Here is a 72,089-nt window from a genome sequence, read left to right as displayed (position 1 = left end):
TGCTTAGGAGCTTGTTTCAGTCCATAGAGAGATTTGTCTAATTTACACACCTTATTTTCTTGACCATGGACTACAAAATCCTTAGGTTGTTCCATATAAATCTCTTTTTCAAGTTCACTATTTAAGAAGGCGATCTTTATATTCATCTGATGTACTACGAGGTTATAAAGGGCAGTGAGAGAAAATAGGACACGGACTAAGGTAATTCTAGTGACAAAGGAGAAGGTGTCAAAGAAGTCTACGTTTTCTCTTTGTGTAAAGCTTTTGCCACTAACTTGGCTTTAAACTTGTCAACAATTCCATCAAGTCTAAGTTTCTTCCTTAAGATCCATTTGCACCCTATTGCCTTGCCACCTAGGGGTAGATCTACTATGCGCCAAGTCCTATTTGACTCAAGTGAGTCCATCTCATCATTTATGGCTTCTTGCCATAGGTTGGCATCTACTGAGGACAAGGCAGCTTTTAGATCTTTAGGATCTTCTTCTACATTATAGGTCTGGAAGTCATCCCCGAAATCCTTGACGGTTCTAGTTCTTTTGCTTCTTCTAAGTTATGGGTCAGTTTCCTCTATAGAGGTAGGATTTCTAACTGAGGTTAAACCACTGGATCCCGAGCCCTCACTATTCCTTGATTTAAAAGGAAATCTATCCTCAAAGAAGTTGGCATCATTTGATTCAATTATCACTTGGTTTACTAGATCATAGAACCTATAGCCTTTACTATTTAAGGAATAACCTATAAAGACACACTCATAGGCTAGCTAGCTTTCTCCTTTTTGGGTCTGGAATCCTTACAAAGGCTATACAACCCCATGTTCTAAAATAAGACAAGTTTGATTTCTTATTCTTGAGAATTTCCTAAGGTGGAGTTGTGTTTTTAGACTTTGGAATTCTATTTAGGACATAACACACGGTAAGGATGATTTTACCCCATCAATAAGACGTGGCTCCTAAACTAAGTAAAATAGCAACTACTAGCTCAAGTAAAGTTCTATTTTTCCTTTCGGTTTTTCCGTTCATTTCAGAAGAATAAGATGCGATCTTTTCGTGTATTATTCCATGTGAGTTAAAGAACTCATTAAAGCTGTCCGAGTAGTTCCCCTATCACTACGAATTCTTTTAATCTTTCTATTAAACTGATTCTCTACTTCAAAAACAAATAATTTGAAGGCATCAAAAGCATCACTTTTGTTTTTCAGCAAATACACAAAAGTAAAATCAGAGCAGTCATCAATAAAAGTAACGAAATATTTTTTACTGTTCCTAGTCAAGATGCCATCAAATTCACATAAATCAGAATGAATTAAATCTAGAGGCACAAAAATCCTATGTACAGATTTATGCGGAGTTTTAGTAATTTTGGCCTGACTATAATACTCGCATTTATCAAATTCATTCGTGGATAACTTAGGTATCAGTTCTAGCCTAATCATGTTATTAATTAGATTCTTATTCATATGACAGAGTCTAGCATGCCAAACATTCATAGAACACAGCATATACATAGAAGATTTCATTTTATTATGGTCGAAATTTAATTTGAACATTCCCTCAGTTGCATATCCTTTTCCTACGAATACATTATTTTCGGTAAGGGTATATAAGTTTGCCCTTATGGTTTGAGTAAACCTGACTTTGTTGAGGAGATAGCCCGAGACTAAGTTCTTTCTTATTTCCGGAGTGTGCAGTACGTCCTTCAACGTAAAGGTCTTCCCCGAGTTACACTTCAGTTCCACTTCGTCAATTCTAGTAACTTTCGTGGAGTGGTGATCCCCCAACAGAATATTCTTATCCTTAGTTTTAGTATAAGTTTTAAAGAGGCTAAGATTGTGACAGACATGGTGCGTAGTGTCACAATCTAACTTTGAGATAATAGATTATGACCCCACTTGTGCAGACAGTGCAGTGGCGACACATGAGTGTCGACACACCTGGCAAAGACAGAGGGCCAAGAGAAGTGTCGTGATACGACCAAGGAGGACGATGCATCATCCAACATACCAACATAAGTGGGCAAGCATGCCATGTTGAACATTAAGCAGAAAGACAAGCAACCATATGATTGGTGGTGTTAGTGACAAGCTCCGTGGGGGCCAGATGGGGTCCCGGGCCGTGACCTCGAAAAGTGGGGTTCCGTCGCGAGTTTGGACGAGCGGCTCTAGAGTTACATGCATATTGATAAGATATGCAAGTACATCAAATTTCATGTCAATCGGAGTTTAGACGAGCGCTCTAACGTTAGTGAGTGACAGTTCGCCGCATTTGATATGCATGGGTAGAAAAGAGGAAAATGTTCAGAATGCACTATAGGGGAAGGCATGGTGTCAGCTCTCTACCATCCCTAGGCCCTGTGGCCTAAGCGAGCTACCCCATGGCACATGCATGTGTCATGGCGTAGGCGAGCGTTACAAGACAATTGTCTTGGGCTTCTTCCATTGAGAATGGGATCTCATGGATAGTGTCGGACGACATGGGTGTGCCGGCATTGCGCCCCTTCCCGTGGGCCAGAGGTTCGATGTAGCATCCAGTATGTCGTTTTGATTCAACAAGGGCATGGAAGGGCCTAAGTCTCGATTATGCCCGAATGGATGGATGTCCAAGAAGTCTCGAGTTGGATTGTTGCCCATGGGTCGATTGATGATGGTTCTCAATAAGTGTGCCCAATCAGGAGAGAGAAAGTTGATGACATCCTGATGCTCAAGATAGCATCTTAAAGCATCAGTGGGACTCAATAGTTCTCGATTGGCCCGATACTTGCTCAAGTTGGCCCGATACTTGCTCAAGCCTGATACTTGCTCAGTGGGACTCAATAGTTCTCGGTTGGCCCGATACTTGCTCAAGTTGTCCCAGTAAGCAATGTAATGACCCGATAGAGCACGATAGGCAACCATTAGGCCGGTAGAAGCCCAGTAGGCGTCGAAGTAGGCCAGTAAAGCCTAGTAGGCATTGTTATGTCTCGAAAAGCCCCAATAAGTGTCTGAATCACCCGATAAGCACCGGTACAAGGTTATAAGCCTATTTTGGCCCAACAAAGGGTCAAAACTCATCCCGTGAAGTTCTGAAGCGATGTACAAGTGTGTGGACATGTTTTTGGGAACCAAGATGACGAAAAGAAATGCAATGTTGTGTTGTGATTACCTTAGCCTGATATAGAGGCAAGGTCGAGCCTTGGAACTTGGCCTAGAGTAGAGAAAAGTCAGCTAGAGTCGCACATGAGGGAAAATACACGTACGGACAACGTGTATGGCCGAATGAAGTTTTGTTCTGCACGAGTTTAGTTTGGTTGAGGATGGAATAACCTCGCCTAAGTTCCGACGAAGCTTCAAAGAGTCAAGCAAAAAGTGAATTGGGACTTACCATCCCTTAAGGCTGACTATGATCACGTGTGAATCATGGTGTCGCACGGTTGGAGAAGTACGATCGTGACACGTAGTGCCAGTTTCTATCCACCACCCTTCACAACCATCAATCATATTTACTTCTGTGATCATGGCAACTAACGGTTCTTCTGTCGAGTTCGCCTGTCCATCACTACGATGCATGTTCCTACAGTTCCTAGCCATGTGTCCAGGTTTATTACAATTAAAGCAAAGGAACTGTATCATTTCTCCTGAAGGGGGTTTCTATTTTTTCTGTTGGTTCTGGTTGTTGGCGCCACGGTTCTGACCTTTCCTCTTTGTCCCCTTTGATTTTTTGTCAGGTTTTACCATGACAGAGGCGATTCTCCCAGGTACGGCATTCATCTCCTCCCTCTGGTCTTGCTTTCGGGCTTCCTTCTCAATCCTTAGTCGGGTGATAAGACTCTCCAAGGAAAACTCTTTGGTCTTATGTCACAAAGTGTTCTTAAAATCCTTCCACAAGGGGGCAGTTTATTAATAATAACAGCAACTTGGAATTGTTCGTCTAGAGGCATACCTCCAGTAATTATCTCATGGGTTATCTTCTGCAATTCATGGGACTGGGTCTCCACAGATTTGTCATCCATCATCTAGAACTTGAGATAACGGCTGACAGCATATTTCTTCGACCCGACCTCCTCAGTGTCATACTTCTTTTACAATGCGTCTCATACCTCCTTTATTGTCTTCATTGTGCTGTAGTAATCATACAGATCATCAGTCAAACCATTTAATATAAAGTTTTTATATAGAAAATCTTTCTCCTCCCAATCAGCAGCTTCTTTTATCTGTTGTTCAGTTGGTTCTTCTAAAGGGACGATCGGCTTATCTCTAGTACATGTGTCGGTAACTTTCTTGACGGTAAGAAAGAATAGCATCTTTTACTTCCACCGTTTGAAGTTCGCTCCTTCGAACCGAAATGGATGGTTGAGGTCGGATGTCATAATGTCATTGTTTCTAGTGAGGGTCATTAGTGATATGGTAGAGAATGTTTTAAAATTGTTGTAAACAGCAAGACCCTCAGACGACAACAGAACAGCAGCAAATGGTCAAGAAATGGCAGTCAGGCAAAGAATGGAACCTGCAAAAGAAAAACTTGTTATAACCTGAGTCGCGGAGCTCATCTTTTTAAGACGTTTCACGGCTCTGCCCAAGTGTGCAAGCAAGTCAGAATGTTGTCATGTCATCCCCAGGATAAAACAGCCCAAAAAGAAAATCCGATCAGAAATGCACCGTTACTGACCGGAACACACACTCTTCTGACTGGATGCTCGAAAAACGAAAGTTGGGAAAGAAAGTAAGCAGATGAGAGCGATGGAAGGAAGTGTAAGAATTGTTATGTTCTGAACTGATGAAGGACGCACCTTTTATAGACCTGCAGAGCTGAACTGCCGCAAGAAAGAAGCACGATCAGCCTCTAAACATGCGCGCAGAAGGCGGGCTGAAAAACCCGCGTGAAAGATGCGGACGGAAGACAAGCACGAAAGGAGATTTTTTTAAAAAAATAAAAAAATAAAAATAAAAAGTATGAGATAAATAACAAAACAATAATAATATTTTTATTAAAGAAAAATAATCACACACACTTGCCCGGACGGCGGCGACGTACGTGTGGGACGTCTATCGGACCCACATTGGTTTATCTCCTCACTCCCTCCAAGACATGGGTACCCCTTGGGGCCTAAACTTGTAGCTCAAGGTTGGAGTACAAAAGAGAGACTTCCTTTTCAAAATTGGGATTCTCCAACGAAAGGTCGATTCCCTCGTAATATTGAAAAGCATAAATTTTCACCCAACAGTTATCATAAGTATTGGGGTTTACATTATAATTTTTATTATTCATTTTCCCATTTTTTTTTCATAATTATTTAGTGTTGAGGTTTAAACCATGATGTTGAGGTAGTGTACAGACGTATTTTTTGAATGAATTATTTTTTTTCCATATTGATTTTTCTTATGTTTGTTCGGAGACGTTATTTTTGCAAATACGATGTGATGTTTTTACAGGGAATGCTTTTCGCTTCTATGCGGTATTTATTTTATATATATATAATTTATTGACTTTACATAACTAATTACTTGACTTTCAATTAAAATTTCCTCCATTTTTTGTTATTTTGAATTATTAGATTAGATGTTGATTCTTTATTTACAATAGTTATGACATTTTGGAAGAGATTTTTTATTTAAAAATTGTGTAATTCTCTGGATTATTAGGAATGGTACGTCTGTCAACATTTCTAAATAATTATCGTATATTTTAATTTATTATTTTACGATAAAACATTTTTGGGATAGAAACTTTGTTTAGAAATTTTTTAAATTTTTATTTACAAATTAGACATTTGTTCAATCATCCCAAAAAAATTGCCCAAATACCAACCGAAGCCAAAATCTAATTGATTGGGTTTAGCTTCATATGAGCCCAAACGCATATTGTCACATAGAAACTATAAATGTTGGAGTCTTCCTTCATTTTGGAGGTTTATAAACTAAAGCTCCTAAGAAGATTTAGAGACAATTCACCATCCATTAGAATTCCCAAAGCTCATGAAGATTGCCTTCGATTTAAAAAACATTCACAGTTTTATCTCTCGAGTGAAGGTTACACATCCAAGAGAGAGAATCAGAGTGTATACACTCGCATAAATTTATATAATCTCCAATTTAACTCCCCAAATTCTACATTTCTCATTTGAACATTGTATTTGATTCCCATATTTAATACCATTTTTTATTTATTAAATGTCTAAATTTAATCTTTGAACTTGTAATAAATCATAATAACACAGTCTCTTTTATTAGTTTAATGTTGTTGTTGTTTTATTATTATTATTTTGATAAGTTGATTATTATTTTAGAAAAAGTCTCGATTAGTCTTTCATCTAAATTTATTTTTCTTAGTCAGAAATTAATAAACTATTTTTAAAATAATAATAAAATAAAAAATAAAAAAACTTTGTTCAGCACATTTAAGATTGATTGAAAATATAAATACTAATTTTCAAAGTACAATATTCAAAATAGAATGAAATACAAGTAGAAAGACCAATTGATGAAAAGATAATTGAATGCACAATGCAAATCTTATTGCCCTTTTCTTCATTAATCAGTTAATGAACATATGGGTGGTATGATTACAAACCTTGAAATACAAATCTTACAAGATTAGTTACATCAAAATGGCTGTCTATTTGAATGTACCAAAGTTGTATTGACCCATTTGACAAATTGCTTTGTAAAATATCTTCCAATATGTTCAAAGACTCCAAACTTGGTCCTACAACTTAGTCCTCTTCTTCTTCCTCTCTTTCCCTTGGGACAGCCCCAAAATGTTGTACAAGAATGTCCACAACCAAGGGCACCAAGTCCTTACAAGGGACAGCCTTTTTGTACACATCTCCCAAATGTGAGTCACTCCCAATTCTCCCACCCAAGAAAACATCAACCCCTTCAACAGGCTTCTTATTCTCATCCCTTGCCATGCACCCCATGAACCCAATATCAGCAACCTGAACCTGGCCACAGGTATTTGGGCAACCAGTCCAATGCATTCTCACTGGTCGGGTCACCGTGACTCGCCGTTGCACCTCCTCAGTCACCTTCAAGGCCCTAGCTTTGGTCTCTATAATGGCTTGTCCACAGAATTGATTGCCAGTGCAAGCTACCAATCCTTTCATGAGAATTGGTGGTTCTGGTGAAAATTTGTCTAATAGAGGCTCTTTGAGTAAGGCTTCTACCTTTGCGTTTTGAATGTTGGGAATAATTATGTTTTGTTCTACCGTCAATCTTAGCTCCCCTGTCCCATATTCATCGGCTAGTCGAGCCAACTCGTCCATTTCATCAGCTTGAACTCGACCAACAGGAATGTGAAGTCCTACAAAGCTTAAACCTTCTTGTTTTTGTGGATGGACTCCAAAATAATCCCTTCTTTCCCATTGCTTCTTTACCAAATCCTCTGATGAGGCTCTCTCCAACTCTTGTCTTGGCATTCTCTTTACTACTTCAGCTCTAAATCCTTCTATGCCCTGTTTATAATCACATCACATAAACCAACACAAAATCAGCCATCAATGTAAGAAGAAGAAAAAAAATCTTTCCTTTAATCTAAAAAGTTAAAACTTATTTGGTCCCAATTTCAATCCCAATAGCTCAAACAAACACACACAATCCAAAAACTGAAATCAATCCTTCAGAGCATATTTAATCACTGATGCATATACTTTGACACTCTCTTCCACTCGTAGGATTCAAGTCTAATTAGAAAGTAATGGCAATACCACCACAATTCTCCATTAGCTAGAAAAAGGAAAGATTCGTGGTATATAAGTGACCAACGACATTTTGAATTAGATTAACTTTTTCAGCAAAATCTAAGGGGGTGTTTGGACTCCAAGTTCAAGTGAGTAGAGTGGGCTATTATTTGGGGCTCCAATTATAATAGTTAGCGTTTACCACTATTATAACTTACAATTAACTACAGTATTACTATTTCAGATCTCTCTTTATTATGGTGTTTACTATTTCAACTCATCCTCTCTTTCTCAAACTATTCATACTAAAATAATTTACACCCCAAATGCAAACAATTATAATCCACCGACTATAATAACTACGAATTATAAAACCAACTCAGCACCTCAAACACTATACTTCAAATTCAAAATGGACAATATCATGTGAATCTAACTATAGTTCAATTAGTAAAAACTCTACGCTTAACCGAAAAATATGAGGTTTAAATCTACTACTCTAAAATGTTGTTGTGAACTAAAAATGGACAATATACTGATATGTTAAGGATGTACTTAACTATAGGATGAGACTTACGAGTTCATCGATGAGCCACATCATTCTACATTTCTGGCGGTTGCCTCTGGTGCCGAGGTCCCTGTAGGCCTCCAAGACGGCACCGCAGAGAGGGGCGACGTCCTCTTCGGGCACCCAGGCGTCGAGTGGCACCGCCTCAGCGCACCTCTTGGCGCTGAAGAACCCACCCACCAGCACATTGAACCCCATTCGCCCGTTCTTTGTGGCGGGCATGTATGCAAGGTCGTTTATGTGAGGGTGTTCGTATAGATCGTGTGATCCTATCACGCACACATTCCACTTTCTTGGCCTGTTCGTACACATCGCAGACAATAATTCTTCAGATCATTACATACAAATTTGTTGATTCTTCATCTTCTTGGTTTTTAAGTTTAGGGATAATGTTTAAATTAGAGAGAATAAGGAGAATTCAACTTACAAATTGGTGAACGCAGGATTTCCAAGGGAATTTCCAGTGATGAATTGCGAGAGCAAATTGTTGTAAGGTCTTGTGTCAATGATCTCCTCGGGATCTATGCCGGCGAGGGGATTTCCAACCGGATTTCTTACGTTGTCCATTCCACTCTGTAGACTCGTCAGCCCAACTCCGGCCAGTCCCTTCAGAATTTCCGGCACGTCCGCCAGAACCACGCCGCGTATCTGCCAATTCTGCCGCGTCGTCACGTCGGCGCAGCCGTCTTTGCCGTACTTCCGAATTACACTGGCTAAATATCTCGTTTGTTCGCTTGTTGTCACCCCATTTGGCAGCTTTAATCTCATCATAAATCTCCCATCTTTTTGTTTTGAAAAAATCCCCACATTTGATTAGCATATTAATCTTAGAGAGAATTTTACCCAAATGAATAAATAATACATAAAAATAACTTTTTCAAGGTATTAAATTGCAAGAAAAGCATGTAACAAAAATTACAAGGATCGAGATCGAATTTCTACAACAAGTAACATGATAGTAATTATTTTAAAATTTATGTAGACTCTTTAAACAATTCATAGTAACTTTTAATTATTATTATTATTACTACTAGCACATAGTCACATAGCCACATGTAGGAAATACGCTTATTAGCTCATGTTCATTTTTTTTTGGGAAGCTCATGTTAATTGTTAATTGTAATAAATATTTAGAAGGGTAAGCTTGTCATTTTACTTGTATCAACTTGTATATAAAACTAATTGATGCACTTTTCAGTCATGATTTTCTCTCAATTGAATCTATTGATCCTTCTTCCTCATGCTTTTCTTTAATCTATCAACATCTTCAACCCATACAAAATATAATAATATAGAAATTCATTCTCTTAATTAGAAACCATCCATTTCAGATTCAAACATGAAATAATTTTATAAAACAAAGCATCATAAGAAAATTTTAAAAAATTGACCCACTATCTCATCTATGCATTTATATATCAACAAGGTGTTACAGCTAATTTCACGCTTCTTTTTCTTACCCACTAAAAATAAAATAAAAATAATTTTATTTTTCTAAAAAAATGTCACATGAGAGAGTAAATTTTTTCTAAAAATGATTTTAGGGTGGAATGTATAAAAAATGAGTACATTTAAAAATGTATCTAAATATCATGTCTAAAGTTGAAGGTTTGATTCTCCACGCTAGAAAATGTTAAGAGGTAATTTGAATGGAAAAAGAAAAAGGATATAAGTGGAAAGAAACTCACATTGATGTTTTCTTCTATGGAAAAGGCCAAGCCATTTGAGTCTAACATCAACATCATCTTTAGTAAGCTTAGAAGCATCAATTTCCTCCATTGACAACTTAGAAAGCTCTTCAATACCATTCTCCATGAAAAGCTTCATTGGCTCTTTCTCTATCTTCACTTTCTCTTGTGGATTTATCCCTTCTCTAAACTTCTCCTTCACCACCCAATACCCTTCTCTCTCCTCCACCCTAGCCTCTAGCCTTGACTCCTCCACCGCCACCTCAGCCGGAGCTGTTGTTACCGGTGCCACCGCCACCCTCCGCCACGCACGGCGGCCGGAAGCTACCGGAGGAGAGAGAAAGGGAGCTGAGAAAGAGGAGGACATGGTTGACAGTGCTCTAGTTTCTTTTTTCTTTTCTTTTCTTTTATGAAGAGAGAAAGGGAGAGAGATTTGGAATGTGGAAATTGAAGGGGGAGAGAGAGAGAGGTGGGAGAGATTTTATGGACTCTCTTTCCCTATCATTTGAGGACCTTTGGAAGCCTTCAAAGGCCAAGTGTTTTTTTTTTTTTTTTTTTTGGGTACTTAGGAAGATAGGTTCCCACAATTTTTTTTGTCTCTGTCTTTTTTTCCTTTTTTCCTTTTTTCTTTTTCTATTTTGGCCTAAGTTTTGGTTTTGGGTGGTTATCTTTTACCTTTTTCTCTACCACTCCTTTGAGAAGTGGCCACACAAGGATTGGATTATAGAGAGTGGGTGGTTTCTAGCTAGCTTTAGCTTGGTCAAACTCAACTTGTAATTCTATTCTTCACTAAAATGAAAATATTCAAGAATATGATTTAGCATCTGAATTATTGTTCAATTCTCCTTAGGTGCTTCTTTTAGCTACTAAAATTTTTAATCATATATGGAATTTTCATGGTTAAGCTTTAAGTATCATGTATATGTGCCTTTAAGCTTTATAATGTATATGTGCCTTTTATAATTTGTCTTTATTTGTATCAATATTATTTTCAAAAGGTTCATTTTGGTTTTTATATCTTTATCTATCTTAGTTATGATACATTTTATTGGGATTTGACAAATATTAGAAGAGTAATTGTCTCGCATGTCCTAAAAGGTTCAAGTAAGTGATGAGTTCTAACCACTGTAAAAGGAATATATGGTTTTAGTTTCAAGTTGTTCCAGTTAGAAACACTTTAAGCTTGGGAGTGTTAACTCTAATTAAATTTCATTTTGTATTCTCTAGTTTGATAGTTGAATTAAAGGTCGTGAATAATATAAAAGCGTTAAGGGAGTGCTCTTGCAATTAGGATCGGGGAGAAAATTATTCTGTGTGATTGTAACAATCTTTTAGAGAATGAATTTCTTTTTAGTGGGTTGTGGTTTTTTATCTCGGTTTGGGGTTCTCCCCATTAGTTCTTATGTTTCTTAGTTTTTTTTTTTTAATTTCACAATTATTTTTCCACGGATTCCTACAATAGTAGCAAGAGATTTTTTCCCAACAAGTGATGTCAGAGATTTTGTTTCGTAGTTTCTTAATGTTTTTGTATTTTATGTGGTTGCAACATTGTCTAAGTTTTCGGAAAAGAATTCTTGAAACGTGTTACACTATTGTGTGGTGTGTTCACTATTTGTAGATTTGTTAGGAATGAGCCAGATGTGCCAAGCCTTATGAGTTAGTAAAGTTGGATGTGAAGAAATCTGACGGAATGATCAATTTTGACCAGTGACAAGTGCAAGTCAAAGTGTTGGAATGTCTTGAATCTGATATCTTGCACCTAAGGTGAATTCGTATTTGTCATATTTATATTATTTATTATTTTGACTCTAGGGTTTAGAGAAGTGTGTTATATAAACTCTCTAACCCTAGAGTCGCATCTGATTTGAATTCTGAATTTTCTCTCTAATAAAATTGTTCTCTCTCATCTATCTGTGAATGTAGTTAATCCACGGTTAGTGAACCATATAAATCTATGTTTTGATTCTCTATTACTTTACGTTTTCTTTTTTTTATTATTATTTGTAGATTTTATAACACAAAGATGTGTTGTTACAATCTGGGTTACATAAGTGCTTTGAGGGAAGGTCAACCAATGGTATTCTTAAAGAGTTAAGCGATGATCGTGGTCTAATGGAGTCCAATGGTGATTTCAACAAAGGTTCAAAGAAAAAAGTCTTCAAACAAAAGATAGGTTGTTCGAATAGTTTAGGCACATGAAAAACATAGTAGATCCGTCAAAGGACTCTAAATTAGATATTGGCAGTGTATTTCTCGTTAGGAGATACAATAACTTTTCACTGGAGAAGACGAAATTCATCCTTATGATATGTCTGTTTTACCATGATAGAGGATGTGATGTCAGTGGTTCCACAAATTTGCACAATGACATTGACTTGACAGTTATGCAAGGTGTGTGTGGTGGAAGTTATGTTGATGGCTGAAGAACTTCCGCGTGAGTCAAGTAGGTGAAAGTTGCACAACAGATTTCAGCAGGGTTTACCAACATGTGACAAAAAAAATATCTGGAAGTAGATTATAGTTCTCTAATTGAGAATTATTATTGTCGATAAAGACAATGGATGCAACAAAAACTGAGGATTCTTCAAATATCTTTAGTAGAATTTTTGGGTTTTGGCAAAGTATTAGAAAAGTGTGTTTACCGCATCGGAAAGGTTCAAAGAAGCAAGAGGCTCCAAGCAATATAAAAGGAGTCTACGACTTTGGTTTCAAGTTGTCCCAGTTAGAAGCCTTTAAACTTGAGTATGCTAACTCTAGTTAAATTCTCTTTTGTTTTTCTTGTTTGAGAGTGAAATTAAAGGGTGTGAAGAGTACAAAAGATGTGAGAGAGTGCTCACAAATTTTCACAGCTTTAGTTTTTTTCTCCGAGTTTGGAGTTTTTTTCTCCGAGTTTGGAGTTTGGAGTTTTGTTATTTTCTTCTAATTTCTCAATTATTTTGTTATTTTTCTAGGATAGCATTGAGAAGTTTTTTCCCTAACACTTTTGAAATGTTTGTTTTGAGCAATGTGCCTTAAAAAGGTGATCACTTTTGTCTATGTTCTTCGGCTTTCATTTATTTTGACTTTCAACTATTGTGTATTAGGAGTGTTCAAAAAATCCGATGATCCGAAAAAATCGATCAACCCAACCCAACCCGTGCGGTTTTTAAAAAGTGTTTATGTTAATATTTTGTACTTTTTTTGTGTGTATTGTATTTTTTTTTTTTTTTTTTTTTTTACTTTTAAAATGTCTATGTTAATATTTTGTACTTTTAAACAATTGCCATTATTTCGTCCTTCATTTCAAACTTCTACATATATAAGTCTTACATACAATAAATACCATTTAATTTAAATTTATGACAATATTTCAAACTAACAAAATTGTAGTGTAATATTATGCTACATTTATGATTGCAAAATGAGGGGGGGGAACAAAAAGACAAGTTATTGTGAAAATAGATGTTTCAAACGTACGTTAACGAAAATAGACAAAAGTCAAAAATAGAAATCATAATAAACATTTCAAAAAAGTACATATTCAAAATTAACCAAAATTGAAAGTAAGAGTCTAAAATTAAGATGAGAACTTTAATTTAACACATTATTAGTTTAGTTAAATTGAAGACCGAATTATAAAAAGATATCCATAAACTTTGTATTTTATCAAAAATATCTTTGAGCTTACCTTAAAAAGCACTTCAAAAATATCCTTATTAGTTTTAAATGAAAATCGTTAATATTTTATTTAAAAAATATTCTTGAACTTTCAAAAGTTTAAAAATGTCAAATTTAAAATAAATAAATAAATAATCAAAGTGATTTAATATTAGTATAAACGTAAACCTCTAACACTTCTTATTGTCACTGATTTTGTTGCTTCATGTTAACTCATCGACCTTTGTCATTTCTTCAATTAAGGTATATAGACTATAGCAAGAAGAAAAAGAATAATAAACCATCACGGGACCTTAGGATTTAAATCTTTTTAAAAGATTGTATGTTAGTGGTTGACTATGTATTAATACGTCACTTAAGTTTAATATACAAAAGTGAGACGTGTTGAGAATTAGAAACACATTATATTGATATTTAGACTACAATTATTTTGGACCACTAGTAGGAGGAAAAAGGAAAAAAAACATGTGCATTATCAAATTTGTCGTGATGAAGACTTTGTTGATCCTTTTTGCAATTCAAATTACTCTATTTATTGTGATTAGTTAAGATGATGAAAGTGATCGAAGATGGTATTACTTTGTCGATCCTTTTGGTATTTGATTATTTGTTGTTTTGCTGAGTTTTAAGAGAAGAATTTGATTTTGAAATTTTGTAAATTTTATGCTTTTAACTTGTAATTTTGGTTTATGTTTGGTTCCTAAGAAGATTTGTTTGAAAATTATTAGACAAATTGGAGAAAAATGAGAGTAAATACATGAAGAAAAAAATGAAGGTATCTATATAAGTTGTTTTAAAATTGATTTTTGTCCAACCTAAGGTACCTTCAAAGAAAATTAAAGTTGACTAACAGTAGGAACATTTAAAAATATATATACATATAGAAGGTTAAGAGTATTAATGCAATTTTTGAAAGTTTAAAGATATTTTTTAAACAAGATATTAATAGTTTCCGTCCATTAACTAATTATGAGGGAAATTTTTAAGCTTTTCTAAAGTTTTAAGAGTATTACTGAATCTTTTTTTAAAGTTCAAAGGTGTTTTTTAAACAAAACATTAGCAAGTTTCCATTCAAAACTAATAATATAGGGTATTTTTGTTTTTTTTTTTTAGTTTAAAGATATAATATTCAAACTTTTAAAAGTTTAATGGTATTTTCCTTCCCAACATACAAAAATTAAAATTAGGAACATTTTCTATAATTTAGGCCCAATTAAAATATAAATGACCTGTGTGCTGAAAAATAAAACTACCCTATAATTCATAAGTTGAGTATAACATTTTTTTAATATACATAAAATTTTAATATTATAATACATCATTTGATGTTGTAAAATATATTAGAAGATTTTTGTTATTAGAAAGTACCATCTCTGTCCTTGCCTCATGTAGTTGACACCAATACATCACAAATTGAAATATATTATTGGTTCTTTTTCAATGAAATTTGGCCTCATATTGCTCAAAACAATTAAACTATGGGGTGGGGCTCATACATATGTCCATAGAAATTTTATATTACTAACTCATTAAATAACTCATTGCTCACAATATTTAATTTCATTCTCATCTTGTAGGTATAATGTCTTCATTTCTGTTTCCTTCCTAGTTAAGTCTTTGTAAGAACCCAACTTAATTAATTTTTCTTATAAAATCAAATATTCAAATTTATGCCAATATCCTAAAAAGAAGTTTCTTATAAGCATTAGTTTTGTTTTCTTAGGTAAATCGATTAGGTAACAAATCGATTTAGAGATTTAAGTGATGAAAGTATTAGTAATGAGAGGATTCTTCTACACTAACTACATTATAGGAAATTCTTACTATCCATTTCTACAAATAGGAGAGAAGAATGTAAAGAAAAGAAGGAGACAAGATGGTGAGATATTTTTTCATTCTAAGAGAAATTAAATAAAATTTGATTGAAAAACTTAAGTTAATGGGTGAAGGTAGATTTAATATATATCATCTAATATTCTTTCTCGCTACAAATATGAAGAAAACTCAACAAGTGAAAATCAATATTAATTGGTAGAAGAAATAATATTGTAGGAATTTAAACACATGACCTCCTAGACTGATTGTTCTAATACCATCTTCAATTATGGATTGACCCAAAAATTTAAACTAATATGTGAAGGCAAATTTAATATCACATCATCGAACAAAATCTTATGACTCAACCAATAGGAAAGTATTTTTTTTTCTTTTATACGTTTGAATTTTTAACCTTTAAAAAAGTAAATAATATTTTAATTAATTGAAATGACACTCAAATCAATTATCAAGGCTTGTTTGATGATAATATGATTTTTTTTAAAATTAAGCCTATAAATATTAGTTGGACTTATTGATTTCTTTGTTTTGTAGTCTACATTTTAAGAGTATTTTTAAAATCCAAGTCAAGTTTTGAAAACTTAAAAAAAAAAAAAAAAAAAATTAGAAACTTGTTATTATTTTTAGATTTTGATTAAAAATTCATTTATTAACTTAACGAAGATGAAAATCATTTTAAAAAATTATGAGAAAACAAATATAATTTTAAAAATAAAAAATAAAATAATTATCAAATCAAGCTTAATTTTTTTTTTTTTTTGGTTATAATTTTCTTACGTTTTTTATTGATAAATAATTTATGAGCTAGACTACAAAAATGTATTTACAAAATTTTGAATTTTGAATTTTGTGCGTAAAAGATGAAATACATATTTAAAAGAAAGATTGGGGTTTGTGGAAATTCTAATAATGTGGGTGACAAGTGGATAGATAAGTATGATTAAAATGATAGAAGGGAAAAGCAATAACCTTTCCAAGCGATGAAGGGTCGCGGCCTCACGTTGCCGCATCCTCTCATCAAACCGCCCGCCGCCTAACATGCGGCCTCTCCAAACCTAAAACATGTGGCCGACCCTCTCTGCTGTGCTCTCTATTAATCTTCTATGCCCACCGTTTACTTCTTTTTTCCCCCTTTATTAATTATTTTTTTATTTTTTTAAAAAATAACCATATATTTATAATTTTTATATTTGTTCGTTTTTGGTTTTCAATATTTGAGCTTTGGTCCTTGTCGAGGGGTACGGCCCAAAATCGCAAAATCCTACCCTACTTGTTGCCTTCCTTTGAATATTATTTGTTCAATTTTATAATGTCTTTGTAATGATTCATCTCAAGGAAAAAAAAAAAATCTATGGATTTAAGTGGGGGAATTCAATTTTAGTTTCTTCAAAAATGAGATTTTGGCTTTATTACTAAACAACTCCTTCTATGTATCAAGGCTTTGGAAGGGTTGTCAATCAAACTATCCAAATTGACTAATCTTTCCTTTTCTAATTGAGAGGTGACTGAAACAAAGAACTTGATAGATCTCACTCTTGTGCTCGTTAAACTCTTGGTGTCATCTTTTTTTGTTTTTGTAATTGATCATGTAATCTTGCTGTCCATTCTCCTACACGAATTGTTGGTGGTATTTTTGTTCTCCGAGTTTTTCCTTCTGCTGAGATTAGGTACATGCTTGTTGATAAGCTGATTACTCTAGCTGGATGTCCTCTATTCTTTGTGAGGACCTTTCTTGTTGTTAGTTGGTCTTTAATAGTTATTTAAAAGAAGAAAAGAACCTTCTAAGATGTATTTTTTCGTTTGGTTCATGGTTAAATTTTTTAGTACAACAAATGGAAGTAGGAAGAATTGAACATTCGATTTTAAAGGAAGTAATACGTGTCAATTTTAGCTAAGCTATAATCATTTTGATATTAGATCATTGAATTTTGAATCATGTAGGCTGTATTAATTAATTTTTGGTTGAAATAGTGAAATGCTTTGTTTTATTTGTTGACCTTTTTTAGGCTGATTATTTGATGACTTTTGAGATATTTATTAGTTTGGTTTATGGATGATCTTTTAATTTATCGAAGTTTAAAGTTTCAATTGGATGAAATAAGAGAACTTTTTAAAGAGATAATACTACAAACCAACTTTTGTTTTGCTTTTTGGTACAAAATCCACTAAAATGAAATCAACCAAGATGAACAATGAACCAAAGTTAACTGGAGTAAAAGTGTTAAATCTCATAAATAGTCTTTATGGTTTGATAAAATCTCATAAATAATTCCTATAGTTTGATAAAATCATCAAAAATAATTCCTAGTATAAGAATTATTTATGAAGATTATATCAAATTATAAAAAATAAACTATATATTAATTATATATTATAGGAACTAAATTCTAATTTTCTTTGAATAAACTAAATTTACAATTTAATTGGAGTTTAATGTATACATAGGTATCCATCAAATTCTATAATTTCTTTCCTACTTCAAAATATTTCGTCCTTATTAACTCCCAACACAAGGTTTTTTTTAAAGATTGAATGGAGAATCGATCTTTTAACTTCAAGGTTGATACGTATAAGTACTATACGAGTTGAGTTAAAAGAAGGAACATATATTGATCTTAAAACCTGAGTGAAAAGTAATTTACAGAGACAGAGATCTCCAAAAGAAGATCATGAGGTAAAGGGACTTACAGTGACAGGTTCCATATGTTAAAAGAAAAAAGAGGACAAAGAACATGCTGGAGGAAGAAAAAACAGCAACCAGCCACTGCCATACTCTACTTTCTAAAACTAAGCGGCAGGCAGCATCCACAACAAACTTGGCTTCTTTTTCCTTTTTCCTTTTTCTTATTTATTTTGGGGATATTTGACAAGTTAATGATACAGAATGGTTACAAAGGCAGCTATATCTGATCATCATCACCATTTTAGCCACCCAATGCAGCCAGGAACTTTCGCTTGCTTGTTGGATCTTCATGCAAGACCACAACGTCGTTTACTTTGTCAAACAACTCCTCCAATCCACGAACACCGAGGCTCTGGAAGTCCAAGCCTTTCTTGTATCGCTGTAGGTATATTGCCTCAAAACATCCTAAGAAGATTCTACATGAATAGCTAACTAGAATCTCCTGTAGCTCATGTTTGAACTGCTCGATACAGCGTTCTTCGTTGTTTCTGCATTGACCTGCTGATGTCTGATCCGTTTTTCCTACACCTTTCTTCTCATCGTGTTCTTCGAGAACCACTCTTTCTTCATCTGAGTATTCTTCTGATGAGCCCATGCCTGGAGTAACATCGGCAGTCTCCTCCAAAGTACCCTTACCTTTCTTATTTTCTTTCCTTGATAATATCAAAGGTGGGGCACTTGGGCATGATCTCGAGTTTCGAATGTAGACAGATTTCTTGTTGCCTTTGCCCTCCACAACAAGGGCATCTCCCATCTTCTTAAAAAGATTCACAAGCTTGAGTCCGGGTTCGGATGTGTACAGTGGCCTTCCGAAGACTCTCTGGTACTCAGCACGAACCTTCGTGACGGGTAAGCATCCTCCAGAAAGTTCTAGCAACTTAACCAACTGTCCCTTCAGAACATTTAAGTCTCCTGTCTGCGGCCACCAAGCAGACTCATTCTGGTCTCCAGATGAAACAACACCCGTTGGAACCTCGTTCAAACCACATGGGAGACTCTGTGACCTCAAAGTTGGAGGTACGCTAGGAACTGTCAAATTACTATTGTATTCAGATAGAGAATGAGATACTACTGAAAAATCCCTCACGTTGTAATAGCTCTGAGACACCCCTCTATAGACAATAGCTTCCTCTTCATTTTGGCCATCCAGATCGTCATTAATATGGCATCCCTTGAGATATCCAGAAATTTCGGCTGCTCCACCACGGGAAGTCAACGCTTTGGGGGCAAGTGCAAAGCCTTCACCACGAGCCACGGTGGGCCAGTCCCAAACGTACTTTCCCGCATTGCAGAGGGCAGATGAAACACCCACACCAGAAGGGATGACAAGTATCACATTATAACCTCGTTGACCTAAAATGTGAAGTGCTGGAGCAAAATCGACATCTCCAGATATGAGCATTATGGATGATGGAGGAGGGTTATCAAGGGCAAAGAGAAACATATCGACCAATATAGCCTTGTCGGCAGCATCCTTCCGACCATTTGGCACGTCAATTAGTTTTACTCCCGTTCTCTGACACCCTTCTCTCAGTCGTCTAGGAAAGGCATTGAAATCTCCATATGCAGAAAACATCATTACTGCTCCTTTTATTACAGGGTGCACACGCAAAGCCATTCTTATATTACCAGCTACATCCTCAGGGCGGACATCACTGGGAACCGGGCAATTCTCAATATCCCACAGGATGGCCACTGGACCATCTGGAGAACTTCGAGTTTGCTGATTAGGAGAAGCCTGAGAAACGTTCCTGTTTAAGTCTTCCATTTAGATTTTCCTTTGCTCCAACAATTCAGATTAAGCGAGCACTGTTTTTGACACATTTAGACAAGCCAAGTTATTATTTTCCTTCAGAATCAAATGTTCTTAAGAGGGTTGACTAAATATAATGCACCAGAAGAAAAGATGGAACATCAGAAAGTGCCAAACTAGAAGTTATTCTTTTCCCTTTTCTTTCCTTTGCTAGGAAGTTTAGTACAAATTTCAAGAAAACAATTAATCCAACAAATATTGAAATTCAAAGTCACAGTCACCGAACCAGAACTACCCTGAACAATTGAATTAAACTGGTACGTGGATTTGCTACATAAGTACCCAAGTACATGGACTTGCATATATAAGATTATGGATTTGTTAAATCCTGCAGATTACATAAATGCAAACTAGTGAAACTCGCATTTTATACTACATTCTAACTTTTACAAACCCTCAAAAACTAAACTACATATAGGTAATACAGACTCAAATTTCTCATTATTCGTTCATATGCAATATGCACAATCCAAACACAAATCGCATACACTCACAGCCTTCCCAACCCCAAATTTCAGAAACCGAAATTATTAAACCATGAGCCAAACATTCTTTAGGGTTTAAACACCACACCATGTAGAGCACATAATGGGGGAAATTGCACATTGCATTACTATGCAAAATAGGTAAGCAGGCAACGAAAACTAAATACACTGTGCTGAAAATGGATACATTGCGCTGAGAGGTTGGCTTCTTCTTGTGTATTAGCAACTGCCTGAGCCATTTGGCCAGAATCTTCCTAACAGTTTATGCTTAAGGCTTGGTGAATTACATCTACCTATTCTCATGATTCCTATTTAATAATCTGAAACCCAAATCAGCCACTTCAATGAAATATAGCTTTCAAATTGTTGATCCACTCGTATGACAGCCAAGAAACAGAACAAAATTTTCAAACTTGGGACTTGGAGAAAAAAACTACAATTGACTGTCCATCAAACTATTGTCAGTTTATTGCAGCTAAACATTTTGATCTGCACCAATTAAACTGTTTACTAGACATATCAAAATTGAAAGAATAGGGTAGAATTAGAAGATATTTCGTTGGACAGTATCTCGAAATCTCCAGCAAGATTTTCAAATACACAAAACCAAGACTAACAGCATTCCCAAAGCCCCATGAAAGCAGCTTCGTGGAGGGAAAAGAAAACGACAGAACAAATGAAACCGAGTTCATAGGTTAACCTATCCGATGATTTCCAAAATACAGACAACTCGAGCATCAAATTGAACACAACAATAACCAGAAAAAGTGATACCCAACCAGAATCAAGCGATAATTTCCATTGAACTACACGATTAGCACAAAAAACCCAATAAAAATGTACCTCGTAATGATGCAAAAGGACCTCAGCGTAAGAGCAACCTCAGCTTCACTAAGATCCTGAAGAACAGAAAACAGAGTTCGTAAGAGATCTGAACGTAATCTTAAAGTTGCAGAAGATCCGTTGGATAAACGAATTGAAGAAAAATGAGGAAAAGCAGGGGTCAGATAGAGAGAGGGAGATGAAGAGTGCGGTGTGTACCTGACCTGAAGACGAAGAAAAGGAGCTTCTGGAGAGAGAAAGTTTCGATTTTTATCTTCGACAAAAAAATCAGATTGTGGGTTTCTTAAGTTATTACTCATGGAACTCAAATTTTCCACACAGCTTTCCTTTTTATTCTTTTTCTTTTCCTTTTTTTTCTTTTTTCTTTTCTTTTTTTCTTTTTTTCTTTTTTTCTTTTTTTTTCTATTTTTTCTTTTTTTTTCTCCTTTTTCCTTTTACTTTATCAATTTCTATATCTATGATATATTTTTATCCATTTATATCATAGATAAACACGGATAGACTTCTATCGTTCATCAATGATAGATTTGTATCAATTTTTATCCCTTATAATCACAACTATAATTAAATTTTACTATTTGTATAAATATTTTTCCTTATTTTTCTACTTTTGAAAATCTACTATTTATGTATGGATGTTATTTTGGCTAAATTATTATTCTTGTTATTTTTAAATCTCTTTTGATATGTCCATATTGTTTTAACATTCACCATTAATCTTTTATAAATATTTTAAAACTACTATAAAATATAAATTCATTAAAAATTTGAGACTAATTGAGATGTGGAATGATAGAATAGTATGGTGACGTTTCAGGTTCAGTTTCCACTCTAGATGATCATCTAATTGTTTAAAGTCTCAGATTTAGTCCATCAATTTTAATCACTGATTTATGCATGACAAATATTATATTGTAACATTTTTTTTTTTTTTTTTTGTGATCACTAAACATATTTATAATGTCAAGTGAGCTAATTTCTTTTTTGGCATATTGTAATAGTTTGTTATATGGTTGGGATTTGAAACTTTTCTATTTTGTACAAAATAAACCACACCATTATTATTTGATAATTCATTCCTAGAGTTTAGACATTTGATTTAACTGTCACATTTTGAGCCAAATTTTTAATTTAATATCACTCAAATAATTGTCAGAATTGTTTCTCTTTTCGACATATTATTTGAGTTTACTTTTAATAATGGCAATATTTTTTAACACAATTAGAAAGCATATAGATTGTCTGACATAACACAATTCAATTGATATAAAATATATACGATTCATTAAAAAGTTAGAAGTTTAAATCTTTTATATTGTACTATTTTTAACAGTAGAAAAATCCAACCTCTAATAAGAGGATTGATAGTATAAATTTTGTGGCAATTGACCTGTGTTTATGTCGTCTCATTTTGCATGTTGTTGAATTAAGAAAACACGTTAGCATCTGTAATTTATATGTTAATATTATTACACCAATCGCTTGAATAATTAAATGTATTTTAAAATAATGGTATAAGTACATGAATGAAATAAAAACGTTACCATTTTTTTCTTTTGTATTAAATTGTATTTGCAGTTTATTTCCCTTTTTTTTAAAGTAAAACAATAGTAAGAGTGAGAATCAAATCATCTACTTTTGTACGGGTAATTAAGGTCTTGTAATTATATTGACAGTTCATGTCATAATTAAATTATATTTTAATTATATTTTCTTAATAATTTTTTTTAATTCATATAATATTGAATTCGATGGTAAAATATTATTCTCATAAATCCCACCATGCGACAGATTTTAACATTTTCAATCCATTGTAAATCTTGTATAAATTTTGCCCATATGGCCACATAACTAGAACCATTGCATTGCAAATTAGGCCATATTTATTTCATGGAACATAATCCATTAATAATAATATAAAAAGTGGATTCTAATTGATTGTATTTATCGTTGTTTACCCGTGTTTCATTATCGTAATGGATTGTGGAGCTCGCCTCCAAATCTATAATCAAATCACACATTCTAATAAGAAACGAATAGTGCTCAATTTGATTATACTTGAAAATTATGTAGGTACCATTACCTTTACTGTTATCATTATCGTTATCGTTATCATTAACATTACAAATATTGTTACTGTAATGGTGTGAGAATTATGAATATGTCACATTTACTGTTTTCTTTAGCATTACTGCTTAGGGTCAATTGTAATGATAACAATAAATGTGACAGATTCATAAACTAAGTAAAACACAATCTAATTACGTTTTCAATTCAGATTGATTACAATTGATCTATCAATGAAATTTCATTACGATTACACCAATTTTCATTACTGTTGATAAACCTAGCCTAACTATGAAAAATTTGGACCTACAATCCATAGATAAAAAGAAAAATTAAAATACAAGGAAGAAACTATCATCCTTTTGACTCTTCAAAAATAAATAAATAAATTTATAAATATTACTGCACCGTTTTAGGATGGTAAAAAGTTGTTTTTTTGTTTTTAAAATTTTACAAATAATTCAAATGTTTGTTTAGAGAAGATGAACATCATGATTAAGAAATTGTGGAAAAACAAGAACAGGTTTTAAAAATAAAAGATCAACCAAATAGTTATCAAAGAGGGCCTAACCATTTTATACATGAGACTAATATAATATGTATGTTTTAATTTTAAAACGTATCTGCTGTGAGCTTTCATAATATTGTATAAATTGTGAGCTTTAGAAAACGTGCTTAATGGGTTTTTAAACTTCAATTTTGTATTTGGTTTTCTTCTAAAATTTTAATATTGTTGCTAATAGATCATTAATTTGTTCAGCATTTTTAAAATTTGGTACCACATTAGATAAAGTAATTGAAAATTTATGATATTATTAATACAAATTTCATTTTACGTTGATAAAGATATTAACTTTTTAAAATGTTATGTATCAGATTTATTAGACAAAAAATGTACTTTTTGTCTCTTATTTCTTTAGCTTCATTACATTTTCTTTTTCTTTTTTAACACAACTTTTACTCTTTATTTTCATTTTACTCTTTAAAATTTTAACCATTTACATCAAAATGTTTTTTTAACAAAATAAAAATCTAGATTAAATTTTATCATTATAAAACCAAAAACTAAAAACGAAGTAGTTATTAATGCGGTCTAAAATTTTATTTCTTATTTTCATTTTTACTCTTTAGATTTATATTTACTCTATAGTAAGAATTTACATCCAAATCTTTTTTTTTTAACAAATAAAAGTTTAGATTAAATTTTGGTTGTTAGAAAACTAAAAACAACAAATGAAATGGATTAATGAAATGGTTATTAATCGAAGTTTAACTTTTACTCTTTATTTTCATTTTTCTTTTTTAACACAATTTTTATTCTTTTCTATCATTTATAATAGTTTATAAACTTTAAGTTGAAGTGATGAGATTTTATTATAAAATATATAATTTTCTATGTATCTTATCACATATTCAATTTTATTTGGTTGTTATCAATTATTATTAAGTAAAATACTTTGTTCTAAAAAAATACTAATTAAAAATAGAAACAATATTATCATACATCATAACGACAAAAGTTAGTAACAATGTACGTCAAAATAATTTTTTTTTTTTAACAAAATAAAAGTATAGATTGATATATTTGTTAGTTGATGCTAAAAAACTATGAAGCACAAATACATATATAGATACATCTACACGCTACGGATATGATCAGATATAGCGATTCGTCAATTTCTAAAAAACTAAGATACGGATACGTCTAAGGATACTTCACTTTTTTATATATTTTTTAATATATATATTTCTAAAAAAAACGAGTATACTGATACGTTGAAGATACATTTTTTTCTTTAAAAAAGTCTAGGATATAGATAAATTTAACATACAAGTTAATAACAATAGCACAAAATAGAATACAAACACTGAAATACAATATAAAAAAACATCTAAGATGTTGAAGTACAATAGTTAATATAATGTAATAGAAAAATGACTCATATTGCAAAGAAGAAGATTAGAGAGAGAAGTATGAAGATAAACGAATAACTTATTGTTGAAAACATCCAAATAGTTTATATTTTTGTGGATTTTGTGGAGACTCAAATGTGAAGATGGAGATTAGATATTTCTAGTCTATGGTTTGGTCCGTTATTTATTTATTTTTCGAACTCGAGTAGTGAACTTTTTTAATAGGTTGCCTAATTTTAGATTGGGAAAGATTAGATGAGTTACTTGTCTTTTTTCTTAAAAAAAGTACGTATAGAAATAGATACGTCAAATCGTGTGTCATATACATATTTGTGAAGTATCTAAAAATATTGGTATCCGATACGTGTCTGATACTGATTTTTACCTAAGTATAAAATAGGAATGATGTAGCTGTTAACTAAATTTTAAAAAGAATACTTGAATACTACAAAAGAAAATCCTACAAAAAATAAAAGCAAAAAAATTGGGGAGAGAGAGCTAATAAAGTATTAAAAAATATTTAAAAAACCAAAATAAAGAAAAAGGAGAAGAGATACTGATGGAAAATGGAGAAAGGGGTGTTATTTCCTTCTAGAACTCAAAAAAAAAAAAAATGGAGGCGATGACTACTTCTAGAGTTGGGAAAAACTTAGAAGCTTAAAGAAGAAAGGGAAAAAAACATTGGAAGCGATGTTACTGTTAATGAAATTAAAAACAAAAATTACTTGAATGCTGCAACGAAATATATACAAAAAAAAAATTGGGAAAAGCAAGATTAAAAAAAAAAAAACAAAAAGAATGGAGACATCTAATGAAAAATGCAAGGTTTAATGTAATGATCCGAGTTTAGGAGGGGTACATGAATGAATCTGAATGAGAGGGATCTGAGAACATGAAAGTATAGTTAGGAAAAGCTTAAAATAATTAAAAGTTACCACCTATACCAACAAGGTGCACATTTCTTTTCGATGGCTCAATCATAAGAACTTCATATCAGATATCACATCTGAATGAGAGGGATCTTGAGTATCGAATATGGATATCTTCAATAATTCAATGAAAAAGTTTTTCGTTTATCTTCATATTTCTCCCTCTAATCTTCTTCTTCTTCTTTGCAATATGAGTCACTTTTCTATTGCATTTTATTAACTATTGTAATTCAACATCTTAGATATTGTTTTTTTTTTTTTTTTATTGTATTTCAGTGTTTGTATTCCATTTTGTATTGTATTCTATTTTGTGCTATTGTTATTAACTTGTATGTTAAATATATCTATCTCCTAGATATTTTTAAAGAAAAAAAAATGTATCTTCAACGTATCAGTATCCTCGTTTTTTAGAAATGTATATATTAAAAAATATATATAGAAAAATGACGCAGCCTTAGACATATCCCTATCACAGTTTTTTTGAAAATTGGCAAATCATCGTATCCGTATCGTGTAGCCGTAGCTGTATCGGTACTTAATAGGTTGTTTATTTTATAAATTACAATTGAGTTAGAAGATTGATGATAACTGAATTTAGATTTAGATTCAAATCATAAATAAATTATTTAAATAAATTTTTTAGTTCTTTATTTATGAAATTACCTAATATATCCTAATAACCATCAACTAAAATGGGTAAAAGGAAAAATTAAAAGTTTCTTTGGATGTCCAACCCACATGTTGCACAAGCAAAATTTTATTTTTAAACTTGTGTTTTGTGAGCTCAAAATGTTGACGTATGTGTTTAGCCCAATTGAGATTAAATCGGTTTATTTGTCTTGAAAACTTGGGTTTTTTTCTCTAAGATGAGCTGATCTAATAAAAAGAAGAAAGTTGAAAAAACTCAGAAAAAGAAAGGAAAAAAAAAACAAGAAAACAGAGAGAAACAGGGAGAGAAGTTAGGGTTGGCAATTCCTACAGGGCCAAGTCCTCGCGGGTACCCACCTCAATGGGGACAAGGAATCCCTAACTTAACCGAGGATGGAGATCAAATTAAGGACACAAAACGGGTCCCCGATTGGGGGCAGTGAGAGTATCCCCACATCGTCTCCGACCTCAATACAACTGTCACAGTGCAGTTTGATGTTTCAGAGACAACTTTCACAAACTTGTCGATTGGCGGAGTTTCAACCTTTGAATTTTGCTGATTTTTTGCCAACCCGTTGGAGACACATAGGACCTCATTTTGAATGGTTGAATCGTTGTTTAAGCTCTAGTTTGTTTATAGTCGCTATTGAATAGAAAAACTAGGTGATATTTTCATTCTTTTTATCTCTCAAGTATCGATCTATTATGTGTGAATTTATTGGTGGGTTGTGATTCTTTGTATGATATATTTGGGTTCTTTCTCCCTCAATTTTATCATATAAGAGAAGGTGACAAGGGTGGACTTCTCACAAGTCCCGTGGTTTTTACTCTTCACATTGAAAGGGTTTCCACGTATAATGCATATGTGTTATTTGCTTTTAGTCTTCTAGAATTTTCTGGTTGGTTTATTGTTGTCCATTATTGGTTGATTGCTTGGTGATTAATTTGTGGTGTACTGGAGTACTATTGTTTGGTTAATTATCTTGGAGGTGATCCTAGTGAGTTTTTGATATATTATTTGGCTTCCATCATTTAGATGATGATGATGATGATGATGATGATAAAGGTAAGGCTGGAGATGGGGATAAGGAATTCCCCATCTTCGTCTCCGTTTAGCCAATAGGGAGAAACTCTCCTCTCTCTGATCTTTTCCATTCCCCTTTTATAATCGGGGGAGAGGTGAGTTCCTGTAGGTTAATTACATGTTTAATGTTGAAGGACCATCATGTCAATATCTTATTAGACAGGGTGTTTGTCAGTGTCTGGGTATTTCTTCATTATCCTAATGAGTGCAATTAAGTTCGATTTGAGATTAATTGTCTAGACGTTATTCAAATTTTAAATTAGATCGATGAAAATCACACTGCTATCAAGACCGTCATGAAGGTCTTTCGATTAATTAGCTTTTTTTAGCAAAGATGCAATGTTTCTGTCACATCAATCAATTGCAAACTAATGTTACTGATGGTTAGCTCATTTAGTGATGGTTATAATATGTTCAACATGTTAACTAACATATTTTCCTAAATGGACTCTCAACTTGATGATGATAATGCTCATTCTCTTATTCTTGCCAACTTCCTTGTATTTCTAAAAAAATGTATTTTTAAAATAATGACATGAAATCTAGAAAAAAAAATAATTATTTTAAATGATAAAATTTCTGAAAATATTTTCAAATATAACAAAATATCGCTGTCTATCCGTGATAGATATCTATCACTGATATTGACTAATATCTATTGTAGTTTATAACTGATAGATAGAAAAATTTTGTTATATTTATAAATAAATTGTCTCATTTTCCTTTATTTAAAAACAATCCTAAAAATAATTACTCAATCATATAAATATTATAATTTGATTTATATATATGAGTCGAATTGTTTACTAATGAAAAAGGGAGCACAAATGTGAAGTTGACTAGGCAACCTAAATCACACGTAATTGGTTACGTAATGAAAAGTCTAAAACTTAAAAATATAATTCATCATTGATAAATATCATCACAATAAAATTTAGAGAGTGTTTGGCTCACCAACATGAGTTTAGTTGAGTTAGTATTATATATTAACTCAATGTTTGGCCAACCAACTTTAAATGTTGGTAGAATTGAGTTGGTATATTTTACCAACTCACCCTAATTCATCTCAACTCTCTATTCTTCCAATATTTTCAATGGCTCCACTCATCGCCCATTGTCGACAACTATCGCTTCCACACTCCGGAAACCAACTTCAAGTTTCAACAACCACCTCCAATGACAACTCTGACGACTGACTTCGACGACCAATTCCGGGCTCTGACAACCACCTCTGATGACAACTCCGACGACCACTTTCACATGACCAACTTTGAGGACCAATTTTGGGTTCCAGCAACCCTCTTCGACAACAAACTTTAGTGGCCAATCCCGATAACCACCTTCATAGGCTTTGATAACCACCTCCAACTAAAAACTCCAACAAAAATTATCTTTGACGATCAACTTTGATGACCACTTTCGAGCGAGCAACTCCGACAAACCACTTTCATTGACAACTCCGGTGACTTAACTTCAATGACAACTTTGCGTGGCCAACTCCGACGACCAATTTTGAGTTTCGGCAACCATCTCCGACAACAAACTTCGATGACTAACTTCGACAACCACCTTCCTAGGCTTCGACAACTATCTTCGATTGCAAACTCCGACGAAAATCACCCTTGATGATCAACTACAATGACCACATTCAAGTGAGCAACTACGACAACCAATTCCAATACCAACTTCAAGCTCCGACAACCACCTCCGACTACAAACTTCAACGAAAATCATCTTGGATGATCAACTTCGACAATCACCTTCACGCGACTAACTCCGATGGCCAACTTCGGCGACTAACTTAATACCACCTTCACACAGCCAACTTCAGGCTTCGACAACCACCTCCGACTATAAACTCCAACAAAAATCAATTAAGGTCAACAATTACTTTCGACTATTATAAAACCGATAACTGCTAAAGTATGTTGTAGGGTTGTTGATTATATAAATAATATTATGTTGTCTACATTAAGTATAATACTTATACGTAAAAATTTTAAAATATATTTTTATTTAATTGAATTCACATATCAAATGAGTGTTAGTAAAATTTTGAAAAGTATGTAATATATAATTTAACAGGAAAAAAACCATAAAATGAATTTTTTTCTAGAATATTTTATGGCAAGAAATAGTGAAAAATGGAAATTTGTTTTCTGATGATCTTTTAAATTTGGAGGAATTGAAAGTGAAATTGTTGAATAAATGTGGTGGCATTCCATTGATTGCTAAGATGATGGGGGAGATTCATTTAAAAACAGTAATGAGACAAAGTAAAAATACAGAGCAACAACAATAAGAAGAAGAAAAAGAAGAAGATGATGATGAAATTCATGGAAAAATTATGAATAAAAAGTTTTTTTTATTTCTTTTTGGTTTCTTATTTCATTTAACTATATTCTTGCAAAAAATGTAGTGAGTTAATCGTTATTCATTACCCAAAAAGAAAGAAAGAAAGAAAAACTTTAAAAATTAAAAGAAAAAAATTACAATCCATAATATTCAACACAAAAATTGGTAGAATTATTGAATAAAAAATTTTAAAACGAAAATAGTCATCATAAAAACAGATTATTTAGGTCTATTTCCTAACTATTTTATTTTTTGTTTTTGTTTTTGAAAATTAAGCTATGGACATTATTTCTACTTCCAAAATTTCTTCATTTATTATCTACTTTTCACCAATGGTTTAAAAAAAATCAAGCCAAATTTCGAGAACTAAAAAAAAGTAGCTTTCAAAAAGTTGTTTTTATTTTTGAAATTTGATCAAGAATTCAACCATTGTATTCATTAAAGATACAAATCATTGTAAAAAAATGTTGATGAAATAGGTTTAATTTTCAAAAACCAAAAACCAAATGGTTACCAAATGGGGCCTTAGAGTTCAAAAAACTGCACCACCCTAGACATATGAATTCAACCTTATACCTCATACACAAACATATGAACTCAGACCAGATAACTCTATATCCTAAACACAGACATATGAACTCCACAGATATCTAAAATTCACAGACATATAAACCTCAGATATCATATCTCAACTCAACACTTCAAATAGCTTCTTACTGGTATTTTATATTATTAATTACCATCCTAATAAAAAACGGATTAATCAGTATGATCTAATCTTATTCTGATTAGTTACCATTTGTTGATGTCAAATAAATTGCTAAAATTAAAAACATTGTCTATCGAATAAAACAAATTAAGAGTTTATTTGAGTTATTGTTATTTTAGTTAAAAACTAGGCAAGTATACTATAATGAGCCAATGCAAATTTTGATTCAATATAACTACAATATCTGGATGAGGAAATCAAATTTTTGACCTCGAGATTGATAGTGCAACTTTTATGTCAGTTGAACTGTGCTCATTTGACACTGTCTTTGATTCAATACAATTGTCATTAATGAGTTTTTTTTTTTAGATAGATATTTTGTAACATTGCTAACATTCCTATCATGATTGATTTCATTCTTATTGATTTTCATTATGACCCATTGTCATTGTCATTCTCATTTGGCATAAGTTAACGATGTCTGAATAACTCAGAGATAAACATAAATGATTAAATTATAGATTTAGTCACTAAACTTTTATGCTTGTGTTTAATAAACCCTTAAACTTTAAAAATGTCAAATTGATTCAAGAAAATTCTCTCCTGTGTTTAATAGATCCTTAACATATCTAATATTATTTAAAATGAACGATTCTATTAGATATAATATTGAATTTTGTACCAAATAAGCTATTATAATCTCAATCTTATGTTACAAGAGCTTTGTAAATGTTTTTAAATATTGAATAGGTCAAAAGACTAATTAAATATGAAATAAAGTTTAAAGACATTTTCAAAACTTAGAGACACAAACTTAAAACTTAAAAAAATAAAATAAAATAAAATAAACTTTTAACCCAAAGAAAATTGATGCCAAATGTTTAAATATTAATGTAATTTATCGAAAGTTTAAAGACTTATTACATTTTTCAAAGTTTTCATTGAGGGAAGTACTCCATTACTTGTTTGACCAAATGAGTTTCTTAAACTCAATGTGACCCATGGAGTGGTGGATTCATAATTTTTGTTGCTTAGTTTAAAGGTTTGCAAAATTATTAAAATGAATCCAAAAAATTTAAATTATAAATTTAGTTCATGAACTTTTAACTTTGTGTCTTATAAATCATTAAACTTGAAAAATGTCTAATAGGCCTCCAAATTTGAATTTTAAATAATATTATTTAAATAAATATTGATAAAAATTGGGTGGAAGACAAAGTAATATAAAAAATAAGGGGGCGTTTGGGCCCCTTATTTATAGTTGGGCGAACGTTTGGGCTCTAACTAAAATAGTTGGAGCCCAAATCTCACTTAAGCGCTCGATTATTTTGGTCTGTTTCCTTACTCTCCCTTATTTTCCTTACTCCGATTAACACTCGATATTTTCATGCCTGCCAATATGAATTTACTCGATCCTCGGTGGCTCATCACACCTTCCTCGATGGCTCGTCACACGTTCCTCGATGTATGACCACTCGATACGGCTGCAATCGACACGTGTATACTCAATCATATCAACGTCACACTTGATACTCGATTACTTTATACTCGATTATTTGGAATTATCCATGTCATTCGATACATGGTGAATTTCAAATCGATTTCTTGAAATGTGAAGTAATTTTATACTCGATAACATTAACTATATAGATGGTTGATTTACATGTACTATATACTTGATTCATGTTACACGATACTCGACAATACTCGATAAATATCGACTATATCGATGATTGATTTACATGTACTATATACACGGTGTAATGTAGAGACGTTCTGATAAATACTCAATACATAGTCACTCAATACTCGATACTCGTTAAGATATACTATTTACACGATACTCGACAATAATCGAAAAACATTGACTATGTAGATGGTTGATTACTATACACTCGGTGCATGTTACACGATACTCGACAATACTAAAAAAATTGGTGACTATACAGATGGTATAAATTTACAAATAGTGTTAAAATTCACATGGAAAATCCTAATAAAAATAATATCAGATTTACAAATAATGTCAAAATTCACATAGATAGTATAAAAATTCACATAAACAATACCAAAATAATGTGAAAATTTACACAGACAAATTGATCTGCTCTAATAAAAAAAAAAAAAAAAAAAAAAATCTGCCCATAACTCGGAAAAAAATTCAATTTCATCACCTACTATTTTAGTTGCTATAATTCAAGATACATAAAACTTTTTGAATATTTCAATTTGGCTATATATTTTTAGCCACCGATAACAATTTCTCCAAAAAAAAATTCTTCCTTATTTGGACTTGAGTCCCATAATTGATAGTAGGGGCATGCGGCCTTCTTTGAGACTTGTCATACTTTTAGTCTTAAAAATTTTAATTTGGAAAAAATGTCATTTGTAGTTCTCCAATAATTTTTCATATAAAGATTAGATCGATAATTAATATTATGTGATTAAGGATTTTTCTGAACCCTAAATCAAATAAAATACTTGATCCAAGCTAATGAGTTGTAGTATGTTGGAGTATATATTATAGAATTTAATATTAAATGTAATAGATTTAGCTTATGTTATATTTTAGATACTATTTAGTTTAGTTTAATGTATATGTAAAAGCTCATTGGATCTTAGGTTCTCTTGTATTTAAACTAGCTTTCATTTTACTTGTAAGAGAATAGTTGAGAAACCCTAATCTAATTCTCTAAAGCCAATGTTTATCGAGTATTGTCGAGTATCGTGTAACGAGTATCGTGTATATATCTTAACGAGTATTGAATATCAGTGACTATGTATCGAGTATTTTTCAGAACGTCTCTATATTACACTGAGTATATAGTACATGTAAATCAATCATCTATATAGTCAATGTTATTGAGTATAAAATTACTTCACATTTCAAGATATCGATTTGAAATTCACCATGTATCGAGTGACATGAATAATTCAAAACAATCGAGTATAAAGTGATCGAGCATCAAGTATGACGTGGATATGGTCGAGTATACACGTGTCAATTGCAGTCGTATCGAGTGACCATGAAGCTGGGTATTAAATGACCTTCAAACGAGTTTTGAATTCAAAATAATCGAGTATAAAGCAATTGAGCATCGAGTATGACGTTGATATGATCGAGTATACACGTGACGATTTTAGTTGTATTGAGTGATCATGAAGTTGGGTATCGAGTGACCTTCAAGCGGGTTATGAATTCAAAATAATCGAGTATAAAGTAATCGAGCATCGAGTATGACGTTGATATGATCGAGTATACACGTGTCAATTGTAGCCGTGTCTAGTGACCATGAAGCTGGGTATCGAGTGACCATGCATCAAGGAACGTGTGACGAGCCATCAAGGATCGAGTAAATTCGTATTGGCAGGTGCGGGGGTTGATTCTTAGGGGCGAATCGGTAAAATCACATGCTTATAACGTAAGCAGAAGACCACTTTCTATTACTTTCTCTACAGGAGATCATTTTTCATTTGGGCCTTCCAAATGAGGCTATCCATACAAAAAACCCTTCATTTCATTTGTCCTTAGAAGTACAAAAAATCCTTAGATCAATTATATTGAGAGTTCAAATGAATGGACACAGTGGAGAGATGAACAGGCACATGATATATTTTTTTACTGGGATTTACGTAACAATAAGTAGTTCCATGCTTAGTTTGTGGCTTTTACAATGTACTTTTTTAATTTCACATATGCGATTTTGGAAATCAATTTCCAGATTTCTTAATATAATTAGATTTACTACCTTATACATTGTAAATAACACATCACATGATAATTTCTTTCTTTACTACTTAAATTGTACTATGGTGTATATGTAGCAGGATGACAAGTTCTTCTAGAGCTCCAAAGAACACTTGGACGAGGGTGGAAGAGTCGAAGCTGGTGGAATATTTGGTGACTTTGGTTGAATCTGGTGAATGGAGATCAGACAACGGGACCTTTCGCTCTGGGTACTTGGAACAGTTACAACGTATGCTGGCTGATAAGATACCTAACTGTAGAATACAAGGGACCCCTACTATAGATTATAGGGTAAGAAGCCTTAAAAGAACGTACCAAGCTATAACATAAATGCGAGGATCGACATGCAGCAGGTTCGGTTGGAACGAAGAATTCCAATGTATCACTGCGGAAAAAAAGACGTTCAATGGTTGGGTGAAGGTAAAATTTCATAAACATTTTTTTCCATTCATCGTCACCCATTGTATTGACAGTCATACTCTCCATGTAGAGCCATTTTGCAGCAAAAGGGCTTCTGAACAAGTCATTCCCATATTTTGATGACTTAGCCTACATCTTCAACAAGGATCGGGCAACTGGAGAAGGGGCAGAGACACCTGGTGACATGGCCTTAAATGTGCCAGGACGTATGCATGAAGGTGCTCCTATTGGCGATTCACAGAAATATGACCTGTCACAGGATGAATTTGATGGAATCTTGATTGCACTTGGTTCTAAAGGAGGTAATTCATCAAGGGGTAGTAAGAGAATGTGTTATGGATATCAGTCTAAGTTGGTTGATGTTTTTAAGAATGCAATGGACTTTGCAAATGACCAACTGAAATCCATTGCTGAATAGCCAAAAGAGCAGAGTGCAACAGAGGTTGAGCTACATGCCAAGGTTGTGAATGAACTTAACGATATTCCAGAACTGCAAACTCACAGTAGGTAAAGCTAATATCATATTCTGCAATGTGCATAATACAGAGAGTTTTTTTGTCTGTTCCAATGGATATGAAATTGGAGTATTGCGAGCTTCTTCTTCTAGACAATGCTTGACCAATTATTTTCATCACCTGCTTTTCCATATTTAATTTGGACATATCTAAATGATGCCTTGTACTTTATAATATCTTTTATGTTTCACTTCGTACTATTTCATGGACAAATGTGATTTGATTTTTTTTTTTTTTTTTTTTTTTTTGCTGTTTGTGAAATTTCTCTATCTCTACATACATTAATGTGTTGGACAATGATTAATATCCTTTGAAAAGAATGGAATTGTATTTGTTGTATGCTCACGCAGTTTGATACGTCAAATAAGGTTAAAATTGGTGGAATGAGGACAATGCAACGTTCAACACATTTTATACAAATTAGTGAAACAAACAATTTTATTTAGGTTCGTGAAAATATGATATTTCATTTAATTTTTTTCCTTTTATATACGGAAAAGTAGAATTAATTTTGATATATATTAAGATAACATGCATTTAATTTCCATATTGTTATATCCGACTATTATAATAATTTGCATCCCAAATATAGATTATTGTAATTCAGATTATAATAACCTGCACAATAAATACAGACTATTATATGACCTATAGAGAGAGGGTGGAGCATTCTACTACTGTGTCAATTGCCAAGTAGTCATTTTTTTTAGTTTAAATGACTATGTTCTTTACCAATATGAAAACACATCGAAGTTGAGGAGATGTACTGGACTTATGGTAAATTCTCCCTTGAATCCAAGATTAAAACACCAATTTTAAAAATCATCAATTTTTTTACTTATTAATTATTTACACTTCTTTAAAGAAATAGACATTTTTTTTTATTAAAAAAAAACCAACTTTAAAAAAAAAAAAAAAAAACTATATATGGAGTGAAGAAATCCACTATTGAATAAAGTGTAAATTTTTAAAAGTGTTTAATGAGTTTTCCAATTTCCAATTTTTTGTTTGATACGTGACGAATAGACCATTAACTTGGTCAACATTTGATAGCACGTTAGAGAACGTAGTTGAAAGCTCAAGGTATTATTTACTACAAAATTCAATTATATATCTAATAAAATTATTAATTATTGAAAATGTTAAATATATCTCAATTTTATTGGACAAATTTTTTTTGAAACTTAAAACTTTTAAAGTTGAGAAAATTTACTGGGGAGTGTTTGGAGTGAGAGTATAATTTACTATGAGTTATTATGAGTTTGGAAGACGGAATTCATCGCTCAATTCCGTTCCAAATAATTTAATCGTATCCACCAAGATATAATAGTAGTAGCACAAATCGAACACAAGAAACTTTGAATTTCTCACTTAAATAGTTTGCAGCCCAAAGGTATCCAAAGGGAGGTTTTGAAATTGTGTTTCTTGCAAATGAAATTAAATAGCATAAAATAAAGGCATAAATTAAAGTTGATGAAATTTATATAAGAAATCTAGCTTGGTTTATAATGGAATTTTCCTATTCAAAATATTTTATCATGAAATTCTCATTACCAAAATCAAATAATTATTTACACCTAACCAAACTAATTGAAAAAATCAATTAATTCATCCTAATCAATTAATTAGTCCAATTCGAATAGATGAAAAACATGCAATACCCTAATTGCATTAAGACTAAGGGATCGCTAAGTGGAATATTTAATTTTCAAGCACCTAATTAAATGCTCGTTTGATTCAATTCTAGGTTGGTTAGATCAATACTAATGATAATTGATTCGCAAGCCAACCTAACCTATTGCTTCCTACGGATTGACATATAATTAAGTGTTACGAATCATACATCAATCAAAAGTTGTATCATATAAATCCCCTAGCGAATGACAATATGATAAAATCTCATAAAAATAGAAGTGAATATGTCAATTACAATTTTCCGATTCGAAAACTCACAAATACATCAAAATAAGGAAAAGTCCTAAAAATCGAAGCTAGAGAATGATATCTTAGCCCTTAATCGACATGTCAATCAAGGAGGTATGAGTCGATTACATAAACTGAACAAAAAAGTAGCAAAAAATAGAGAGAGTGTCCAAAATTCGACTGGGATCCAAGAGTTGCTAGCCTAGGCAGCGAATTTTCTTTTTATAAAAATCGTGATGGCGTCACGATGCTCTATATGCTTTTCTCGAATAAAAGGCATTCTGCCTTTATGGCGACGTTATGAAGGTAGGGGCAAAACTAGTCTCTTTGGCCTTCTCTTTCCTGATTGATGTAATTAAACTTTGTTTTGACTCGTTTTAGCTCAATTTCGTTAATAACATTTAGTTCTACCCTCTATGTGCTCGAAACCTACAAAATAGTCAAATAAAGACATAAAATGTAAGAACAATCTTGAATTAAGCGGGACAAGATAACATGTTTTTAGTGCTATCAGAGTTTCCAATTCAGTATTTGATGACCCAATTTTATATGTCACATATATTTTATATCCATGTTCATCAACATGGTAATAGGCACTCAACCTTCATCATTATTGATACCCTCGTTTTCAACTTCGATCACATCCGACCACCACCTTCGACAGCCAACTTCGGTGACCTCTGCGCGGCGGCCACCTCCACCAACTTTAACAACCATAATTTTAAACTATTAATTCATAAAATTTTATTGTCACCCTTTATAATAATTTGACCTTAATAGAAAATACTTTTAGTGTATAAAAACCACACAAACTTGTAACTAAAATCACTTCCGAGAAAGATTTTTTGAAAAATATTTTTCTAAATTAATCCAAACAGAAGCTTATATCATGGTAAAAAGATAAGTGTGAACTGGAGTTTGGGAGGTGGAAAGAAATTATTGAACATATCTATCAAATAAAGGATTTGGATAGACGTTTATGTAATTTTTTATTATATAAGTGGACTTGGCCATTTATTAACCCATATCATATATAATTATCTTACATAAGATATAGCTCGATTGGAGAATATGGTCATGTGTTATATATTTTTGTGTCAACTATTTAATATGACTATTAATAGGGTCATTATAATACAATTATATTTTGAAGATATTCTACTTATAATATAAATCCAAATTTGTTTTGTTCAATTACATCCAATATAGTTTTGTTTAACTTAACTAGAAAAGTCAGATGCACAAATTTGTAGAATGATTCTTAAATTAAAAAAAAAAAAATTTGAAACGCATGATCCAAAAGTGAACCCTAAACTCCATTTCCTAAAACTCCCACAATAACATGTGTACTTTGAAAAAAAAAAATGCAACCATATTTTATTATATATATATATAGAGAGAGAATTATTGAATAAAAAAAATTTCAAACAAAAATAATCATTACAAAAATAGATTATTTATGTTAAAAAAAAAAAAAAACTATACCAGATACCTTTTACACGTGAACTTAATCCAACACCACGACACAAATTTCTTAATTCAGACAAAACAATTTTGCCCGAAATATAGACATATGAACTCCATATACGTATAAACTTCACGAACATCTGAACTCTAAATATATGAATTAAACTCCGTATCCCAAACCACTCTTTATTTTAAATTTTAAAATAAATATTTATAATAAATTAAGTTTAGACACTTCTACCATGGGAATCAAAACAGAGCTAAATCTATCATAATCTCAATTTTCTTAAAAAAATATCATCAATCTCATTTATATTATTTATCCCTTATTTCTTTGGCTCCATTATATTTTCTTTAATCATTTTTCAACCTTTAGTCATTATTTTCATTTTTCTTTTTTAGCACAACTTTTACTCTTTCCCACCATTCGTTATTGTTTATAAACTTTTAAGTTGATTTGATGAGAATTTATTACAAAATATATAATTTTCTTGTATCTCATCCTATAATGAATTGTATTTGGTTGTTGTTCCCACGAAATTTCAAGAGAAATTTATTTCGTGGAACTTGAACTTTGTATTTGTATTAATTTTGTGGAAAGTGAGTACAATCTCTAATACACAGTATTTTGATGCTTTCAAAATAAACTATAAACTTTAAGCTAATTGATCTTTTTGAACGATCGGCCTTTGGGCTTGTTGATCTTCTTGGAGGATCGGTCTTTGGACTTGTTGATTTTTTTGGATGATCGGCCTTAGGGCTTGTTGATCTTCTTGGAGGATTAGTGTTCGCACAAGGCTTCCGGAGAAACTTGTTTCGTGGAGTTGAACTTGAGTTGGTGTTGATGTTGAGGTTGATTTGATGCGATGTAGTCCGATCTCTAGTACTTGATCCTATGATTCTCTCTCGGTTGGGTGGATGCGCTTGACTTGAAGAAGGAAAGCACCGAACGTTCTTGTAGAAGTCTTGGAACAGTGTTTGTGTCTTCAAGGGTCTAGGAGTGCAGCTTCAAAAGGACTTCAGTAGACTGAAGTCTTGGAACAGTGTTTGTGTCTTCAAGGGTCTAGGCAAGACTTCGTTTGTGTCTTCAAGGGTCTAGGAGTGCAGCTTCAAAAGGACTTCAGGGGACTTCAGTCTTCAAGCATGGTTAGAATGGACTTCAGTCTTCAGATGTGGTCACTATAGAGAATTCCCTATATTCCCTATAAGCTCTCTGGAGTATAGAATTGCTGACCTCTACAAATGAAGAGAACTCCTCTATTTATAGAGTTTTATGCTAGAATTCATGGGCTTGGGCTTGGTCGGTCCACGGGCCTGACTAATTGGATTTGGGCCTTATTTGACATCTTGGTCAAATTAAGCCTATTTATGGGCTAAATTGGACTTTTAGCCCAAATAATAATATCAAATTGGACCGAATTAATTTTATTCAATCCAATGGTTACGAAGGAAACATGTGGCATCATCGAACTTCGTCAATTTATGTCTTCAACTTCAATTTGGGATAAATGTCAATTTCTAATTAGTCTTGAATTCAATTATTTAGAATTTCGTCCTTAATTTAGTAAATGACGTGGCAATTTGCGATCGGTTTAAAATTTCTCATTTAACAGGTGTTATCCATTAATGTCAAATGAAACACCTTTTCATATATATATATATATATATCAATTAAAATACAAACAATATTATCATACATCATAACAACAAAAGTTTTTTTTTTCTTATAACACATAGCGACAAAAGTTAGAAACAATTTACGTCAATTTTTTAAAAAATAAAACTTTAGATTGATATATTTTTAGTTGATGCTGACGTAAATGTTAAAATATAATTCATCATTAATAAATACTAATAAATATCACCACAATAAATATCATCATTAATAATAATTATTTTATATTAATATCATCATTAATAATTATTATTTTATATTAATAATTGCCATCATAATAAAAACTAGACTAATGTTTTTTTAATTTATGTAGTTTTATTCTGATTAGTTATTATTCGTTGATGCCAAATAAATTGCTAAAATTAAAAACATTGCTTTCTAATAAAATAAAGTAAAATTTTGTTGGAGTTATGGTTGGTTTTAGTTAAAAACTAGGTAAGTATATTATAAGAGCCCATGCAAGTTTGATTCAATATAATTATTATATGTGGGATGGAGAAGTCGAACTTTTGATATTGAGGTTGAAAGTATAAATTTGTTTACAGTTAAGATATACTCATTTTGTCTCTGACTCAATACAACTGTCAATAAACATAAATAAGTTTTTTTAGATCGATTCTTTTTAATGACACTAACATTCCTGTCATGATTGATCTCATTCTTGTTAACTTTCATTATAACTCGTTGTTGGTGTCATTCTCATTTGGCATAAGTTAATGATGTCTGAATAACTCACAAAATAAACATAAATGATAAAATTGTAGATTTAGTCACTAAACACATTCATGCTTGTATCTAATAAGTATCTAAACTTTAAAAATGTCAAATACATTCAATAACATTATGTTCTGTGTTCAATAGATTTTTAACATATATAACATTGTTTAAAATGAATGATTCCATTAGATGTAAAATTAAGGGAGATTTTCAAAAATAGAAAAATAAGTGAAAATATTTACATAAACTAGCAAAATTTTAATCTTTTTTTATAGAGACTGATAGAAGTCTACCAATATCTATCAGTTATAAAAATTGATAGATGTCTATCATTGGTAGACGTCGATAAAAGTCTATAAAAGTCTATCGGTGTTTTTTTTTTTTTGTTATTTCTATAAATAATTTAACATTTTTTTTATTTGTAAAAATTTCCTTTAAAACTAATTTTGGTATCAAATAAGTAACTATAATTTCAATCTTAAGTCCTAATAGCTTTGTAAATGTGTTTTAAATGTTGAATAGGTCAAAAACATTTATCAAATACGGAATAAAGTTTAAAGGCATATTTTTAAAAACCCATAACAATTTGTTTAAAACTTAGAGACGCAAACTTAAAAGTTAAAAAAATTAGTTTCACAACCATTTAGTTTTAGTTTTTTTTTAAAAAATTAAGCGTATTTCATCCACATTTCATATAATGATTTACATATTTTTTAAGTACAATGGTTGAATTCTGAACCATATTCAAAAAATAAAAATATTTTTTTAAAGCTATTTTTATAGTTCTCAAATTTTGGATTGGTTTTTTAAAACTATTTGTGAAAAATAGATAACAAAGGAAAAATTTAAAGATGGAAGTGGCTTAATTTTCAAAAACAAAAACAAAAAAGAAAATGGTTGTTAGACGAGACCTAAACTTACAACTTAAACAAAATTGATGTCAAATGTTCAAACATTAATGTATATCAAAAGTTTAAGAATTTAATAGACACTATTTAAAGTTTTCCTGGATGGAAGTACTCCCTTGCTTGTTTGACCAAAGGAGTTTCTTAAACCCAAGGACCCACGTAGTGGCAGATTCATAATTTTTGTTAAGGGGCTTAGTTTAAAGTTTTGTAAAATATTAAAATAAGTCTAAATATTTAAATTACAAATTTCAATTTTGTGTCTTGTAGATCACGCAACTTTAAAAATGTCTAATAGACCTCCATTTTTTTTTATTTTTTATTTCACATCTAAAATTGAATTTATGTGTAATGAAATTTAAACTTTCAATTATGTGTTTGGTAGATCCATAAATTTTAAAATATATATATAAAACTAAGGACTTATTACTCTATTAAACAAAATTGAAAAAATTTAGAAATTTATTGGACTCAAATTTGAAAGTGTGAGATTTAATAAAAATAAAAATAAAAATCTAAGTCTACATTTTTTAAAGTTCATGGACCAAATATATACAAGTTTTAAAAATAAAAAATCTAAACTTATAATTTAATCTTAATTTATATAATTGTGGTTTTTTTTTTCTTACTTCACCAACATCTTGGCCTATAGAAGGAGGTTGGAGCATTCTACCACCATGTCAATTGCCAAATAATCATTTTAATAATTAAAATGACTTTCTTCTTTTACTGTTATGAAAACACATTGAAGTTGAGGGACGTAAGGACTTACGATAAATTCGTCCTTGGATCCAAAATTACAAAACATCAATTATTTTACTTATTAGTTTCTTAAACTTCGTTAAAAAAATTAGACTCGTGATTCAACCAACATTGATTTGGTTTAATAGATTAAAAATGAAAAAGACTCTAACTATTTATTTTTCACAATATATGGATGATAGAATCCAACTTCTACTTTGAGATTGATAATAGTTGAGTTCAACTGATTTTGGAGTTTTAGTACAAATGACCCAAGTTGGGTGAGAAAAATGATATTTGCCCATTTTTTGAAAATGAAGTTTTTTTTTATCCTTTGCTAATATTTGGTTGAAATTACTAAAACGAAACCCTTGCGCATGCGGAATGACCTCTTACTCTTGTTATCTTGCTATCTTGCTCCATCTCTTTCCTCTCTCACATCACTTTCTACTCTCTTGTTGTCTCGATCTCTCGTCCGCGTGCCCTCTCATCTGCCCTTAGTGGTCTCGTTCTACCTGAAGTTGACTGCGTTAGAGCTATTCGTGTCAGGGAAGTTGTGGTCATGTCGGAGAAAAGGAAGACGCGCTAGAAAGTAGGAGATATGAAGAAGAAAAAATATCAAGAAATGAAGGATAATACTATAACTTCATGTAGTCATGACATCAACGAAAGGACATTTTACAATTATTCTTAAATAGTGATTTTTTTTAAAAAAATTTTTGAGCCTATAAAATGGGTGAGTTGTGTCATTTTCTAAGACCCCCGTTTGTTAACCATTTTGTGTTTGAAAATTAAGTATATAGATACTACTTCCACTTTCAAATTTTTAATTTGTTATTACTTTTCACCGATTGTTTAAAAAACTAAACTAAATCTTGAAAACTAAAAAAAAGTAGTTTTCAAAAAATTATTTTGTTTTTGGAATTTAACTTAAAATTCAATCATTATAACTAAAAAAGATGCAAATTGGTGTAAGAAAGGTGGATGAAATAAACTTAATCTTAAAAAACAAAAACAAACCATAAAATGATTACCAACTGATTTTGGCAAAAGACTCAACCAACTAATCTCCGAGAGATTCACTAATTAATTTCACTCTCTAATTTGATGAAAAACACATCTACCTTGTTTCCACTATGGGTACATATTGTAGCAAAAAACAATGAACTCTGTTTCCATTATTGCTTCGTTCATAATTTCATACACATAAACATTACCCATTCAGCTACGTCAACTCCTCGATATTTACAATATCTCTGCCGGCTTTGGGCACTTTCACGACTAGCGCCTGATTCTGATTGGCCGTAAAATCTCAACTTTCTCAAATCTACCACGTCTCTGATCGGTCCACAATCTCCAGCGGTTCTTCTTCGTCGTCTACCGCTTGATTTCTTCTTCGCAATCTTTATCATTTCCCATTCTGGATCAGCAGCATGGACACGCTTCTATCCCACGTTCTATATAGATTCATATACGCAATACACATGGAAATAGGTCGGTAGCAGTTTCGCTTCCTTCATCGACCTCCTCTCACCCGTTATTCCGCCATTTCCAATCTGACTATGGAGTTGAAACCTGGATTATCGGCTTTGGTCACCGGCGGAGCTTCTGGAATTGGTATTTTTGTTCTGTCTTGCTTTTTATTTTGTTTGATGCGTTTCTGGTGCCGTAACTGGTTATTTATTTGTGTAAACTCTCCTCAAAATGGTGACGATTTCATCGTCAACGACTTCTTGTTTTTAACTGTATTGTTGATGGACTGTCTTAATCATGTAGCTGAGTGAATTAGTTATTTCTGCTTCGAACTAATTTGAAGCGTTTAGTTGCGAGCTTCTGAATTTTGAATTATATCGTTGGATTTGATTATGTATCGGTTTCACGTGTTTCTTCTCCGACAAGCTTTGGTTCAAGATTGAGCAAACCGTCCTCTGTTTATAAGTTATGTTGAATTGCATTTGCATCACGGGGAAATTTTTAAAACTTATCATTGTTCTTAACTTTTAGAGTTTGGTACTCTTGCAATGGTGTTTTAGTGCTTAGGCTGGCCTTGTTTGTATATATTTTATTTGAACTTGTGTACAAGTATTGTATGGAAATAACCAATAGAAAAGGATTTCTTACACAAGCCGTGGATTTTCATTTTATGCTTTGGAAAGACCGTTGAGCCGTTTAAGAATTAGGGAAAGATTAACCAAAAATCAATTCAGTTATCTTAAATGCAGTGATTTTATTACTATGTTCTAATATTTGATATTTGATGGCATGCTCATTATATCTTGTTATTTGGTGGTTATTCCTGTTTAGGTAAAGCGATCTGCCTAGCTCTAGGAGAGAAAGGAGTATTTGTGACTGTCGTTGATGTTTCTGAAGAAAAGGGACAGGAAGTTGTATCCATTATCCAACAAAAGAATGCCAAGCTTCATTCAAAGTCAGAGGTTCCACCTGCAATATTCGTAAGATGTGATGTTACCAACACAAGTAAGTGGAATCTCTCCGATCTTATAAATTTTATTATATTGTTTATTTATTTAAACGATTCTGGTGGGGTTCCCTCCTTATTGCATCCATCTCTTGTAATTGTTAACTTAATAACGTCAATGTTGGTTACCTCCGGAAAAAAAAAAACGTCAATATTGGCTTTGAATTGCTAGTTTCATGTTCTAGTTGTCATTTGTAATAAGCTGTTTTAGTATGTTCACGGGCCCATGGCTATAGTTGTTATTGTTCACATTGGAGTTTAATACTATGAATGGGCTATTCACTTCCATGAAAGTTACGAGGCTCTTGTCATTTCTCCTGATTTTTTTTTTTTTAAAATTTAAAGTTGGATATATTTCTTCATTTGTATGGTTAAGAGATTGTTAATTCAACGCGTAGCTTGTGGTCATTCATACTTGTAGAGGGGTGTAGTGATTTTATTTCAGTTTTAGGAAAAGAAATCTAAGAAATAAGACCCCAGTGACAACTTTTCAAACTTACCAAACCAAAGAACCTTTGAAGACAGACAACTTTCAGCTGTGGCATAATAGGATGGACTCCACCGAAATTCTTGCTTATACTTGCTATATCCCCTTTCTTAGCACTTGGGCAACGACAGCCAAAATGTGTCTCTCTCAGTTGGTAAGCCATTTTGTAGTTCATGTTGGAAATAGGAGTTATTTCTATCTTGTCATAGTACGAATAAAAAATTTTGTTTCCAAGATAACAGTGGTAAGCATGGAAAAAGCAGAAAAATTTGAAGCTGAACCAATTTTATGCATTTGTGTGATTTTTTGTTCATCTTGGTGATAACGGGAAATCTTCTGAAATGACTATACCAATAACATACCGAAAGACCTAGCACTAAGGAGGTTACACAAGGAGATTGCGATAACTGAAAAACTATATTTTTTTATGGTATGAAATATTAATATTGCAATGGGAGGGGAAGCCCCTAAACGTTAAGACCCTGTCAAAGACTACAAAAGAGTCCAATTTGCCAAGAGGTCATTATTAATAAGACTCTTAGTTGAAAAGGGGGAATAACATGTACGCCAGTAGAGCTAAAATAAAAAAATAGAATCTATGGATATGGATCCATAAAAAGTAGGTAGTGTTTTGCTGAAGACGGGGTTGTTCTAATCCCTCCACAATAACAGAAATTTCTGAAAGATTGTGATTTAGAAAGACTACTCCATTTGATCTAAACTTGAGGTATAGATGTGTCCCTATTTTGAGGTATAGATCTTTTTCTCCTTCTCTCTACTTTTTTTTTTTTTTTTTTCCTTTCTTTGCTTAGTTACTAAATTAAAATAAAAACTAATATCCTCCACCAATACATTTATCAGAATATTTATCAAAATTAATTTGATGCCTTTAGATGCATAGGCAGGGCTAGGATGCTATTGGTTGTTGACTCTTTATGAATCATTGTTGCATTACTAATAAATCACAACAATGCACGAATATGCCAAACACAGAGTGTAGATATTTTTTGGGGGGTTTACTCCGTATCCTCTACGAATTCATTTGTTAGAATAAGTTGATGCCTTTATATGTTTACTCAATTTTAACTTGGCTGATGCGCAGATGACGTACAGAAGGCTTTCGGCAAGCACTTAACAACATATGGAGGATTAGATATCTGTATCAATAGTGCTGGAATTGGCAGCAAAATAGTATTTCATAGGGATCAAACTGATGGTGCTCGAACATGGAGACATGTTATTGATGTGAACCTACTTGGTGTCATAGCATGCACTCAACTTGCAGTATGCCTTCTTATTGGACTTGGTTTTCTCCATAATTACACCATGAAGTGTTCTTTTTTGTCAGGGCCAAGTTTGGTTTTGTGATTTGGCTTGCTTAGGGATAGGAAATTCTACTAATTGGATGCCTGGATCATTAATAAATTCACTCTACCCTTCAACTCCATGCCATCTGCACACTTACATTATTTTTTCCATCTTTGGTTGGAACTCTGATAATTTCAGTTAATTTAAACTTGTTTAATTCAAACCGAATCGATCTCGTATTTGGTTTGCTTATAAAACATATAATTTATCAGATTAGTTACTGAGGCCATCCTTAATCATATGAATTGTTTTGGTAATGAAAGAAATTTCATAGAGATTGGTTTTAGTCCTAGAGGATTTGATTTTCCATTAATCTGTTGTAATTTTTTTTAATCCTACATTTACATGTACCCACCATCCTTCCTAAATTAACTAACAACAGTTCAAAATACAGTTGAGTAGGATATTTGGGAGGGAAGAGATGAGGAAAGGAGACCGTTGTTCAACTTCTGACTGTTAACATCCTGTAATATGCATTTACCTGTGTCCTTCCATCGTAACCTTTGTTCATATTAAAGTATCTAAAGAAGGAGTAGCATTGTTAATTAAATACTCTCTATTTATTTGAGGAAAAAAGATCTAATATCTAATCTCTTGTTTCTTTGATGTGGCAACAAAAATTATGGCTAAGTTTTTTTAAAGAGTTTAGAGTTCAATAGGCGTATTCAACAAAATTTTCTGTTCTTCTTCTGGGAAATCCGTCATTGAGAGGGAGAAAAATTCTATGGAACTGTGCATTGTTGGTGCCAAAATAGACATACTGTTGAACTTCTTAGAACTCACTCACTTATAACTAACGTCTTTGCCTCTCTCTGCTGTCTGGACCAGATAAGGACCATGCAATCAATGGAAAGACCAGGTGTAATTGTCAACATAGGCTCTGCTTCAGGTCTTTATCCACTATCTGCAGATCCTGCATATACTGCGTCCAAAGGTGTTTTATCTATCTTTTATTTGCTTTCTATTTTGTCTCATATCTTATGCAATTTGTTTTTTCTAAACTGTTTGTGGTTAGTTATGACTTAATGAATGTCGATAATTACAAAGATGACTTCGAATTTGTGTTTCTATATTTCCAGGTGGTGTTGTTATGTTTACTAGATCACTTTCTCCATACAAACGCAAGGGGATTCGGATCAATGTACTTTGTCCTGAGGTAAGGAGATAAGTTGAAGCATTTTGTCAATGTTATCCAATGTCCAAAAAATACAACCTTAGGGTAAACATCTTCAATCACCAATATAAGGTTTGTTAAAAGGGGCACGCACAAGATGTATGAGATTATGAGTGATATGCTTATTGTGGTTTCTTGATGGTCTCATGCAATTATTTTGTGTTCAGCTTTCTTTTGTTTTATGGTTCAATTACTTTATCTTTATTTCTTCATGTATTACGTGGTATAGTGAACCTACTACATTTTATCTTGCCTGAAAGGATTTTCAGTTGGTAGTCGGATTTCACGTTTAAGACTTCATGAATGAGGAATTATTATCCATTAGGTCTCTGTCTTTGGCTTCCTTTTGTATCATCAAAATTCTTTTGCAATTTCTATCAATTTTGAGGGCCCATGTGTCAATTTTTGGGTATTGTTCTTAGTCTGCATATAACATTTCATTCCGTTTGCACTATTCATTCACCTGTATTCATTGACGAGTACCAAATATTTATCTGCATGTGTTACCCAAAATTTCTTTGCAGTTCGTCAAAACAGAGCTGGCCACAGCAGGAGTAGGTGAAAGGTTTGCTGAACGATTGGGAGGTTTTATTCCCATGGAGATGGTGATTAAAGGTTCGTTATTCAATGTCAATTCATAGATAATTTTTGTGGTAGAATTCAATTACCCTTCTATGGAAAATTTTCTCCTGCTGATTACAGACTCTTATTGGATGATAGATGCATCCTTCAATGTTTTATTAACTATTATTAGCATTCCGCATACAGTTTTAAACATAGTACCATACTGCATTCAGCAGTTTTTTGTTTCATTTATTTTTAGGAAGGGGTTTTCTTCTTCTTTATTTTGTGATTTTTTTTTTTTTTTTTTTTTTTTGTGGGGGGTGGGAGTTATAGAGTTGTAGTCAGAACGAAAAACGTGGCAGCCACAAGAACAAAAAGAAAAAAGGCAGGTCATAATAAAAGAAGACCACAAAAAACTCTCTTTGGATCTAAGATTTTGGTGATACTTTTAAACTGCGTATATTTATAAAAATGGGCCTTTCTCAAGTACACTTGCACATAAAATCCCATCGTGCATATCTAGTTAAACATGTCAGAAAGATATTGCAAGCTGCAAATCAAAATTTTTCTCCATGCTTTTTCCAAATAAAGTCAGATTCTAATATTCCATGCTTCAATGCTTTTTAGGTACTTTTGAACTAATCACCGATGAGAGAAAAGCTGGTTCATGCCTATGGATTACAAATCGCAGAGGGATGGAGTACTGGCCTACCTCTACAGAAGAAGCAAAATACTTGCTTCCTTCCTCGCATTTGAGAAAAAAATCTTCATCGGCATTTTTTCAGAAAATTGATATTCCCCAAAGTTTTGAAAAAGTGTGCGTAATGCTCTGTGTTCGGAAATTCCACTATTTACTCAATGATTCAATTTTATGAAGGATGAATTTCAATATGGTTGTTTGAAATTTGATATTCAATTGAGTCAAGTGCAACATCATGCATTGTTTCATCTTTGATGTCTATGATTTGGGTGTATATAGATGAATAATAATATCAGATTATGTGCCAATGGCATGTAGATGAATAATATTAGATTATGTGCCAATGGCATGTCCTTGTTGCAGCATGTTGGCTTCTATGTTTTTAGTTTATCTAGTCGTTCACCCCTAGTCAGTAATTGCTTACATTTTCATTTAACTATTCTTCTAGAGTTGTTCATACTCTGAGCCACAATTTTCGTGGAGCAACTAGCATTGTGCGCTCACCATTGAGATTGCCCATCAGACCAGATCATGTTCTCGTGAAAATCATATATGCTGGCGTAAATGCAAGCGATGTAAGTTTCAAAGTTTCAAAATCTCAGTAGATCTTATTGTTGTACAGTGTTTACCATTTCTTTCATGTAGAACTTTCACAAACACTTCTATGTTCTTATTTGTTTACCCCCTTTTTTATTGTTTAAACCTTACTGGACTCTTTTAGTTGTAGCTGCACCATTTTCGTTTCATCAGAATGAGGTTCTGTCTGATGTTAGTGCAAAGGCAATAAAACTTCTGAGGATAATTCTCCTAAACCAAAGTATTTTTTATTCTAACTCAGACACTGGAAGTTTCTTCAAATCACCAACTTTTATACTCACCAATGAATACTAAGACCAGATCATCTGTGTATATTCAGAATTTACTTTTTGAGTCCTGACATAAACAACATGATTAGTTAACAAGAGCCAAAAGGTAGAAGGTAAAATGTACCCTGTTGTGTCATCTAGTATTTTTTTTTCCTAATTATTTGCACTCTTTCCATTTCAATTCTCACAACTTAAAGGACTATGAAGCCCCACCCCTAGGTTATACTACTGTAATAACATGTACAAAGATCTTGTTTCTCCTCTAACTTGTGGTATAATTTACAGGTAAATTTCAGCTCAGGTCATTATTTCGGTAGTAGCAACAAAGATCTTCAATCTATCCTTCCGTTAGATGCTGGTTTTGAGGTTCTCAGGGTTAACTTTTTAATGTTTGGTTAATAAGACCATTGCTTCTTACGATTGTACTCAATTTCTCTAAATAATAAAAATAATTTTCATGGCAGGGTGTGGGTATAATTGCAGCAGTTGGTGATTCTGTCACTCACCTGAAGGTTGGAACTCCTGCCGCAATGATGACGTTTGGAAGTTATGCAGAGTTTGTCACGGTGAATTTCTCTTAAAAATTTTGGCTCAATCATCGAGTCTTGGGATGATTTGCTCATCTTTATGCCTAATTTGTTTCCAAGTATTTCAATCTCACACTTGGAATTCCGGAGAGTGAATCTTCTCTTTTAGATCCTGGCCTTGGTGATTTTGATTGCATATGTCAATGTGTTTAGATCATCTCTTCGTGGAGTTTTTTCTTGGGTTGTTCCAGTGGAGCCTTGTGGTTTCTTTGTATTGTTGTTCCTGAATCCTTTAGCTCGGTGGCTCGTTGGTTTTTTATTTCTTTATATTGTTTTATGCTTGTAATGCTCTTGGTTCTTATTTTGTTTCATTTTTCTTTCCTTTCCCATCGGGAATTTGTTTGTTGAACATTTTCAATGAGAGGTGGAGAGAGTTGCACGTGTCAATGTTTGGAATTTGTACTGAGAACTTTTTGGTTTTACTTAACAGATTCATTCAAAACATATCCTTCCTGTTGCAAGACCCGATCCAGAAGTTGTTGCCATGCTGACTTCAGGACTAACGGCTTCCATTGCTCTAGAAAAGGTTTTTACTGAAAATTGTGGCCAGTTCCTTCTGCTGACTGATTTAATTACATTTTCTACTAAAAAATCATATAAACTTCTGATTTTTCTACAAAATTCTTTATGTACTGGTCTGATCATCTTATGCTTTACACAGATGCTAGTTCTCTAAGCATACTGATAATTATTTTCACCATTTATCTAGGCAGCGCAAATGGAATCTGGAAAGGTTGTTCTTGTCACTGCTGCTGCTGGAGGCACTGGGCAATTCGCTGTCCAGGTTTAATCATAATTTCCTCTCTCTCTAGTAGTAGCTTCTTTTCACTTTGTTTTGCATATAATGTAATTTTCCTTCAAAGGATTGAAATTCTTTTTCTTAGTCCTATGAGAAAATTCCTTCCAACTCTCTTCCATGCTCAGTCTGTTTGTTCCATTTCTCGACATTTATGGTAATTACTAATTTCAATTGTTAGATAAATGTCATTCATTTCACATTATTTTCAAACGTGCAGCTTGCCAAGTTAGCTGGAAATAAGGTTGTTGCAACGTGTGGAGGTAAGGGAAAAGCCACACTTCTAAAAGATTTGGGAGTTGATCGAGTTATAGATTACAGATCTGAAGACATTAAAACTGTATGTTTCCAAAATCATTTCTAAATTTTTCATTATCTTTTTCCTGAGTTTGATTGTTTAGCAGGTGCTAAGTTGAAACTGAACAGAAAGCTTTGCTTGTGAGTTAGATCTAGAACAATAATATGGATAATCTATCTGACTACTTGAATTAGGTTCCCCCTCCCCCAAAGAAAATGGAAAAAAATAAAGCTATATGAAAAATATCTTGCTTGCTCGAGGTTTTTATTAACTGCAAGTTTTGCTGATGACATTCAATTTTGGTAGGAAAATAAGCAAAGGCTCTTTCATAGGTCTTGTAGATCGACGGTGAGATTTAGGAGATTGCTCACTGAGCCTTTATAACGCCTCCGCCCTTGGCTAAAATCATTTGTACTTGATAGTCTTTCGAACAACCCTAAAATGAGGAGCTTTATGTTATCCTTTTGGCTCGTTGGGTTTATTTGATACCGGTCTTTTTTACTTTCCTTGTTTCTAATGATATTGATTTCTTCATAATCCATATTTTATTAAAAATGAAAAATACTTTTCACAGAACCTATTTGATAGTGGTTCTATTATTATTATTTTTTTAAATATGTGTGGGTGGGTGGGACTAGGAACCACAAAATTAAATGTTTTCTTATTCCCAATATCTAAAAGTCTTTTCATTCTTCTCCAAAATTCGAACTGCATTTTATTATATGCTTACAACTTTATATATTATATTATTTAAGCTGATTACTTTAGGCTGTTTTCCTATCTGACATAGGCGTCACAGTAGTGTAAGCTATTTTGCGAGTGTCAGTGCCCTTCAGTTTGGTTATAAAAGTTATGGTGAAAGGTTCAAAAGATAAATGCTTTCTTTAGTACAAGAAATGTGGAGATACATTCCAAGAAGTCAGTTTTCCTTTCAATTCTAGAGTTCGGGAGGGGTATATTTATAAACCTTGCTTCTCCAGGTTCTAAAGACGGAGTATCCTAAAGGCATTGATATCATCTATGAGTCAGTTGGAGGTGATATGTTTAGTTTGTGTTTGAATGCATTGGCTATCTATGGACGACTGGTTGTGATCGGAATGATCTCACAGGTTAGTTTTCCAAAAGCCCTATGTCCATCCTGTTGCTTTGTACTTGAATGCTTTTGTTACTGGAACATTTCAACTGTTGCGATACTGTATTTCATTTTTATCAAGCGATACTGTATTTCATTTTTATCAACTGTGCGGTTTATATTTTTGCATTTATTTGCTTTATTATACTATTTCCAAGGAAAAAGAAAGGTCTTATTCATCAGAGCTTCATGAAAAATGGATGGACTTTTGTCTGTTGTCATCAAGATTTGTACTTAAAGCAGTTTAAGTAGTTGTTGAAGGCGATATCATGCTTACAGTTCAAGATTATTGCTGAAAGTGAATTGCCGATATGATATATTCTAGATATCATTTTTCTGCTAGTCTTAGAATTTAGATGCCGTTGTTTTCAGTGAGTTAAAGAATGCAAATCCATCTGCATGCCACTCAATAGGATTAATTAATCGAGTCGAAATATATTTCTTGACAATCTATGCGAAGTTTGAACGAACATCTCTATTTTGCCACGTAGTGAAATTTCGCTTGGTAGATTAAATGTGAGTGTTACTGAAGCTAACACCAGATTCCCAAACTGAACTTAAGACCACTTGAACCAATATTTTACTTTGGATATTACCCTGCAGAATCTACCATAAATAGTTATTGGATCCAGATGAACTTTCAAACGTATAAGTCAATATATTCCTCTTCTTTTTTCTTTTTTTCATTGCTTAGAAATATAATTTGTCAGTTTGTTGTTCGTAGCTCCATAGCTCCACCCCACATGTATTATTCTCAAAATTAGGAAGTATTTTTCTCCTTGTTTTTGAATTTCTTGTTATATTGTTTCACTTTCATCTCAGTATCAAGGAGAGAACGGATGGGAGCCATCAAATTACCCAGGACTTTGCGAGAAAATTCTAAAGAAGAGCCAAACTGTTGTATGTTTCCATCTCATTTCATGATGACTGTTACCCCCCCACCCCCCCCACACACACACACACAAAACACGCGCGCATGCACAAAATAAGATCTATTATGCCCCACTTTCAACTTTTTCTTGGAAAGAAAACTCTCAAGCGGTGTAAAATTTTCCCTTTTTTTTCTTCTTCATGTCGAATCTAGTTGTAGAGTCTCTTTGTATAAGTGGATTGGTTTGAGCGAACACACTTGGGATTTAGGACTTGTTCATTTTTTCTTTTTTTAATATTTTGGCTCTCGTTAATAACCAATTTATTCTTGAAAATTAAGTCTAAATATTGCTTCCATCTATTGATTTTTATCTTTTGTTGTCTACATTTTATGAGTGTTTTCAAAATCCAAGCCAAATTTTGAAAATTAAAAAAATATGAAAACCATGATTAAGAAGCTTACCTAAAAAATATGGCTAAGAATTCAAATATTTACCTTAAAAATATGAAAACCATAATTAAGTTGTGTGAAGAAGCACAATTTTAAAAAACCAAAGAGTTGTTACCAAACGGAGCTTTAAATACTGAATTGACGTATTGTATCTTGCTAATTCATAATTTGTATGCATCCTTAGTACAATAATTGTGGTATCCATCAATTTACTGCATGCTGCTTTCCTCTATGGACAGAAAATCAATAACAACGTCTACACCTACCTATAATGCTACATAAGAATATCTAGCTAATTCAAGGGCTGCTCCATACCTTTTAGCACATGAATGTATCATATTCCGTTGTCATACTATCTCTACCTCCTTGTATCAACTAGTTGTGTAATAATTGTATCACTCATTTTCACTACAAGTTCTTAATAATCTTCAGGCTGGGTTCTTCCTCATACAATATGCTCACCTCTGGCAACAACATTTGGATAGATTATTTCATCTCTTCTCCTCAGGCAAGCTGAAGGTATTTGCTTAAAGTCTGCTTTGTAACTGCAGCTTTATGGTGCCAGTAAGAGAAAGTAGGTAGGAGAAATAAAAATGTACTTCTTTTTAGAGAAGAGTAAAAATACTTGTAGTGAAACAAATGACAATAGATTGGGAAAATGAGATGCTTAAGGGAATGTTATTCTGGACTACATTCTACTGAAACAAGCACAAGATAACAACAACAATGATAATAATAATACACACACAAATATCTCTAGTACTTTCATTATTTCATTTAGTAATGAAGTATTTCATCAAAATTCTTATCATACAACCTTTGTAACTTCTTTCTACCTGGATGATTCAAATCCGCTTTACAGGTTTTGGTGGATCCTAAAAGATTTTTGGGCGTGCAGTCGATTGTAGATGCAGTTGAATATCTGCATTCAGGCAAAAGTGTTGGCAAGGTATGGGCTTTCTCTTTCTTTGGAACAATGTTGAGAATGTATGGACTTCCAAATAGTATTCTTTTTTTGTTAATCTGGATTTTCCTGAAAAACGTTTTGGGTTATAAAAACAGGTTGTTGTATGCATTGACCCAACCTTCATTGAACACAAATCAAAGCTCTGAAACTGAAATGCTTCCACCACCAAAGTTCTAACTTTGGACTGTCCGTACAAGAAGAGAAACCAAAGGCTAACTCTTGCTGTAAAGTTCTAAAAAAACCCAAAACTTATGCAGGGAAATCTCTTTGATGACCAATAAAATCCCCTTTTTTTTTCATTGTTGAAAATAAAAAAAGAGGGGGGGGGGGGGTTGGGTTGGCGCTGGGAAGGCAGTATTAAGGTGTGGAAGGTACAAAGTTCATTTATCCTGTGGTGGCTGCTGAGAAATCTCCAAAAGCATGCGTTGTAGGAATTCTGTGACTGTCTGTTTAAAATTATGGTCAGAATCATAGTACTGAGCACCCCTTGTATGTTCCTTTTTATTAATTGTTAGTTTAGTTTAAAGACACCAGTGTGCATTTTTCTTTACCAGTAAAGTTCTCTTAGGAGTCTGTCGATTTCCCTTTCGTATGCTCTTATTTTTAACATGTTCATATGCTCATGAGTTGTTTGACTCATGGGTTAAGAAGCTGTCCATGTGTAACACATAGTATTAAATTTTCATTCACATCTTAGATATTTTTTTATCAATATGTATCATCATTTCATCGTAAAAGAATCCATAAAAAATAAGAATAAACAATAAAATATTGCTAAACTAAATATAATAATAGATTTATACATGTTAGTTTGTTTTAGTGACGGATCCAGAAATTTTGTTGATAGGACCTTTATAATCGAAGGGTTGTTAAGGAAGGAAAATTTGAAATAAATAAATAAAGGTAAGGAGTAGGGTTTGAATCTAGGTTTGAAGGGGTTGGAAGTCATATTTACCATTGGGCTAGCTACTGTGTCTGTAATGTATTATGCAGTTATATACATATAAAGAGCATAAAGTTGAGGGTGATTTCCCCTCTCTCCTTAGGTCAATACTAAATCCGTCGGTGGCTTGTTTAAAAATGGGCATAAAGTTGAGGAGGGCTTCTCCCTCCCTAGAGATCTATATTAAATTCGTCGGTGACTTGCTTAAAAATCATAAAATGTTTATTTACTAATTTAAATGTATTTTATACTTTATTTTTATTTTTATAAGTTTATAGAAATATTCATCAACATTGATATTTTATTGATATTTCTATCGATATTTTCATAAAATTAAGATTTTGACATTTCACGTTAACATTTTATTGGTTGTATGTGAGGTTATTTATATTGATTATTTGCATCTTCGTCTCATGAGGTACATAAATGTATTTATGAACTCATATTCATAAAACTACTCTTACAAATTATATTATCTATCAATCAAGTAAAAGTCAATTCGTATTTGATGTCAAAAAATAGATGAGTAGTAAATTTATAGAATGAGAAATTGAACTTTAACTTGTAAGACAAAGAGTTGTAGTTTGTAAGTCGATGTGGTGTCAAGTCACACACTCTAACATTCGAGTTTTATTGAGTTTGTGAATGACTTGGATATTAAAAAACACAATATTGTGTTTTGACGTACCTTTTGACTTACTATATTTTGTTGCTTACAAAGGAGTCTCCTTTCGTAATAGAATTAAAGATTCATTTGTGTAGTCTAAGAATCAGTTGGAATTCTTGAATGGTACCAATTGAAAGAAACTGTCACATAAAGAACGTGCGAGAATCTTGCGGGCTCTTGAAAAGATTCATGGTTGACCCTATGTTAATCAGCGAGGTAGGCTTCTTAGAGCCTTGCTTGACCCGACATGGGGTTGGCCTTATAGGTCTCAACGACCCTCTTGCGGGTCTATCTAGAGCTCAACACGGAGGGTTGTTTATTTTTTGGAATGTAGATAATTAAAATTTTAAATGTCCGAAATTATATGTATTAGAATTTATAGATGTTTGGCATCTTTAGATTATCTGTTTTGTAGGAATATTTTTGCAGATATCTAGGAATATTTTGATATATGTGTTTCTTTCATAAGTTTTCTACTTGAAAATGTCTTCAATTTACATAAAATTTCAAGAATGCCCTCATGACTATTTATTAATTTTATAATTAATTTGATATGATTGGAATTTATATAAACATATTTGTTGTTATCAACTTGAATTTCTTTTAAAATTAATACAATTTATAGTATTTTTATATGTTATTTTTCTCAACAAAATAATGTATCATAATTTAAGATTTTTTTTTTATAAAATAAATATAAATTAAAATATATTGCTAAAAAATAATAAAAATTACAATATAACTAAAAATATATGATATATAATGTTGAAAATATTTATTTTAATTATATAATGTAAATGAAAATTAATGTGTGTACGTGTGTGCGTGTAAAATAGTATAAAATAAAATATAACAAAAGGACAAAAATGAAAAATGAGGATGCCTTTAACTCAGGAATTTAGAAAACCCATGTTTCAGTTGGACATCCAAAACAGTTCAGATGCAACTGCCTAGGCATCCTAGGACACCCGATAATCTTTTTATAATACCATAAAATAAACACAATAATTTAAATGTCAACTCTATGGGAATCTAACATGCCCGCGAAATAAACGGACTCCTAAGGGGTTTGGCCCTCCCTTACATATGCCACTTGTTTCATCTTTAGGCTTTCGGTTTATGTCTATGCCTCAGGCCTCATGCTTTGGTCTAAGGCTCGACCTTTAGGCTACCGTCTTAAAACTCGACTCATTGGCCCCTGGCCAGATCTACAGGTTGGATTAAGCCACTTGCCTCTCTATTGTGTTTAACTCATAATTTCACTCATAATAGTTTCACGATTAAGAGAGAAAAAAAAATGAATTTACCAACACAACATGTTAGAATTCAGAAAAAAAAAATAAAAAAGAAAAATGAAAGAAGATAAGGGCATATTTTTCTATGTTTACAATTCAAACACAGTTGTAAATTTGAACTTTCTAATTTGAATATTCATAAATTCAAGTTTATTTAAATCGTAGACTAAATACTTCTACAACCACATGTAGAGGTGAAGATTCGAATATCTAACATTTTTTTAATAGATGATATATGTCTTAATTAATTGAACTATGTTTAAATTAATTGGTTGACCTAATTATTTTCCCTTTTAAGCAAATAGACGTTTCTACTTGTGTTTTACCTTCTACCTTTTCTCACCATTTCTTACCATTGTTTAATATATTATACTATATCATTATAACTTTGAAAATTGTTATATATGTAATATTGCAGTCTTTATGCTATAAGTAGAATTAATCTTACATAAGTAAAACATAATAAGTCAAGGCGACCATAATTCAATTGGTACAACAAAACTAATAATTAAATATTATTTTTATTGTTAGCTAACAAAGCAGCCCCTATAGCTCAGTGGTAGAGCGTCAGTCTTGTAAACTGAAGGTCTGTAGTTCGATCCTGCATGGGGGCAAAATTAAAATTATACTATTTTTTGTTCTTTTATTTTTTTCCACCATTCTTCAGGTAAGATCTGATTCTTTTTGCAGCCAAAGAGAGAATGAAAGAGAAAACAACACAAAGAAATGTACTTGAATATACAAATAGAATAGGGTAGATAATAAACTTCAAATTCACTTTTTACGATTACATTCCCAAAATTTTACATCTTTCACTCTCCTCCCATTGCCAAAACTAAACTACTATGGTTGCTATAACAACTAGCCCTCTCAACCCATCAGTGAAATTCCTTGCATTGCTATGGTTGCGAAAAGAAATGGCAGAATGTTCTCAAAACTCTCTTTTAACCAACTAATACACTGCAGCTTCCAACAAAACCAAACCAACTCTACACACCCAGGAATTTTTTTGTATTTTGTACATCATCCCTCCCATCACCAAGGGGCACTGGCTACTTCCTTGAACAATTTATCCATATGTTCAATATCAGCGTCTAAAGAGCGAATTTCAGCTTCAAGTTGCCTCATGGTTGCTCTTCTTTCAATGATTTTCGCCAAGAGACTGTGTATTTCCTCTTCTATAGAGTTCCGCTTCAGCTCTGCTTCTCTTTTCTTCTCTGGTTTTAGAGAGAGAGACAATAGTTGGTCGATTCGAACTCGCAGGAAGCCTACGTTCATTCCTAAGCCTTCGAAAGCTGTTAGAGTTTTATCCCAAGTCACAAGGTGTTCTTGTGAAGTGGTAATCTTGCATGCTCTAATGGCATCAGCAATGTTGATGGTCTCTGATATGATTCCTGAAACAAGTTTGTAATTTAGACCTTCAAGAATATGGTCATGAAGAAATGACTTCTGGCTGCAGCATAGCTCATAGTATTTGGTTCTAATGTAACTGGAGAACTCAGAGTCAATAATCAATCCATTTACAGAAATGCTGAAATCGTTCAAATTGTTCACTTTGTCGAAATTCAGTATAGAGTCTGATAAACGAATTCCATTCATAAAGTAAGAACCAAAACTCTCTCTCTCATTTTCAGACTCTTCTAGCACAGGCATCATCTCAGAATCTAAAAGCACGTGGCTATTTGTTTGCTCATGTTCTTCATGGGTATCCATTGCAGGGGAGATGGGATTGTAGTCTTCTTCCGCTTCCTCTTTCACGGGAGCAATGTTAGTCTCTTTGCTATTTACATCCTCAAGGATGATATGTTCCTCCTTAATATGAGGGATGTTTTCTTTGCTATCTACATGTTAAAAGAACAATAGCATGGTGACTTCACCTATGTTCCCATATTGTCACAAATATAGAAATGGAAAATAGCCAAAAAGACTGTGTGAACTACAAAACTTACATATAGGTGTTTGTTTGTTGGAGGCCTCATATTTAAGGCCTAGAGCACCATCAACCTCAGCTGCAGCATTGGATCTCACAATGTAAACCTAAAAACAGCAGAGACAGATGACCATGACAGATTTAAAGTGCTTGAATCCCAAAAGCCGAGTAAATAGAGCCTACAACTGAAAGACTGATCCTAAATTCTCCTCGAATCGACCTAGTTTATTATGTTACCAAGATCTACATCAAAGTTCAATATCTCTGCAGCTAATTATTTCAAACAACGACAAATACTTAGGGCTGAAGAACAATTGGATGGACCAAGGCAATTAGAAGTTTCTCTAACGTTCAACTTTTACTCATACTAAGTGCCAAGTTATGGAAGGCCTGAAACAATTGCCAAGAAAAATCAACTAAAGTCAGAGGAACAGTTACCATAAATCTGTTAGGCATTACTAAATGGAAAACTATGACATCTCCTTGCAGTAATTTGTGAGCTATTGAGAAACCTCGCCATCCAGCACTCAACCCCGTTTTTTCGGATAAATATTTTGTTTCATATAATTTACCACTTTCATCTTCTAAGACCATTGCAGTATCCTGCTTCGGCAAATGGAGGTCACAGAATCCTTTTGGAAGACCCTGCCACGACCCAAAAAGTTCTGTCAAAGGATTCACCTCAGCAATGCACATTTCAGATCCAAGAGAATTGCAGGTAGGTTTACCAGCCAAAATCCTCCTGTGACATGTGATGGGAGCATAACCTTAATAAGACTGGGATAACTAGAAGATAATTTTTCTTGAACCTCCTTTGCTCGTGCCATAACAACAGATTGAGCTTCGAGATCATGGTATAAGCTATCAACAGTTGTTCTCTTGGGTTTTACACTGCAAGTTAAAAGACATAAAATAAAGTATTGAAGAATAATCGAGTTTTTCTGGAGAACAATGAAGCATATCATTGCAATGTCAATGTGATCCATTACCTTCGAGTCAGTGAAAAACTGTGAACTGCTTCCTGATAAAGAATTTTGCATATATTAGTCAGATTCAGTATAAATTCACATGAAAAGGAGACATTCATACATAAAATGTAAGATTTTTCCAGGTGGAGGGCATTACAGGATGCAAAAATGAAATGAATTTCAGAAAATTACAGCAATACAGAAGGAATGGATGCCGTGAGGAGACTGTAAACTAGCCCCCACACATGAGTGGCTGTCACTTCAAAGAAGCACTCTAACAAACTCCTCATCGTCCATAAGCAGTCCAAATATATATGATATGCATCCTAGCCATAGAATAAGTAACGTGAAGAATCACATCGCACATGACAAGCAGACCAGTGCAAGTCAATCAAAATTTACTTCAGACTTGATATCGGAGGGAAGATGCTAAATCCTATAATGAAAGGACAAGAAAAAAGAGAGACCAACATGCATTACAAATCAAAGTCTAGTAACTAATTTTGCAACCTTGATGAAATAAGCATAAAACTTCAATCCAGGTCAAATTGAATCAGGTATGTGTGTAATCAATAATCATTAAAAAGAAATAAAACAAAATTCAGCATATATTCCAAAACTTTAACTAGAATTCTGCCTTGACACCCTGCGCTCCAGGAGCTCAAATTCTCGACTCAAGTGCAGCAGCTTCTTGTGCCATTGACTTGTGTTGGTGAAAATTTTTATTTAAATGAAAATTATATATTTTCATGGGTTTTTGTGAAAATAAGAATCCCACATTGCTTAATTTAACAAGGGGAAATCCTTTATATATGCTCACCTCTAATCCAACCATCTATGTTTTGCACACCATCGTTGTTGGACGAAATTATCTTTTATTACAAAAATATTTTTTGTTATATATATATATATATATTTTTTAAAAATTCATCTTCTGTTTTTTTGACACCTTCTTCACCAGTTCTTTCGCTTCCATCAGCCGCATGCGTCCTCCATTTCTACGCAGTGCGCAATATTCCGTTGGACTCTCTGCCTATAAATTAAGTGAGCGAAGAGTGAACAAGATGATTCCTTCTCTTCTCTGCTCACAGACGAAAAAAAACCTTTCTTCTTCCACTTCCTTTTCTTCACCAGTTTTCCGAGCAACAGAGCATGTACCATTTGCCGATCAGTTCTGGTGCAGTTTCGTGACTGACTTTTCTGGGTTGTTTTATCCTGGGGATGGCATGACGTTATTCCGAACTATTTGCACAAAGGACAAAGCCGCGAAATGTCTTTAGTGAGATCTTCGACTCAACCTTTCACAATTTGTTAGTTTTGCAGGTTCTACTTCTGATGACTGCCGTTTCTTTGTTGGGCAATTGGCATTAACAAAACCAATTTGTCTGTGAATCAGAGTTGTCATCTCCGAACTCTGTCCTACATTTTATGGGGCTTCAAAATGACAAAACATCTACAAAGGGTTCTTCAGAGACAAATTTTAAAAGCTCAAATTCCTCTTAAAAAAATGAGTCATTCTTCGTAGATGATATAATATTAAATTACCCATACGCCTAAGTTTTTGAGTCGGTGATTTAAGACTTTATAATGCCATAAAAAAGCAGAAAAGTCCATTTCAGTGTAAATTCACATGAAAAGGAGTGAAACTGTCAACTGGGTATCCATCAAATTCTGGAAGAATTTCAGATCAGATCTCAATCGACCCAAAAGACAACAGAAGAGAAAAAAACAGAGTGAAACTGTCCACTCACTTGATCATAACTAGTACTCGGTTGTGTACTCGAGACCCAAGTTTTTCTCCTAAGCAGCTTCTCCTTCTTCCTTGGCCTCCACTGGTTCATCTAAGGAGGAAAGAGAGAGAAATTGAAAGCAACTTAGATCGGCCAAAAGCTGAAATGCAAAAGCAGAAAGATGAGAAACCAGAGAAAAAAGACACCACAGCAGAAGAATGAGCAGGAATTTCTCTGTGCTTGTGAACAATGGCCATGGCTGGTGATGAAATGGAATGATGGGGGTGCTTGATTTCAGCTGATTCTGTTACCCACTTGTATCAACCATTTTCAGACAACGAACAGCAAGATCACTATTCGAATCAAACGGTTGAAAATGGAGAGATCAGATGTGGGATTTGAATTTGGGAGACATCTGAACCGTCCGTAGTTGCAAGAGAAGGAATGAGCAGAGACAGTGAGACGTACGGACACGACGCTCTTTGTATGGAATTCCCCACTTTCGTACTATTTTTCAATTATTTCCTTTTTCCATATCGACTCATTTTAGTAATAAATTAATAGTGCACTAAAAAAAGGCAAAAGATTAAGCCTTTGGTTAAAGTCCAAGTATTCCTATAATAGTCATAGATCTTAGTTTATTGGATTTAAGTTATTTCTGAAACGAAATAAGCAATTAATATATTCAAAATACAACTTTATTGAATAAGACTCAATAACATCTTTATTGATAACAGAATAAGTTTATTATTTACAAACCACCAGTTTTAGGACATAAAACCCAACAAACTCCCACTTGAACTAGAACTCTAGTGCGTTTACAAATATATACAATGTTGAGTATGAGAGAATAAATACAAAAAAACTAGGGCATCAGATACCCAGTAATTCTCCCATTTGCCCTAGATTTATCTATCTCGTAGTCCTAATCCCATTAGGTGACTCTCGAACACTTTAGTCGGGAGGGACTTCGTAAAAGGATCAACTAAATTGTCTTCTGAGGCTATCTGCATGACGATCACGTCTCCTCGGTGTACGATCTCCCTGATGATATGGTACTTGCGCTCGATGTGTTTTCTGTGCTTACGACTTCTAAGTTATTTGGAATTTGCAATTGTTCCATTATTATCACAATAAAGGATGATCGGCAGGTGCATATTTGGAACCATTTCCAAATCAGTCAAGAACTTTCTAAGTCATACTACCTCCTCGATTGCCTAGCATGCAGCTACATACTCCACTTCCGTTGTGGAGTCAACAATACAAATTTGCTTAATACTTCTCCATAATATAGCTCCTCCATTCAAAGTGAATATTGATCTCGAAGTTAAGTTCCTAAAATCTACATCGGTTTGAAAAATAAAATCAATGTATCTTGTAAGGATCAGATCCTTAGCATCATACACGAGCATATAGTCTCTTATTCTCCGAAGATACTTGAGGATGTTCTTAACTACAGTCCAATGATCATATCCAAGATTGGACTGATATCTGTTGACTATTCCAAATGCATAACATATGTCGGGGCGTGTACACATCATGGCATACATCAAACTTCCAACTGCTGATGCATAGGGAATTCATTTCATATCTTTAACCTCTTGAGGTGTTATAGGATATTGTTCCTAATGAATTTCATGCCTGAAAGGTAACATACCTTTCTTGGAATTTTGTATTTTATACCTAGATAACATCTTGTCTATATAAGATGTATGAGATAATGTTAGCGTTTTGTTCTTGCAGTTCTGAACTATTTGGATCCCAAGAATATACTGTGCATCTCCCAGATCCTTCATTTGGAATTATGATGCTAGCCATCTCTTAATGTCAGCTAAGAATTCTACTTCATTTCCAATGAGTAGAATATCATCAATATATAAAATCAGGAAAGCTACAATCTTGTTGACAATTTTCTTGTAGACACAAGGTTCATCAACATTCTGTACAAAATCAGATTTGATCACAATGTCAAATCTCATATTCCAGGATTTGGATGCTTGTTTCAACCCATAAATGGATCTATTAAGCTTGCAAACCTTTTTCTTTTGACCATGTTCTATAACCCCTCTAGTTGAGACATATAGATACTCTATTCAAGATAGTCATTCAAAAAAGTTATCTTGATGTCCATTTGCCAGATTTCATAACCATAAAAAGCAGCAATAGATAAGAGTATTCTAATAGACTTAATCATGACAATTGGATAGAATGTTTCTTCATATTCCATCATATCTCTTTAGGTAAACCCTTTTGCCTTGAGTCTAGCTTTATAGGTTTGTACCTTACTAGCTTGATCTCGTTTTCTCTTGTAGATCCATTTGCAACCAGTAGGTTTTACTCCTTCTGGTTGGTCTACAAGTTCTCAGATTGAATTGAAGTACATTGACTCGATTTCGAGGTCCATGGCTTTTATCCATTAGTCTCTATCCACATCTTTCATTGCCTGTTTAAAAGTCAATGGATCCTCTAAGCCATCATTAGGTATGTCAGCTTGAGTTTCTATTAAACCCATGTGACGCTCAGGTTGTTGAACAACCTTCCCACTACGTCAAGGCATTCTCAACTTTTGAGAAGGATGTGAAACACCAATGTCATCAACAACTTTCATTGATCTACTTGTAGCTTCTGTGGTTAATTCATTTAATACTAGCTTACTGCAAGGTTGATGATTCTTTATGTGGTCCTCCTCTAAGAAGGTTGTTGTCACACCCCGTACCAGATTACCCTCCTAACCTGGATGGAATGGTGACTGCAGCAGTTACCAACCCTTTTGCTGGCACTTACTGCCTATCTTACCTGTTAAATCTTGCTCAAACCCTGAATACATATATAATAACTCAAAACTTAACACATTTACATTTACAGGGTTTCGCAGAATTGTTTACATAGATAATACAACCTAGTGAGCCCCATCAAGAATACTAGTCACTAGACAGACACATGTGTACTAACTAATACAGGTCTTCAATTACGCTTCCTTCAATCTATGTTTTAAGTGGCAGTGTAGTAGTAGAATAATCTTTTGGGAACTGACCGCTACCTGAAAGAAAACATTTGAAAACGTGAGCTAGAAGCCCAGTGAGTGACTTGATAAAACTTAAATCTCATGCTTAAACTGAAAGCTTGAAAACATAATACTGGGACTTAAAATATACCAAGCAAACGTGTACATAAAATCATTTAAACCAATGTATCTGAAACCTGAATCTTAGCTGAGAATGAACATTCATTGCTACCCAACGTCAAGCCAAGGCCAGATGAGACCTCTACTTGTCCTATTCATATTAAACTATGGCTAGAAGAGATCCCTACGTCGATCTCTTTAAATATATTGATGGCATCTTAAGCAACATCCTTAAAACATAAACGCTGATAACAACTCTTAAACATCAATAATCATCATTATTCCCTAGTTGAGAACGAGCATACGATGCTCTAGCTCCCAACATCTATTATCGGTCAAGAGACTCATACCTCGGCCTCTCACTCAGACCTACTTACATACACATGGAGTTTACTATGTACTGTCAACACCTTAGGTACATTTATTCAAATATCTTCCCCACCTTCAGTATCCCTATTCATTATATTTAGAAATACCAACGCATGTACTTTGGCAACTGGAGGTATTTAAAACATAGTACGTCAAGCTTCATTCAATCTTAGCTTTAACTCTAATGCATGTTTCATACTTTGTGAAATAAGTTGGCTTAAAACATATTGAATTAGCATGTAAAACCACTAGCATGCGTTAGACATGGAAAAACATACTTGGAAAACTCATACATTAGTAAACATCATGCGTTGATAAACATTCATAAGCATTAGAAATTTCAAACTATTCTTCTAGCCTAGAAGAATATACGACTGCCTTTATCCTTAGTCGAGAGTGAACTACTAGTTCTAACCTTCAATGTCAACCTTAGTCGGGGAGAACCCTTTTTACTCAGTCCCTCGACGTTGTATTACCAATGTGCACGTGGTTATAACTGAGTACCGTTGTACCTTATGTACCTGACTAAGATACCTTCTCATTGTCCTTCAGTATCCTTAGGTACTTCTGCTCAGATACCTTCTCAAACATCCTTCAGTATCGAGCTGCTAAGATTCCTTCTCAAATGTCCTTCGGTATCAAGTTGGTCTGGTACCTTCTCGAATGTCCTTCGGTACCAAGTTGGTCAGATACCTTCTCAAATGTCCTTTGGCATCTGGTTGGGTGGATACCTTCTCAAATATCTTTCGGTATCGCGTTTTAAGTAAAACTAGTCATAAACATTTAGTTGAACACTAAGGCTTAGTGCTCAAATCATCATACTAGTTCATTCATCATACTAGTTCATCATAAAAATGGAGTTATTTAAACATGCTGAAAGTATTTGGACAAAATAACATATTTAAATCATATCAATTCCATGGAAAACATGCTTTACTTAGCATGAGAATAAGTTTCACAAACACGTTGCTTGGCACTTCATTTAAACACTTAGCATGAGAAATAACTTCAAGAAAATCATGGTTTCTAAATCGTTAAAACATCAATTCATCACATAGTCACTCACAACTTGTTGGCCTCTTAACGGGTTATACGCCTCTCCTAGCTCTTCTTGGCCTGAAAGAACATAATTCCCAGTTAAACAACTTAGAATTCTTAGCAAAATACCTCAAATAGTTCATTTACTAATGGAAATTTCGTCATCGGAGACAGCTTTACTAGCGAGATTCTCCTCATGAGCGAGATCAAGTTTTTCCTAGCGATACTCCATTACCAGCGATACCAGCGAGGTTCAGCCCAATTTCTAGTGAGATTCCCTTCTAAAGCGAGATCCTCAGCACAAAATTAGCGAGATTGCCTTCATAAGCGAGATCCTCCTTCTCCATATGAGCTGTTTGCTTGTTCTTCCCAAGCAGTTGTCTACTTATGCATAGATCCTCTGTTACAACTTCAAAAATTCATAACTCAAAATCCAGCCCTCTTTTGAAGAAACTTCCTTCTACAAACATGTTTAGAATTGAGTTTGCAACATTACCTTAAAATTTCAACTCAAAATTCCCCGTTGTTTAATCTGGAGATTCAAAACTTCATCATTGGCCCCAATTCAAGCAGCTGCCTGCTTGTTTAATAATTTCTAGTTCAAACTTCCAAAATTAAATAACTTAATTTCCAGGCCTCATCTTAAAAATTTTCATTTTACAAAGTTGTTTATAACTGAGTTAACAATATTACCTCGAATTTTTAGCTCAAAACGCTTCGTAATTCGTCCTAGAGCTTCAATTCTTCACTGATGGCCTAGATTCACCCGAGAAACGAATCCTTCGTCTTCATTTTGCCTCTCCGGCCTTATTCCGGCAAGTTTTCCTTCCAGCAGCCCAGCTACAGAAAATAGACTCATAGAGCTTTCGAATGCCACTGGAATTACACAAATAGCCTAAGTAATTTGTCCAACCCGACCCAATGAATTCAACCTTCTTGCTTATATTTTCGCCCAAAATCCAGCATGAACTCTCCTTGTGCCATTTGGCCCACTATTGGTAATGAAGGGCTAAGATTTACCAAATTTCCTTTTTCTAACTTCATCACAATATTACTTCAACACTACACCTGATTAAATGGCATGGTCTCATTCATATGCTTATTATGCATTCCATCATCAAGCATGACCTTCCTTAGCCTAGCTAAGTTTTGTCCTACTTTTACACTTAGCTACCCAAGAGCCTATTTCTTCTTGCTTTCATCTCCTATCTTTCCTAAGACAAGGCTTCATTAGCTCATTAGGAAACATCTCATTACTTACTCTTACTTAACGTAATTAGGATTCGGGTTTTACAGTTGCATTTGTCGATAAAAATACTATCTGGCGGAGGATCATAGAAAAAAAAAAAACTTTTGTCTTTTTAGGGTAGCTTTTTAACGGTGTTCCAGTTTCTTCGAGTTCTACACCAATACATGTGTTGGACATCCCAAAATCCTGAAGTGACGTAAATTACCTTTACGTCCTCTTCATAACTCGTAAGGTATTTCTGAAACACTTTTTTATGGAACCATGTTTAAAATATATACAATAGTCTCTACTGCATATTCTTAAAAAGAATTTGGCAACTGAGCATAACTCATCATCGAACGAACCATGTCCAACAGGGTTCTATTTCACCTTTCCGCTACACCATTTTGTTGAGATGTACCGGGTGCTATGAGTTGGGACTGAATTCCGTGTTCTATCAAATAGTTCTGGAATTTTAAGTCTATATACTCACCACCTCGATCTATCGAAGTGTTATATTCTTTTTACCTAATTGGTTCTCAACTTTGCCTTATATTTCTTGAACTTTTCAAGGGTGTTGGATTATGATGTATTAGGTAAATATAGCCATATCTAGAATAATCATCCAACCATTATTTAAGATGGTGTCAAGAAACACAATAAAGAAGGAGATTTTGAAAATTTATGAGACTGAAAAGTTGAAAACCATGACATTGTTGAATGAGAACAAAGGAAAAATTACCCTTACAACGAACATGTGGACTTCCAACCACCAAACAAAAGGTTGTATGGCTATCACTGCGCATTTTGTTGATGATAGTTGGGTTTTGCAAAACAAAATAATCAGGTTTATATATGTCCCTTCTCCACACACTTTTGAGATGCTTCATGAAGAAATAATGGAATGTCTGTTAGATTGGAATATTGATCGAAAATTGTCATCTGTAACTGTAGATAATTGTAGTACAAATGACTCCATGGCTAATATGCTTGTTGATAGTTTGTGTGGAAACTTAATATTGGATGGGAGTTTATTTCTTATGCGATGTTGTGCTCATATTCTGAACTTGATTGTGAAAGATGGGTTGGCAGTGATAGGAGATGAGATCGAAAGAGTACGTAGTAGTGTGTCTTTTTGGGTGCATACACAAAAAAAGAAGGAGAAATTTTGAGGAAACTGCTCGACAGTTGAATGTTTATGATGGTCAGATGTTGAGTCTTGATTGTTGTACTAGGTGGAATTCTACATATTTTATGTTAGCCATTGCATTAAAGTACAAGGTTGTTTTTTATCGATTAAAACAACGATAACCAAAGTACAAGTGTTTGTCGTTGGATTAAGATTGGGCATTAGCAAAAGAGATATGTGAGAAACTGAAAATATTTCATCACATGACTGAAATATTTTCTAGATCCAAATATCCTACTGCTAATCTTTTTTTCCCAAAAAATTGTATATTAAAATTGGCTATTTCTGAGTGGACTACATTCAAGAGATAAGAGACATGACTTCAAATATGATGTCAAAGTTTGATAAGTATTGGAAGAAAATTCATGGGGTAATGGCCATAGCTGCAGTTTTAGATCCACGTTACAAATTGAAGTTGATTGAGATTTACTTCCCTGGAATTTATGGAGATGTTTTTTTCTTGAAGTGGAAAGGATTAAAAAAATTTGTTCAGATTTGTAAACAGAATATCAGCTGAAGCATGAAGGTGAAGGTGATGATTATCACGCTAGAAATTTAGATGGAACCTCATAGAATATAGAATTTGATGATTTTAATGATTATGTCTTGTTTGTATCGAATTCTAATAATATGAATCAGAAGCAACAGTTTGATGCATATTTGGATGAACATGTCTTACCTCGAACATCCGATTTTGACATTTTGAGTTGATGGAAATTGAATGGTGTTAAGTATCCAATTTTACAAGAAATTACAAGAGACATATTAGCCATCCCGTTATCTAGTATTGCATCAGAGTCTGCTTTTAGTATCTATGGTAGGATTGTAAGCCCACATCGTAACAAACTTCATCCGAAGACGATAGAGGCTTTGATGTGCGCTCAAAATTGGATTACAACTGAAGTTTTGACAGGTTAGTTTGTTTTTTTTGTTTTATCTCTTTTTAGCATTTAATATATTATTAAATATTTTCTTTTATTACAAATATTTGACAATATAAGGTATTAGCACGGGAAAAGAAATAGTTAAACATTTAGCAACTGTTTAAGTAGATGCAGACGATTCTGATGAAGATGACGCAGTGACTAAGGTATGCTCAAGAATTAACATTATTTTGTGGTCTAGCTTTTTTTTTTTTTTGGTGACATTATTTGTTTGTTACATTTTAAATGTAGGAATGAATAATACTCACAACTAAAGATGAGATGATGCCAAGAAAGGAGAAAGATTTGATTGTGAAGTCATCATTGAAGAGAGAAAGACGAGATTTTGAATTTTAAGTTGTAAACTTATTTGGATATATAAGACGTTTGCCTTTAATTGACTTCTTTATTCAAACTTTATTGAATTTTAAGTTGTAAACTTATTTAATGGATTTGTTAGTTTTTAAATTGTGTTCATTTAAATGTATAAGATGTTGTGAACTAGTCAAATTTCAAATAAAATCACTTGAATTAAAAAATGAAGAATTCGATAAACTTATTTAATGGATTTTTTTGTGAGCTAATCAAATTTTAAATAAAATCTAATTTTAAATCTAATGTTAATTAACAAAAAATGGGGAGTCCCTGCGGGGAAACGGGGAATGGGGCCACGTGGAGACCCCGTTTCCCCGACGCGAGGACGGGGGCGAGGATGGGGGAGAATTTCTCTCACATGGCCAGGGATGGGGGATGCCCCCCATCCCGGCCTGGCCCCGTTGCCAACCCTAGTTTATACTAGAATTAACCTTATGATGTCTAAGTGATAAACCAATTTTATTACCTCACATCGCTCATGTATGCTCATAAAACCGGGTTAACCTAACTCATATGCCGACTTAATCCCCA

The 72,089-nt window shown here is 33.2% G+C and overlaps 4 protein-coding genes, 1 long non-coding RNA gene and 1 other non-coding gene across 10 annotated transcripts; 3 read left to right on the top strand and 3 right to left on the bottom strand.

Moving 5' to 3' along the window:
- Positions 1–6,464: 6,464 nt before the first annotated feature.
- NIR1 (nitrite reductase 1) lies at positions 6,465–10,713 on the bottom strand. Its single transcript, XM_039040751.2, has 4 exons — positions 9,907–10,713; positions 8,646–9,000; positions 8,228–8,516; positions 6,465–7,425 (listed from the first exon to the last, which is right to left on the bottom strand). Exons 1-4 carry the CDS (start codon positions 10,271–10,273, stop codon positions 6,685–6,687), a joined length of 1,752 nt encoding a protein of 583 aa, XP_038896679.1. The 5' UTR covers positions 10,274–10,713; the 3' UTR covers positions 6,465–6,684.
- A 7,271-nt stretch (positions 10,714–17,984) lies between these two features.
- LOC120086981 (uncharacterized) lies at positions 17,985–21,540 on the bottom strand. Of its 2 annotated transcripts, none has more exons than XM_039043820.2 (3): positions 21,422–21,540; positions 21,224–21,279; positions 17,985–19,891 (listed from the first exon to the last, which is right to left on the bottom strand). In XM_039043820.2, the coding sequence occupies exon 3, from the start codon at positions 19,848–19,850 to the stop codon at positions 18,324–18,326; it is 1,527 nt and encodes a 508-aa protein (XP_038899748.2). In that variant the 5' UTR covers positions 19,851–19,891; positions 21,224–21,279; positions 21,422–21,540; the 3' UTR covers positions 17,985–18,323. The 2 variants fall into 2 exon arrangements, with proteins under 2 accessions (XP_038899748.2, XP_038899755.2); XM_039043827.2 differs by having other exon boundaries at positions 21,427–21,538.
- A 22,638-nt stretch (positions 21,541–44,178) lies between these two features.
- Positions 44,179–56,352, top strand: NQR (ARP protein (REF)). Of its 2 annotated transcripts, none has more exons than XR_016530741.1 (18): positions 44,179–44,657; positions 45,345–45,518; positions 47,109–47,290; positions 48,203–48,308; positions 48,454–48,530; positions 49,073–49,163; positions 49,740–49,929; positions 50,261–50,387; positions 50,964–51,044; positions 51,143–51,244; positions 51,696–51,791; positions 51,975–52,049; positions 52,282–52,401; positions 53,340–53,468; positions 54,314–54,391; positions 55,245–55,390; positions 55,675–55,761; positions 55,875–55,949. XR_016530741.1 is itself a non-coding variant. In XM_039038412.2 (18 exons), exons 1-18 carry the CDS (start codon positions 44,603–44,605, stop codon positions 55,923–55,925), a joined length of 1,908 nt encoding a protein of 635 aa, XP_038894340.2. In that variant the 5' UTR covers positions 44,179–44,602; the 3' UTR covers positions 55,926–56,352. The 2 variants fall into 2 exon arrangements, 1 of the variants encoding a protein (XP_038894340.2); XM_039038412.2 differs by having other exon boundaries at positions 55,245–55,331; positions 55,875–56,352.
- A 2,874-nt stretch (positions 56,353–59,226) lies between these two features.
- Positions 59,227–59,298, top strand: TRNAT-UGU (transfer RNA threonine (anticodon UGU)). The gene has a single exon. It is a non-coding gene; the product is annotated as a tRNA-Thr (tRNA).
- A 113-nt stretch (positions 59,299–59,411) lies between these two features.
- LOC120087990 (AP2/B3-like transcriptional factor family protein) lies at positions 59,412–63,832 on the bottom strand. 3 transcript variants are annotated; one of them, XM_039045017.2, is made up of 7 exons: positions 63,519–63,832; positions 63,334–63,423; positions 61,604–61,635; positions 61,343–61,505; positions 61,053–61,259; positions 60,634–60,721; positions 59,412–60,525 (listed from the first exon to the last, which is right to left on the bottom strand). In XM_039045017.2, the coding sequence occupies exons 1-7, from the start codon at positions 63,567–63,569 to the stop codon at positions 59,720–59,722; spliced, it is 1,437 nt and encodes a 478-aa protein (XP_038900945.1). In that variant the 5' UTR covers positions 63,570–63,832; the 3' UTR covers positions 59,412–59,719. The 3 variants fall into 3 exon arrangements, with proteins under 3 accessions (XP_038900945.1, XP_090171807.1, XP_038900948.1); XM_090315681.1 differs by having other exon boundaries at positions 63,522–63,750; XM_039045020.2 differs by lacking the exons at positions 63,334–63,423; positions 63,519–63,832 and adding an exon at positions 61,775–61,903.
- A 3,697-nt stretch (positions 63,833–67,529) lies between these two features.
- On the top strand, positions 67,530–71,524 carry LOC150038425 (uncharacterized). Its single transcript, XR_016530736.1, has 3 exons — positions 67,530–71,173; positions 71,262–71,350; positions 71,436–71,524. It is a non-coding gene; the product is annotated as an uncharacterized LOC150038425 (long non-coding RNA).
- The last annotated feature ends 565 nt before the right edge of the window (positions 71,525–72,089 follow it).

Source organism: Benincasa hispida, chromosome 1 (assembly GCF_027475165.1).
Source record: "Benincasa hispida cultivar pf3 chromosome 1, pf3_genome.v1.1, whole genome shotgun sequence".
Taxonomy (NCBI): Eukaryota; Viridiplantae; Streptophyta; class Magnoliopsida; order Cucurbitales; family Cucurbitaceae; genus Benincasa; species Benincasa hispida.
The sequence above is the reverse complement of the archived record's forward strand: the minus strand, read 5'-3'. Positions and strand labels throughout refer to the sequence as shown.

What these genes read in the sequence shown, in the direction of transcription:
- NIR1 (XM_039040751.2), bottom strand. Translation starts at nt 10,273, where the DNA reads ATGTCCTCCTCTTTCTCAGCTCCCTTTCTCTCTCCTCCGGTAGCTTCC. An exon ending in AATCCTGCGTTCACCAATTT is followed by an intron (nt 8,517 to 8,645) that starts GTAAGTTGAATT and finishes GTGTACGAACAG; the next exon opens with GCCAAGAAAGTGGAATGTGT. An exon ending in TGTGGCTCATCGATGAACTC is followed by an intron (nt 7,426 to 8,227) that starts GTAAGTCTCATC and finishes GATTATAAACAG; the next exon opens with GGCATAGAAGGATTTAGAGC.
- LOC120086981 (XM_039043820.2), bottom strand. Translation starts at nt 19,850, where the DNA reads ATGGAAGACTTAAACAGGAACGTTTCTCAGGCTTCTCCTAATCAGCAA.
- NQR (XM_039038412.2), top strand. Translation starts at nt 44,603, where the DNA reads ATGGAGTTGAAACCTGGATTATCGGCTTTGGTCACCGGCGGAGCTTCT. An exon ending in CCCCAAAGTTTTGAAAAAGT is followed by an intron (nt 49,930 to 50,260) that starts GTGCGTAATGCT and finishes CTATTCTTCTAG; the next exon opens with AGTTGTTCATACTCTGAGCC. An exon ending in GTTATGCAGAGTTTGTCACG is followed by an intron (nt 51,245 to 51,695) that starts GTGAATTTCTCT and finishes TTTACTTAACAG; the next exon opens with ATTCATTCAAAACATATCCT.
- LOC120087990 (XM_039045017.2), bottom strand. Translation starts at nt 63,569, where the DNA reads ATGGCCATTGTTCACAAGCACAGAGAAATTCCTGCTCATTCTTCTGCT. An exon ending in CGAGTACTAGTTATGATCAA is followed by an intron (nt 61,636 to 63,333) that starts GTGAGTGGACAG and finishes ATTCTTTATCAG; the next exon opens with GAAGCAGTTCACAGTTTTTC. An exon ending in TCACAGGAGGATTTTGGCTG is followed by an intron (nt 61,260 to 61,342) that starts GTAAACCTACCT and finishes GGGTCGTGGCAG; the next exon opens with GGTCTTCCAAAAGGATTCTG.